Here is a 68694-nt window from a genome sequence, read left to right as displayed (position 1 = left end):
AGATGAATCAGGTTTTGATCCTAAACCTCCACCTCAACCGCCAATTTATGGTTTCTGTCTGTCCAAGAAGATTCTCCATCATCCACAGGTTTACATCCCTACAGAGCTGTAGCAGTAGTAATTTATTCATACTTCTGAAACAGCCCAAACACGGCAGGGAGTTTTAAGTTCTCCAGATATTGTGTCCTGTTTGCACCCAATGAGCTCCTCAGAAATAATCTCATTAACTCGCTGCAGCAGTCCAACCTGTAAACCAGCTGCTGGACCCAGTAACGAGAACAAACTAACTTTCAGAAGAACCGCATGTTGCTGTTGTAGTACTCCGGCTTCCTCCCACAGTCCAAAAACATGCTGAGGTTAATTGATGACTCTAAATTGCCCGTAGGTATGAATGTGAGTGTGATTGTGTGTCTGTATATGTAGCCCTGCAACAGACTGGCGACCTGTCCAGGGTGTCCCCTGCCTTCGTACGAGTCAGCTGGGATAGACTCCAGCACCCCCCGCGACCCTAGTGAGGATAAAGCGGTGTATAGAGAATGGTTGGATGGATGGATGTTCTTGTTCTAGTATTTAAAGAACTACATTGTCCTGTTGTAGTATTTAAATTACCACATGTCCTGTTCAGTATTTGAAGAACCACATGTTCCTGTTCTAGTATTTAAAGAACTACATTGTCCTGTTGTAATATTTAAAGAACTATATGTTCTTGTTCTAGTATTTAAAGAACCACACATTCCTCATCTGTTCTCCTTCATCTTTACTGTCACTTATCAACTGTTCAAAGTTCCTAAACGATCTTTAAAAGTAGGAGCAAGAGAAACTGTCTCCACAGCAAATCTTTGGATCTTCTATAAAGTGAACTTGGGTTTATGTTTACTTCATAGTCATGGATCTCTGGTGGTTCTGAAGTGAAGGACAGTGAAGGAGGAGGTTCCGATCAGATCAGTTGATCCACTAGTGGAACCCGTTTTTTGTGTTTCTGTGCTGTTTGATGCTCACATACAATAAATCAGGAGTTTTAACTTGTGTTTGTTTTTCAGCTGCTGGAGATCCGAGCAGCTCAGCAGATAAACTCCAGCCCATCAGTAGGTCCATGTTTACACCAGTATGATAAACTCCAAAATAAAACAACTGAAGTTTTTAGAAAGTAGGTTTTAACTGAGTTCTAATGAAGGAAATGACCTTTGGTGTTGATCCTCAGATTTCTGATCATGATTGATTTATTAGAATCTACTTCAACACTAAATAAAAACTGTTAATTGTTCTTATTTAATGCTGCAGTGTTTCTGTATTCTGCTTTGCTCTTGATACTTTGTGTATAGAGAACACTGAATATCCTCCTGTTTTCCCCTCAGGTTCTGTAGGTTCTGCAGCTTCTGCAGCAGCTGATGTCTCAGCAGATCAGACTCAGCCTGCAGGTAAACCCTCAGTAACAGTGTTAGTGTGAATAATAAATGTTATTAACGATGTCCAAGATGTTCTTCAGTGAGACATGTTTTGTGTTTTCAGCAGCTGAACTTCCTGCAGCTTCTCCTCACACAGACACAAACGGTAAAGCACTTCAATCATGACATCACTCAGCCTGAAGCTCTGATTGGTCAGATTAAATGAGCGCTATGTTTATCAGGAAGCAGCTGTTTCCATCATCAGTCTGATTGTCTGTTCACCGATCGATTCGCTTTGACTTTAAAATCCATCAAACATTTGTGATTCTACACGACTGATGACAGAAGAACGGAGGAATCGATCAATAACAGAATCACTGATAAATTAATAGATATGGTGTGAATTGTGTGTTTGTGTCTGCAGGTGCGGATGGAGCTGACTCAGAGTCCAACGGTGAAACCTTTAATCAATACATGCTGATCAATAAAAAAACAGTGTATTTCATAACATAAATTAATCAATCGATCAATCAAAACCTTCATAAAAATATGCTGATTCAAGAAAATCTATAGATTATTGATTATTGTTTGTTCAGGTAACGGACAGAAGCTCCTGAATGGAGGAGGAGGAGGAGGAGGGGGCGGAGCCGATAGTCACACAGGTGAGCTGTTATTGATGGTTAAACTACCAGGTGAGGGATGATTTGAGGTGTTAGTGATGGTTAAACTACCAGATGATGGACAATTCAGGATCTTATTAATGGTTAAACTACCAGGTGAGGGATGATTCAAGGTGTTAATGATGTTAAAACTACCAGGTGAGGGATAATTCAAGGTGTTCATGATGGCAAAACTACCAGTTGAGGGATGATTCAAGGTGTTCATGATGGTAAAACTACCAGGTGAGGGATAATTCAAGGTGTTCATGATGGCAAAACTACCAGTTGAGGGATGATTCAAGGTGTTCATGATGGTAAAACTACCAGGTGAGGGATAATTCAAGGTGTTCATGATGGTAAAACTACCAGGTGAGGGATGATTCAAGGTGGTAATGATGGTAAAACTACCAGGTGAGGGATGATTCAAGGTGGTAATGATGGTAAAACTACCAGGTGAGGGATGATTCAAGGTGGTAATGATGGTAAAACTACCAGATGATGGATAATTCAGGATCTTATTAATGGTTAAACTACCAGGTGAGGGATGATTCAAGGTGTTAATGATGGTAAAACTACCAGGTGAGGGATGATTCAAGGTGTTAATGATGGTAAAACTACCAGGTGAGGGATGATTCAAGGTGGTAATGATGGTAAAACTATCAGATGATGGATAATTCAGGATCTTACTAATGGTTAAACTACCAGGTGAGGGATGATTCAAGGTGTTAATGATGGTAAAACTACCAGGTGAGGGATGATTCAAGGTGGTAATGATGGTAAAACTATCAGATGATGGATAATTCAGGATCTTATTAATGGTTAAACTACCAGGTGAGGGATAATTCAGGATCTTATTAATGGTAAAACTACCAGGTGAGGGATGATTCAAGGTGTTAATGATGGTTAAACTACCTGGTGAGGGGTAACTCAGGGGTCATGTATTAGTCATGTGATTTGAGGTGAGAACACCCAAACTGAAAAAAAAACTTTTGGTGAAACACCCTAAAGAACCACGGAGACGTTCTGTTCATTTTTGTCTCTCTTTATTTCTTTCAGGTGTTTTGGGTTCATTTGTGGGCGGAGTTTCTCACCTGGATTATACAGGTGAGTGTCCAGGTGAGGTGTGTTATCGCTTCTTTTTACTGTGTTGATTCTTCTTCAGATTTTATTGCTGATTGTTGATCCTTCTGAAGCTCAGCAGCCTGAAAAGAGAAAGTCCTTGATATCTGCTGGTTTTACTCTTTTTATTCTTTTTGTTTCTTCTCCTTTTTCATCTTCTTCTTCTTCTTCAGGAATCATCGACCCATCCAGCCATGACTTTTTGCTTGGCCTTATGGGTAAATTTCCATCAGCACTAACATGCATCAGTCTCATATCAATATGTTTAATGAACGAAGGTACTTTTTACACTCTGTGGCGTTTTCGGTCACTGTCTGTCTTTATATGTTGTTGTTTACTTGTTGTTCTTTTCAGGTGGTGGAGATCCGTTCGGTTCAGACGCTCACATCAACATTCCAGGTCTCAGCTCATGTCTGTTTCTGATCAATACAGGATCAGTTGGCTTCATCATGCTTCATCAGTTTGTCTTTTATTCTGACAGGTCACATGACTCAGCCCACTCACCTGGACTCCACAGGTGGGACTCCTCTTCTTCTTGATTATCTGTTATTGATCAGCTGTGTTATTGTTCGACTATGTTATTGATGGGCTGTGTCATTGATCCGTCTGGTTGCTGTTTGTGTTTCAGTGACTGCAGCTCCGTCTACAGATCAGGACAGTCTGGTTTCACCTGCAGGTACAGGCTCCGCCCCTCAGGTGTCACCTGTTGCCCCTGTTTTCTAATTTAATCTTCTGTTTCTGCTGTTGAAGCTTCAGCTCATCATGCTGACGTCAGCATCGACCAATCAGGATCCGTCGGCTCCTCTGTGAGCTCAGGACCAGACCAATCAGTGCTCGGCTCTGTCTTAGGCTCCTCCCACTCTGCAGGTAGGCAGACGAAAGGGTTTTACAGCCTTTTAATTTGAAGTTTACCTACAGTCTCACTCACTAATCCTTCATCAGTTGCTTCATCCTCATCGTCTTCATCATCATCATCATCACACAGCGGCGCTCACAGAGAACAGACAGGTGAGCTCACCTAGACAGGTGCAAAGTGCCAAAGAATGGTTTTAATTGAATTATTGCAATCTCAGAAAATCTTCTTATGGACTTATTTCTTAATTTTTTTAGTGATAAAAAATATAAACAAACAACAATATCAACAATTCACATGATAAACCTTTCATACACTGTAAAAAAACAATAATTTGTCATGATTAAATACGACTGGGCCTAAATTTTACATAAGATCATGTGCCCTTTTTAGCTTTTTAATATTTAGCTAATGAATAATATTGTTTTGTGTTAATGCAATAGAATAATATAATGATAAATTATACATTTACATAACAACACAAACTGCATTAAATTACAATAAATGCATATTTTAAGTCTTTTTTCTTAAACAAATGTAACATTTATGTAAGTTTTATTGCCCTTCACAGATTCTGGGTTTTAATTATATTCTACATTTGGCAAATAAATTCACCAAATATCTATGAAATTACAGACTCTCTGTGTGTATTAAACACATTATTTTTTATTTCTTTGTACTGATGCTGTATTTGTGGTCACAGATGGAGTAGACTCACCTGATTCTCACGGTAACATCTGGATTTTCTCTCTTAATCAGTATATGAGGACTGTTTATTTAAACCTAAAGCTGGACCTGATTTCAAATAAATCTCCATCCAAACTGGAGTGTCTCATTGTGCAGTGCTGCTCTGCTCCCAGAGCTCCTGCAACACCGCAAACCTGGAAGTCCTGTTCTATAAACATGATATCACCATGGAGATCCAACACCATAGCCTCCTAAGACGCGAGTGTCGGTTGGGCTTGCATTTTAGTTTTTTCTCTAGTTATTTGGGATAAGGAGTAAACAATAACTATAATAACTGAATAATATCTAAAACCAGATTATTATTATTATTACATTTACAATATATTTTACTAAGTATAGTATAAATCAGCAGCCGGACGATCCAAATCTTCATGTCGAGGATTTTCATGGTGACCAGAAAGAGACACAAAACAAACACAAAGAGACACAAAGACACACAAAACAACCACAAAGAGACACAAAAGAACCACAAAGAGACACAAAAGATCCACAAAGAGAAAAAACAACTACAAAGAGACACAAAACAACCATAAAGAGACACAAAACAATCCCAAGGATACACAGAATGATCTCAGAGGACTAAAACAACCACAAGACACAAAACAACCGCACAGAGACACAAAAAAACACAGAGGCAAAACAACCACAAAGAGACAAAACAACTGCAAAGAGACACAAAACAACCACAAAAGACACAAAACTATTACAAAGAGACACAAATGAGCTGCAAAGAGACATAAAACAACCACAAAAAGACACAGAACAGATGGGTCTGACATGCTTCCAGGACTTCAGAGTAATTGTTGCTGGAGCTCTGGGAGCAGAGCAGCACTGAGACATTGATGGACGTTAGAGGTAAATCTGGTTTAGATTTTTATAAATGCAGACTCTGAATGTTGGATTGTACTTGTGAACAAAACAACCACTGAGCTCTTTATTCTCTGATCTCGGATTGCTCCTACTGTGTTGTTTAGGAAACGGCCGACAGACGCTGCTGACGGACACAAATGGAGGTAAACTGTCACGTCTTTTTCAATTCCCTTTCAGCAACACATTTAGACCCAGAACAGAGCACATTAAACATTTCTCACATCAGACATTTTTTTAACATCTGGAGCCGGTCTCACAAACACAGGCTTTGACGTGTACTTAGATCTAATCAGTGAAGCCTAGATTTATCTTAACTGTCCTAAGTAGGACTAATCTGCTAGGAATTCTGGGTTAATTAAAAAGCATTCAAAATAGCTTTAATCATCACGAGAACATTTTAAACTGCAGATGTTTAAAATATTATTCTTAAACTGTGGATCAGCTGAAATCACTTCTGGTTCTGTTTCTGCAGCCGTGACGGATAGACTGGTGTCCTTCAGTGATCTTCAGAACCTCCACACTGATCTCACAGGTACACCTGAGCTGGTGTTATGTGTCTGTTATTATCGGATCTCCATAGAAACAAACTTCAGACTGACTCAAGTATCAGTTCAGTGTTATTGTCCTGTAATATGTAATGTGTTCAGTCCATATAAATAAACACACCATGATGATGTCATCAGGTGGGGCGGAGTCAGTGACCAGTCTTCACATTGACCTCACAGGTGAGACGTACCTAAGATTAATCAATCACTGTACTGATATGTGGTGAAGCTGACCGTGCGTTCTGATTGGTTGTTCCAGCGTCAGGTCTCGGACTCGGCCATGATGTCACAGGTAGGACTCGTTGCTATAACAACTGCAACTCTATCTGCCAACCCGAAGAGTGTGTTTAACATCTCTATCTGTCACATGATCCTGTGTTGCAGAGTCATCGCCAGTCATCCTTCACACAGAGTCTGCGGGCGGAGTCACACTGGACCCAGGTACACCTGTATGACACACACCTCTCTGACACACACACCTGTTTATCTGCACACCTCTCTGACACACACACCTATTTACCTGCACACCTGTCTGACTCTCATCTTGCTGTTTTTATTTATTCAGTTTCAGGTGTTTACTCCCACACAGACCTTGTTACCATGGCGACAGACTCCATAGGTACAGACACAGGTAAGTCCTGCCCTCCGCCACAGCCTCCAGGTGAGAGGTCGAAGGTCAAGTGCCTTAAACTGTGCGTGTGTTTTAGTTGCAGCAGATTCAACAGGAACACCATTCGACTCCAGTAAGTTGCTTTCATTTACTCAGTAGAAGAAGAAGAAGAAGCGTTCATGGGTGTCACTTCTTCTTCTGCTGCAGAAATACGTGTGTCTAAATGCACACTGTGTGTGTTTGTTAACAGGTCATCCGGCTGTGACGGATCACACACAGATGGCTGGTAAGTTTTACAGATGTTTGCGGTAGAAAACCAGTCACCAAACCAGTATGACACCAGTCAACAAACCAGTATGAAACCAGTCAACAAACCAGAAAACAAATAAGTATGAAACCAGTCTACAAACCATTATGAAATCAGTCTGAAACCAGTCAACAAACCAGAAAACAAATAAGTATGAAACCAGTCTACAAACCATTATGAAATCAGTCTGAAACCAGTCAACAAACTAGTTTGACACCAGTCAACAAACCAATATGAAACCAGTCAAAAAACCGGTCAACAAATCAATATGAAACCAGTCAACAAACTGGTATGAAACTAGTCAGAAATCAGTCAACAAACCAGTCAGCAAACCAAGAAACAAATAAGTATGAAACCAGTCAACAAACTAGTCAACAAACCCATCTGAAACTAGTCAACAAACCACTTTGAAACCAGTCTGAAATCAGTCAACAAACCAGTCAGCAAACCAGTTTGAAACCAGTCTGAAATCAGTCAGCAAACCAGTATGAAGCCAGTCAACAAACCATTATGAAACCAGTCAACAAACCATTATGAAACCAGTCAATAAACCAGTATGAAACCAGTCAACAAACCATTATGAAAACAGTATGGAACCAGTCAACAGACAAGTCAACAAACCAATTTGAAACCAGTCAGCAAACCAGTATGAAGCCAGTCAACAAATTATTGTGAAATCAGTCAACAAACCATTATGAAACAATCAACAAACCAGTATGAAACCAATCAACAAACCAGAATAAAACCAGTCAACAAACCAGCATGAAACCAGTCAGCAAACCAGTATGAAACCAGTCAACAAACTCGCTGAATTTAATCTGAAAACATCAGAAACCAGTTTAAAACAAACCTGATTCCAGACTACAAACTGGTTTTAACAGGTCTGAATCTAGTCAGCAAACCAGTTAACAAACCAGACTGAAACCAGACTTGTTAGTTTTGGTTCTGTTGTTGGTTCTGGTTTTGTACTTGATTCTGATTTTATTGTCGGTTCTGCTGTTGGTTCTGCTTCTACCGTTGGTTCTGTTGTTGGTTCTGCTTCTACCGTTGGTTGTTGTTGGTTCTGCTTCTACCATTGGTTCTGTTGTTGGTTCTGTTGTTGGTTCTGCTTCTACTATTGGTTCTGTTGTTGGTTCTGCTTCTACCGTTGGTTGTTGTTGGTTCTGCTTCTACTATTGGTTCTGTTGTTGGTTCTGCTTCTACCGTTGGTTGTTGTTGGTTCTGCTTCTACTGTTGGTTCTGTTGTTGGTTCTGCTGTCAGTGTGCTCTCTGAGATCAGGTGCTGAAGGCTTGTTCTTTCTGTCTTCTTGGTTCTGCTTGTTCTCTGCAGGTCCAGTCACTGAACAGTACCACCCATCTGGTCAGGGTCCTGAAGGTCCGTAAATTTCTGACCCCGTTCTAATCAGAACCTGCTGTTCTCTGATATAAACTTATCCGATTCCTCAAGCCTTTCATGTCAGAGTGAAACCAGATTTCTAAACATTAAATCAAGCCTAAAATGATGTTTTCCGAGTTTCTTTCCATCTCTGATCCTGTTTTGTGTCTTAGGTGCAGAAAATGTGGAACTGGAGGATACCTGCTGACTTCCACATCAAGCCGCGAGTTCGATTCCTGCGCTACAGATTTCAGTGTACCGACCAATCAGCATGGCCCAGGAAACCTGACGCCTCCCACTAGCTGTAGGCCCCGCCCACTGAACGGCAGCGGCTCATTGGTGTTTTTTAAATATTTAAAAAATGTTGTTTATAGACGTTTATTGTGTTGTAGAGAACCAGTGACATCATACAGGTGCGACATCATCCTCACTGTAAAATGTTTAACTTCAATAAAAGTTTTTGTCGACTTTGAACATCAAACTGAGATTTTGCATCTCGTCAGCGATCAGCTCCGGATCAATAACCATCGATCACTCAGAGGAAGCCGTTTAAATGGTTTTATTGAACTTAAACCTCGCAGTTAACACTTTATCTGAACTTCGTCTCCCACAATCCTCCTCTGCAGCAGGGGAACAGCTGTCAGGTGAGCTCAGGCTGAAGGAATGGCTTATTAAAACTGATATACTGATCACAGCTGATTGATGAAAGAAAATTAAACCAGTTACTGCATCACTTTAAACTGTTCAGACCCAGAAACACCTGAGAAGCTTCTGTTCAACTGAGAATTCAAACATTTAAAACCAGGAAGTAAACATCCAACTATCTTTGCTTCAGTTTTCATCAAAGATAAATCTGTGCAACCATGAATGAATCCCTATTTTGATGATTCATAAATCAGTTTCAGTCATTTCTGGATAAAAACCGTTTTAGTCCTTCTTTCCTCCTCTGTGACAGTAAATGGAAGACATTTTAGGAAACTGATCCACATTTTCCACCATTTTATGCACGATGACCTGAAATCGTTGAGTGTTTCAGGTTTTCAGACGCTTTATTCTGAAAATCTTGAGTCAAGTTTAGCTGAATTGATGATTTAAACCTTAAAACCAGTTTCAGTTCTGGTCTTACACGTGATCTGAAACATGAAGAATCACACAGGAACAAACATCCATCAGAACATCAATCAATCAGGGCTTTTTCATCGCAGGTCAAGTCAAACATTTAACATCCAGACTGGATCTGAGCTGCAGAACATCTCAGATCTTCATTCTGGTTCCAGATTTCTTTAATTCAGTGCAACAGATCAACATCGTCCTTTTTCATTCTTAATCCTCATGTCGTCCTACAGGTCAAATTGACCCGTTTTAAAGTTTGAAAATATGGAAAACTATGTATTTTCACAGTGAAAATTTCCATATTTTTGGGAAATTTTTGAACATTTTTTGTGGAAAATAAGAAATGTTGAAAAAAATGTTTCTTTAAGAACATTTGGGGAAAAAAGTCAACCAAAATCCAGTGAATTTCACTTTTTTCCAAATGTTCCTCAAGAAAATATTAGAAATTTTACTTATATAATGTAATCACTTTAGATATTTCTAGGATTTTTTGTAAGATTTTTATTAATTATTTGGATTTTTATTTCTTACCAAATTTGGTGATTTTTTTCTTTTCTTAAACAAAATTTTTAAGGGAAACTGTTAAGGAATATTTGGATTTTCTTACTGAAGACTTTGCAAATTTTTATAAATGTGGGGAATTTTTTTGCTGAATTTTTGGATCATCAATATTTTTTGGTGCCCGTAACTGAGGACAAACAGGAGGGTTAAATACAGTTTAATTTCATCTGCTTGGGTAATATTTTACAGATGTTTGCACATTTTATTACCATTAATAATGTTTTGTTTTTTTTACCACTCCATTAATCTATTAATGTTCTTCAGTAATTATGACATTTTTTACTACTGGCAGTTTTTGGACTAAATTTCAGATTTTTTTAATGCTAATTATTATTTTCTTAAAATAAAGGAATGCAACATTATTAAATATAATGTTCATACCATTGTTGGGAAATTTACTGAAATATAATTTGAACTATGATTAAAATTACTATCATTATTACTATTTTGGGGGGCGTTTTGTAAATATTGATATTTTCACTAATTGTAATTATTAGTAACCATTTCTAAATATTTTTCTGAGCTTTTTTAGACAGTAATTCAGAAAAAAATAATCCTTATTACCCATCCGTTGCTTTTCAGTGCATTTACAAAATATTCTTCTGACATTTTCACTCTTTTTAAATTGTGAAACGAAATAGTTTATTTTTCATACATTGTTTGCACATTTAGTTTTTTTTAATTTTTACAACAGTTTGGAAGAATTTAATGAATTTTGACATTTAAAATTTTTTTTACTGTTTTTGACACTTCATTAGTTTTTACATTTTTTTTAAATTAGATTTTTTCCATTAATGTATCAAATATTCATGTAATTTTAATAACAATGACAGATTTATTTAGCATGTTTCAGAACGACGTCTGCATGTATCTAAATGTTTAGGTAAGAATTTTGGCAAGTTTTTTTATTCAGGTATTTCTTGGTCATTTAATACTTTAGATCACAATATTCTTTCAGAAAGTGATTCTGGTCACAGAGCTAATAAATCCTAAAAGTCTCTCCTTGGAAATGATCCAGCTGCGGCTGCAGTTCCATCAGCGTCCAGCAGGAGGCGTTCAAGTGGTTTTTGTCTCAGGTGTCCAGCAGCTACACATCTGATTGGACGACTGATTCAGGCAAGCTGACGTGAAAAAGCCCTGAAGGAGATCGGATTGGTCTGTTCCTGCAGGCTGTTTCCATGGCAACAGAGGAGGCGAGAAGACACTCAGAAATAAACATTTTCAAAAATATCCCGATTCTCTTCTTTATGTTGTACACATGAAAACAACCATAAAAACTGACTTCAACATGCAGAGCGCAGAGAACCCCTGGGTCACATGACTCACCTGCACAGGGACACCACACCTGTTTCCGATTGGACCATGTGACCCAGGTTCTCTGAGAACCTTTGTTGTTTGTGTTTACAGTGAGCAACAAACAAAGGATTTAATTTAAGCAGCGAAGAAGAAACAAAGGCTAAAATAAAAAGAGTAGAAGAAGAAGAGGACAGGTATATAAATGGTTAATATCGATCAATAATATCTGCATAATAAAAACTTTGACCTAACGGTTGATCTACAGCTGATTGACTTCATTATCATCTATTGCTGTGGCTGAGTCCGTGCTCAGAGTGTCTGTTGCTATGGTTACTGACGGATCATCCTTGTGATGTCAGAGGTCAGAGTCCAGGTGGGCATGGCTTAGCAGGGCGGTGGCGGGATCATCGGCGGGCGGGTCGGCGTCAAAGAAAGGCTCCCCCTCCAGCTCCAGCAGGGATGGCAGGTCGGCTCCGCCCTCCCCCGCATTGATTGGTTCAGACAGTTGGACAGGTGTGGCTACGGAGTACTGCACCAGCTGTTTCCCTGCACCAATCAGAGAGCAGCATGGAGTCACCACGGCAACAGTTAGCTGAAAGGGGGGTGGGTGGGTGTGGGGGTCTGCAGGTGTGAGCTACCTGTGTTGCTTTCAGCGCTTCCTTTAGGAGTCTCTTCAGACAGCAGCTGACGGGAAATAGTGACATCACAGTCAGACAGGCTTGACATCATCACCAACACAAAATGAGTCACTGCTCTTATTCTGGAAACAGTTGAGAAAATAAAAGCCTGTAATAAACTCACCGTGTCCAAACTGTCGAGGTCGAAGTCTGCTGGAGGACCGGACGAACTGAAAAACTGACAAGACACACACAGGTGAGGTCACACACAGGTAACACACACACACACACACACACACACACACACACACACACACACACACACACACACACACACACACACACACACAGGTGAGGTCACACACAGGTAACACACACACACAGGTGAGGTCACACACAGGTAACACACACACACAGGTGAGGTCACACACAGGTAACACTCACACACACACACACACACACACACACACACACACACACACACGTGAGGTCACACTCAGGTAACACATACAGGTGACATCAGCACTGGAACACTCAGGTGTCTCCAGGTGACTGACCTCAAAGAGAGGAGACGTGTCGAAGGTGAAGGTCTGTGTGTTCAACATGTTCTGCAGGTTTTCTAAGCTGTTGTCGATGAGGTCCACGTGATCCAGCAGCTCCGACCTGAGACATACACAGGTGGATAGGTGAGACGTGACATCATCAGGCAGGTAGTTTTCTACATTTCCCTTCTTGTCCACACAGGTCCAAACCAACAGCAACACCTGGTCACTGCAGGTGGGACTACTTTCAGCAGCGGATGGATACAACGTTGGTTTGTCTCTGCACCACAGCAAGAGAAATGTAGAACGTCACCAGGTAAGAACGTGTGTTTAAAATGAGAATTTATGGTTTCACTGATTCACTTGTCAGTTGGTGTCGATACAACGCGCCAGACGTCAGGTGGGAGTCCACCTGCAGAGGGAGGGGGCGGGGTCTGAGGGAAGCACAGGGATTTTAATGACACACCTGTTGGTCAGCAGGAGGTCATGTGACAAAAACACGCCAACACCTAGAATGCTGGAGCACACTTCATACATCACACAGGTAAGCACTGAGGCAGCATGGCATTCTGGGTAACATGGGGCACTGCTGGGCATTAGGGGTGTTTATGGGCAGCCGTTGGGGCAGTTATTGACAGTTGGGTTAATTGATGACAAGTGTTTGGGTAGCTATTGGCAGGTGTTGGGGCAGTTGTTGACATGTTGGGGCAGTTCTTGGCCAATTGTTGGAGTAGTTATTGAAAGATGTTGCAGTTGTTGACAGGTATAGGGGCAGTTATTGCTGGTGTTGGGGCAGCTATTGACGGATGTTGGGGCAGTTACTGACAGGTGTGAGGGCAGCTATTGGGGCAGTTGTTGGCAAGTGTGGTGGCAGCTATTGGCAAGTGTGGGGGCAGCTGTCGAGGAAGTTGTTGACGGGTGTCGGGGCAGCTGTTGACACGTATGGAGGCAGCTACTGACAAGTGCCAGGGCAGTTATCAACAGGTGTTAGGGCAGTTGTTGACAGATGTTAGGGTAGTTGTTGACATGTGTTGGGGCAGTTCTTGGCCAAATGTTGGGGTAGTTATTGAAAGTTGCTTGTTGCAGTTGTTGACAGGTATAGGGGCAGTTTTTACAAGTGTTGGGGCAGGTGTTGCTAGCAGTTTTAACAGCAGGTGGCGCTAACACTACCTACAGTCACTCTGGCTAACATGTGAACATCTGTACACAGGTGTCACACTTACCTGTCGATACAAGCAATGGTCTGACATTTCTGTTGAGGTGTTGTTGGGGGCTTGGGGGCAGAATTTGTTGGGGCAGAGGAGGCAGGCGATTGGCTGGCTGGAGTTGGTGGGAGTGACCCAGCAGAGGCGGGGTTTGTCACCACAACAGGAGTGGCTGCAAGGGAAACAGGAAGTTAAATTCACCGACCAGGAACAGGACTCAAACTACCAACACCAGATTTTGTGCACACCTGTAGAGGGGCTGCAGGTCGGGGTGCCCATTGGTGGCGTTGTCTCCGTGTCCAGTAGGATGGAGTTGATGAAGGTGGTGGGGGAGAGGGGCGTGTCCACAGGTGTAGCCACGCCCTCTAGAACAGGACACACCTCCACCTCAGGACTGCATGGCTCCTCTTTGATGTCCACTGATTGGATGTCTCTGCAGGTGAGTCAGGAACATTAGAGTCTGTCTGATCAATCACTCACTACAGAAGACTGATCGGATTGGTCCTCACCCTGGGTCCGTCCAATCACCGACCACATCATCTGCGGTGGGCGTGGCCACCTCTGTGATGTCAGAGATTATGGGCCCTGAAGTCAGCGGTGAGTCGGCTGAGAAGAGATTTGCTGCAGCCTGGAGACAAACAGACATAGGTCAGATTGGACTTATTGATCACTGATCACCTGTGACTGAGGTGGACAAACACCTGCACAGGTGTGCCAACAAACAGATGACAGGGAGTTAATCAGCTTAGAAATAAGCTGATTGGACCATCATAAATTCAAACACTGAATACCAGCAGTGACAATTATCTGTCCTGTGAAAGCCCATCTCTTCTACCTGTACTGTTCCTACCTGTTCGTACCTGCAGATACCTGAGGCTAGTCCCCTACTGAGCTGACCTGATCAGCACTAAACTCTAAATCCTGATGCAGACAGGTGGGGAAGAGACAGGTTACCTGCATGTGCTCCAACGAGAATGGTCGGCTATATTTGGGCATGGAGTGGGCGGAGTTAGAGTCGTTGAGCATCAGAGGGCTGCAGGTGGAGACAGGAAACACTGAGTAACAAACTGAGGGGCATTCCAGTGATTTTACACCTGAAGCTCAGAAAGAAAACCACAGTCCGCACTTCAAGATACAGTCTGCCGTGGTTCAAATAAAGCAGCAGCATTTAAAGTGAAGTTTCTACTTTTTAAAGTATTTTAAGTAGCATGTGTAGTAAAGTGTGTAGAATTTGCAGTATTAGCAGTAAACTTGCATCTTCCTCTTGACTCCCATGATCCGGTTGGACTGGACGAGAGACACCAGAAACTGGATCAGCTGCAGAGAGAGAGAGAGAGAGAGAGAGAGATAGTTTATTATTAGTTCAGATGGAGGCTAAGCTAATATGCTAACGAGGCGAAACAACTGCTGCTAGCTTTGTGCTGACTCCATGCTAACAGACGGTCATCATGTGACCTCTGCACACAGCTCATCCCCAGGTGACCTCACACCTGATACTCCATGAAGACTGAGTGTGAGAGGGGCCGAAAGAACTTCCATTAAGTTCTACTATGTTCTGCTGGGTTCTGCTGATCTTTTGTTCGTACCTTATTGACGACTTTCTGCTGCTGAGCGTGTTTCTGTCTCAGACTGGCCACCTCCCTCCACAGAGCTTCGTTCTCACTGGAACACACAAACAGATGCTTCATTAATGAGAACACCTGAGACCGACAGCAGGAAGTAGTGGAGTTTCTGGTTCTGGTTCTCACTGCTTCATGGCGATGATCCTGGAGTCGATGGTCTCCTGTTTTCCCTTCATCAGCTGGACGTCTGTTAGGATCTTGCTCACTTCGTCTGCAGAGATCTTCACCTCCTCCTGACGCACCGACGCCACCTGGACCAATCACAGCACAGACACTGTTACCATGGAGACAGAGGGGTGGGTCACCAAGTTCAAGTGTAGCTGCAGGTACAGATTTTTCTTACAGGTGTAACCATATCTGCAGGTGTTGTCAGGTGTTTTCAGGTGTGTATCTAAAGGTGTTCTCGGGTGTTTTCAAGTGTGTATCTAAAGGTATTTTCAGGTCTGTATCTGCAGATGTTTTCAGGTCTGTATCTGCAGATGTTTTCAGGTGTGTATCTGCAGATGTTTTCAGGTGTGTATCTGCAGGTGTTTTCCGGTGTCTATCTGCATGTGTTCTCAGGTGTTTTCAGGTGTCTACTTGCAGGTGTTGTAAGTAGGGATGGTTCGATCCGATCTGCTGGATCGGTATTGAGTTTGATCCAGGCCAAAATGACTGGATCGAGCATCGGAGTTTTATATTAGAACTCGTTCGATCATCAATAAGCCCAATCTGTCTCATATATCCTCATCTTCACTTTCACGACATGACGTAACACAGACGAGCTGTTGCCATGGTTGCCATGTGCCCGTGTTTTCGTCACGTGAACAGAGAGTGAACAGAAGCCTGTGGTCATCTCTTCCGTGTGGAATTATTATATGCGAACGGAGGAGAAAAGTAAAATAGCTGAGTGCAATGTTTGCAAAATGAGTGTCTCAAGGGGTGGCAGCAAAACCGGACATTTTAACACAACGAACTTAATAAAGCATCTGCAGAAGCATCATGGAAAGCAGTACGGAGACTTTTTACAGGCGAGTGCAAAACAGAAAGTGAGCCGCGGCAACCATAGTTGCAGGAAGCGCTACAGAAGAGTACAAAACTCGCTCCAACGTCAAAATATAACAGAGAAAATTGTCGAGTTAATTTTTCTGAATGACCAACCACCTTGTGTGGTGGAAAATGTGGATTGTTGTAGTATTTTCACATGAACGCGTGCGCCTTACATTTCACTCTGTGGCCACTTGACGGCTTTTCTGTTGTACGTTTACTGTTGTTTTTTTTTGTTTTCTACTGTTTTTTGGGTTAAATGTGATTAAGTAGCAAACTGTGGACATGTTTTCGTGTTAAATATGATTAGATGACAGGTCTCTCCTCTTCTCATCCGCATCGGTGTCTAAATGGCATGAGGGGAGATCCTACGCTGCTCTCAGCTTCACTCGCATGAGAACGTTAGGACAAGCCAGGGTTTAATCCCCAGATATTGTTTATATTCCATCAGTGTTCTACACGTGTCAATAAAATAATTCTTCACTGTGTTTTACAGTACAACATCAGCGGCTGCATGCAAAAGAAGAAAGACACTAGATTGCACTGTCACTGTTTACCTTGTTTTTCTGTTTTTGTTTTGGTGCAGCAAATCAGGTGTATAGCCTAGATTTTTATTGTTTTGATTGTGTGTCTTGAGAAGCCATGTGCAACTTACTGAGTACTACCTACATTGTTCTTGTGGAGATGCTATTCTTTTATGTTAATTCATAAATTATTTATTGCAGCCTTGCAATGCCATTGAGGTGTAATGTGGCTTTTCTGTTTATACACTGGGATTATTTAGTTTAATTTAAATATGTGCACCAAGTTGCAGTTTTATTCCTAACATTTGAATGGTGCAGCTGGGTCTGTTGTGAGCTTAAGTTTTAATAAAGCCACAGCAGTTACACATAACTTGTCACATGTTTTCCTTCTTTCTTTGGGGGACCAGAACAGGTGTTGTACAATGAACGTGGTGTTTTTAGATGTCAGTGTCAAGCAAATTACATCCATCTATTATTAAACAACTTTTAGAATGACAAAAAGAATCATATCGGTATCGGATCGGTATCGGCCGATCCTGAAGGCTGCAGTATCGATATCGGTATCGGATGTGAAAAAGTGGTACTGAGCCATCCCTAGTTCTAAGGTGTTTTCAGGCGTTTACTTGCAGGTGTTCTCAGGTGTTTTCAGGTGTGTATCTGCTGGTGTTCTCAGTGTGTCTGCTGGTACATACGTTGGTGACTTTGCGTTTGATGTTCTCCAGCAGGGGTTCTTGTCCTCTGATGAAGAACGGATGCTGGAACTCGGTGTCGTCTCTCTCTGGTTTCACCAAACCTCCCTGCTCGATGTGAACCACCTTACGGAACCCGTCTGAACGCAGAACGTGGAACACGATCAGCGTCAGATCAATTGTCATTGTGACTGGCTGATCGATTATTGGTAATATTGATCGGTTCCTGTTAGAACAGCTCATACTCACACATGTTGAGCTGTCTGATGAAGCTGGCCATGTTGTTGTGTTTGAAGAACTTTGGTAGAACCTCTTTAGAGAACCGACCCTGATCAAACACATGGAAGCTGGTTCCACTCTGATGAAGAAACAAAAGAGTGTTAACAACAGAATGACATCTAATCAACTGATTCATAAACTATATGAAACCCAGCAGGGTGAAAAGACATATTTTCTTCAAAAGAACTCCTAAATGACACCATTTATCAACCAGAAACTGTAAAATCAGAAAGAACTGTTTTTCTTTAAACGCATCATGCGACAAAATCATCAGAATGTTTCATTAAAATCTATTTATTCTACAAGTCTCACATAAAAATCACCAAAATCAAACTGTTAGCTCAAACGAGATTTCATGAAAAATTAAAATTCTGTGACCAAAAGTGAAGCATTCAGAGAGTTTTCGGGGGAACTGCAGGCAATGTTTCCACAGAGAGACCGAGAGGAAAATCAAACCTACTGGATCAATAAAATAAATGCACAAATAAATGTTCGAAAACAGCAAACAAAGGCGTTTGTCGAGGCCAAAAGATACACAGTTAAATATCTGCATTATTGTTCCAGTGTTGAACATCGGTTGACACTTGGAAACATGTTGGACGTGTTGGTTCCAGGTTTTTATCCTCCTAGTTGTGTAAAATTCAAATGAGTAATTGCTCGACTTGATTTTCTATAGTTTGTCAATCTAACTGTGCTATACTGCAAAGAAGACATTTCTGAATATTCTCTCTTTCTAGCCAATTTTATTGCAGTGAAAAATGAGCCACAGCGAAGAAAAAACACTGCGAAGCTGCTCACAGTTCAGAGACTTAATTGATTAATCAATTTTAAGCCTTTCTTTAGTAAATAACAAGCAGCAGACGAGTCAGTAACATCAAGATGTTCAGCTGGTCCTCAGATGCTTCAGTAGCAGCTCAGTGTGCAGCAGACTGCAGATCAGTTTACAGCCAGACGATGTGACAGGTAGCACACACTGGTCTGAAGTCCAGCACACTGGGCTGGTTCTGGATCAGGTTTCTTCCAGTGTCAGTCCTTCTAGCTACCAGCATGAATCCTGGACACAATCCAGTTCACTGTGGCCCAAACCAGTGAGTTAAACTGGTGCAACAGAACAAAGAAGTGTGAGAGTTTGTAGCTTCGAGTTTCAGATGTTTTTAAAGTTATCTGAGTCAATCTGGTTGATCTGAACTCGTCCAACCACGGAGCTGCTGTTAAGACGTCTGTTCTACTTTATCTGATATTTACTGCACAAACCGCTCCATCCCGTTGGTAAAGAAATCGCTGCAGAGAACGATCTTCTGCAACATGAAGCAACGTTCAGAGAGGGAATAATGTGCAAAGGAATTTCTCTGAGTTTACTGATTTCAGCCTCGATCAGTGAACAGTTAACCAAAATATTATCGAAATCAAAGGAGCTGCATTAATACTGATGAACTATGTCACACCTTTTTGTCATCATGAAGTACTACTAACCCTGTCATATAAATGAACATGCAGCAAAATTCACAGAACATCTACTTAACTGAAACAAGACGCTGGAAGAGAGGTGGGCGCTAATGGCTCGATCTTTGCAAAACACTGCATTGATGGGAAGTGGAAATACATTGCACAGGTTTGAGAGGCTAAATAAAGAAGAAACATCAGTAGATTTGTTTTTTTTTGGGGGGGGGGTTCGATTAAAAATTATTTTATAGATCTGTTCTTAATATTTTTATCTTAAACTGTTGGACTCTGAGTATTGTATTTGATATATTTTTGACTATTTTGTCAAAATATGCAACTATTTAAAAATAGCTAAATAGAACTGATTCAGTAGAAAAGCAAAAGTCATCCACTAAAGTCATGATTTCTACGTCAACATCTGTCAGATCACTTAGAATGGGTTTTTTTTGTGTGCATAATATTCAGCCTTAACTACAGACATGGGAACAGAATAATCTGCATTCAGCTGTTATATTCAGCAATTTTATTATTCAGCAAGTATAAACAGCATGAAATGTTGGACTTTTCTTCTGTCAGGAACATTTGCCTTGTTTAGCACTTTCGCCTTGCAAACTGAATGATCCCTGGCGTCCTGGCCTTCCCGGGATCTTTCTGCATGGAGTTTGTATGTTTCCCTGTGCATACCTGGGGTTTCTCCTGGTTCTCCAGCTTCCTCCCACAGTCCAAAAACATGCTGAGGTTAATTGTTGATTCTAAATTGTCCACAGGTGTGAATGTGACCTGTCTAAGGTGTCCCCTGCCTTCACCCCAAGTCAGCTGGGATGGGCTCGAGCCCCCACCCCCCACCCTAATGAGGATTAAACAGTTTATAGATAATGGATGGATGTTTGTATTCTATGTTTTATTAGGTTGAGTTGATTGCTTTGTGTGTTTGTGCAGCTCTCAGACTGTCTGCTGATGAAAATACTGTTGCTTCTATTTTTATGTTGTCACAGCAGAAAGGCCGTCTAATATGATGATATAACCTGAAGTCTGCATCACTGCTGGTGTTTACAGCCTGTTTACATTTAGGGCCGTAACTTAGTGGACACCTAAAACCAGCTTTGACCAGTTTATATCTGCTGAATTAAAGTGGAGGAGCTGTTCTGTCGTCAGTTAGTTCAGCTGCTCATCTCCTCAGACACAAACTAACAGCTGAGCCTGCAGAGCTGACTGGGGACTTTATCAGGCAGAAACGATTTATTTCACATCAATCAGTCAGTGGAGGAGCAGAGAAGTCTGAATCGAGATCTGATGTTTGACTGATCAGCTGTTAGCCTGTTAGCTCAGTCACCTCAGAAGTTAAACGTGTTGAAGCGAACAACTACATAAAGTTCACTAGTTCATTAAAGTTAACGTGTTGGAAAACTATCTCCGCTCTGCTGTTTGCATAAACTCCTGCTCCTCTCTGACGGATTGTCTGTTAGCCGTTAGCTCTACAGGCTAGGCTAAGCTAAGCTAAGGCTAAGCTAAGCTAAGCTAAGGTGAGTACCGGGCTCCAGCAGATGAGCGGGTCGGTGTCCGGGTCCTCCACCAGGGTCCACAGCTTCGTCAGGAAGGCCGGGACGTTCCCGCCGCTCAGCACCGCCCCTCCTCCGCCGGGATACTCCATCAGACAGAATCAAACGCACGGCTAATCAGAGCTAACTATGCTAAAAGCTAGCGTTCTCAAAGACCCACAAACAGAGCGACAAACTGCGCCACGCAGATGGATTCTGGTCTGACCCGGGTCACAGGGAGCTCAGTTCTGGTCCTAGACTCTTGTGGTTCTCCTCCGGTTCGCCAGTGACTCGATAAACTTCAATCAGAACTCAGTCCGTGACGGAAAATTCCTACAAATCCGATAAAACAACAACTGCGTATCTAGCTGGCTGTCGCATTATGATTACGTCAGAGCACACGTAACTCGAACGTTTGGTCGCATAGTTTTGATGTAGAGCGCCGTAATCCGGATTAGTTCCATTTTAACCCCTGACTTAAACCCACACCTGAGAGTTCAGAGGTGGGTTATTTAAGTCCACATTTTGTTTATTTCTAAACCCAGAACGTTTTTACAACATGACAATAATATACAAACAACAGTTACCTTCACATCATAAATTATTCATCCATCCATCCATTCATTCTCTATACGCCGCTTTATCCTCACTAGGGTTGTGGGGGATGCTGGAGCCTGGATGGGCAGGGGACACCCTGGACTGGTCGCCAGTCTGTCGCAGGGCTACATATACAGACAAACAATCACTCTCACATTCACACCTACGGGCAATTTAGAGTAACCAATTAACCTCAGCATATTTTTGGACTGTGGGAGGAAGCCGGAGTATCCGGAGAAAACCCACGCATGCACAGGGAGAACATGCAAACTCCATGCAGAAAGATCCCAGACCCACCCTGGGATTTGAACCGGGGATCTTCTTGCTGCAAGGCAAAAGTGCTAACCACTACACCAATGTGCAGCCCAAAGTTATTCATTCCAAATTTAAATTTATAGTACATCTTTATTTGACCAACATGTTTCTTGTGGCTGAAAGTTAAATGAACAAAAAACAAAGTCAGTAAAACATTGTGCTGCAACATCTTCACATAGTCTCTGCTCAGTATTTCTTCACAATTTCAACAGTTAAACTTCCATCCATCCATCCATTCTCTATACACCGCTTTATCCTCACTAGGGTTGCAGGGGGTGCTGGAGTCTATCCCAGCTGACTCAGGCGAAGGCAGGGGACACCCTGGACAGGTCGCCAGTCTGTCGCAGGGCTCCATATACAGACAGTCTCGTATTCACACCTATGGGCAATTTAGAGTTATCAGTTAACCTCAGCATATTTTTGGATTGTGGGAGGAAGCCGGAGTACCAGGAGAAAACCTACGTATGCACAGGGAGAACATGCAAACTCCATGCAGAAAGATCCCGGGAAAGCTGAGACGTGAACCAGGGATCTTCTTGCTGCAAGACGAAAGTGCTAACCACTACCCCACTGTGCCCACAATTAAACTTGTTCGGTAAATTTAAAATGTTAATCTTATGTTTCAATTGGAAAACACTTTGTCTGAATGGCTTGATATATAAATTATGGTGATTTGACCATTAAGGTTTAAATGATTATATTTATACTTTATATTTATCTGTACTGTGGTTGTGTCAAACCTTTTAAGTTCTTTAGGAACAGGAACGTCACTGGCCAGCTCCTTTAGTGACAGACTGAGAGATACTCAGGTCCTTCCTTCCTGGGGTGTAGAAACTACAGATCATCTGTTCTTTCAATGTATTTTCACAGAAGGGCTTTGGGCTGATACATATGACTGGCATTACACCAATATTCTACTTGAACCCTTTCTTCTGAAAGATATTATTTTTTCTTTTGCATCAGAAAACAAAGATTATGACTTCTTGATTAACAATATCCTCATCCTCTGGAAATTTTACATACACAAATGCAAATGCACGATGGTAAATCCTAGATTTTATGTGTTTCATAAGGAGCTTCTATCCTTCACTCAAGCCCTTAAAAAATTTAGACTCAACAAGCAATGAAACTGTTTAGTTTTCTTGAGAATTATGATCTGCAAAAAAAGCCCTAGCTCTATGTTTTGTTCTGTTTTGTTTGCTTCTTTTTACTCTCTTTTTTCCTTTTTGCTTTGATTCTGTTCAAATTTTTGTTTGCACTTCATATAATTTTCAAGAACTGCCTCTTCTAATAGATATATTATATAATATTTTACTGCAATGTAAGCATCTGTTCATTACAAAAATGCCTTTGTGAAGATTGTATTCCACAATGTTTGTTAAATGATTTTGTAAAAAAGGAGAAAAAGTCCTTCCTTTCTGCTGCAGTCAGACTGTACAATCAAGCCTGCTCCCAGCAGTTCATTTCAACCACAAACTCCAACTGTGTAGTAATAATGTAATAAATCTATACAGTATTTGCACAGATTTTTTTCTGTTTAGTATTTTTCCTACAAACATTTATATTTCTTCTTTAAAGAGAATATGAGTATTGTGTGCTGCTCTTACTATCATCTATCTATCTATCTATCTATCTATCTATCTATCTATCTATCTATCTATCTATCTATCTATCTATCTATCTATCTATCTATCTATCTATCTATCTATCTACCTAGCAGATATAATAATAATAATTTTGTTGATAGAAAATTTTCAATCAATACAGTTATGTTTATGTTTATGTTTATTCATTTGGATCCCCATTAGCGACAGCAGAAGCTGCAGCTATTCTTCCTGGGGTCCTAAAAAATTACAATGACATACAATTCTAAAAATACAATCACTCAATTAATCAAACAATAAAATATTTCACTTTTAAATCAATCAATTAATCAATCAGACAATAAAATATTTCACATTTAAATTATACCTTAGTTTAAATAAACAAGTGTCATCATAAAATGACACTGAAAATTACAATAGCAAATAACAACAGTTCTTCGTTCAGACATGTATTTCAACACACAGCTGGTGATTATATTGCAGAAAGAAACTCTTTCAGTGCACTTTTGAATTTTAAATCATTTTCAATTGATGTAATCTCTTTGGGAAGTAAATTCCATTCTTTCATGCCTCTCCAAGCAAAGGTTCTTTTTATATAGTTGTTTAATATTTTAGGTAAAGTAAATTTGTTTGCAAAGGCATGTCTGGTTGGATAGGAGTGTATGTCAGAGCTTAACATTAGTTTTTGATAAAGTGTCAGAGGAGTTTTTGTTAGAAAAACCTTCCTACACAAACACAGTATAGAATATTTAAGTCTGTCCTGAACCGTTAGCCAGTTTAATTTTCGATGCATACTTTGAATGCTAGTATAATAATTACAGTGCAGCACAAAACGTGCTGCTCTATTTTGTATAATTTGCAAATTTTTAATATCATCTTTGGTGCCATTAGACTATACAGTTGGACAATAATCGAGGTTTGACAATATTAGAGCCTGCACAATCACTGTTTTTTTTATTTTGGTTGTCAAGAAATATCCATATCTTCTGATCATAGAAATAACTCTTCCCATTTTGGCACACATTGTCTGTATGTGTTTTGACCAAGATAATTTATTGTCAACTGTTATCCCTAAAAGCTTTGTTTCATTAACTTGCTTAATTACAATATCTTTTATTTTAATATTTAATAGAGGATTTTGATTAACAGATTGACTGGAACCTATAATAATACTAACTGTTTTGGATATATTCAGAACCAGTTTGTTGTGGATAATCCATTCAAAAGCTGCATTTAACTCTGCCTGTAGGACACTGTTTAATTCTTCCTTAGTTGATGCTGATGTGTATATTGTATCATCTGCATACATAACACTCTTGGCTTTAGACAAAGCTAGGGATAAATCGTTGGTATAGATACTATACAACAAAGGACCAAGGCTGCTTCCCTGTGGTACTCCACATGCCAGTTTTAAAAAATCTGAGTAACAACCATTGAAGAAAACAGCCTGACTTCTATCTGTTAGGTAGTTGTTGAACCATGTGGTTGCAGTATCACACAGTTATGATGATGATGATGATGATTATTATTATTATTATTATTATTATTATTATTATTATTATTATTATTATCTTCTCCTGCAGCTACTCATTTCTGATGCATGAAGGTTCTGGTGTGGGTCAAACAGTCACGTGTAGTCATGACGTTTGTCCATTAGGTGGCGTCATCAGAAAACTCAGCACTTTGTGTGTGTCACGTGACCTCTGACCCGGCTGTTTCCCACATGGTCTAATGGAGGAAAGCAGCAGCAACGTGTTGAGCTCCGAGAAGTCTGGAAAGATGAAGAGGACGAAGAAGAGGAATAAAGGAGAAGGAGATGGAGATGAGGAGGAGGAGCAGGTGAGACACACACAGGTGGACGTGAAGGGGAATACTGGGAGCACTGGGAGGACTGGTACGGAGCTGCAGCTACCTGTTAGCATGCTAACCGGGAAAAGCAGCAGAACAACAGGCAACTGAAGAGATAAACAAGGAGACATCCTGAAAGGTCGGTGTCAGTATTACCAGAGGGGTGCCGAACCGAGCCGGTTATTCACTGCTGAACTTCTGACGGAGCTACACAGAACCAGCGCTGCTTAAAAAGGTCAGATTGTGAATGGAGTTCTGAACGGAGACAAGAGCATCTGTGGGCTACGTTCTCTAACGAACAATTTCATTACCTGAACACAGCAGCTGATCCGGTACCGACACTTTATACAATCTGCAGCTGTTAGCATGCTAGCTCTGCTGTTCACTGACGGTCTGAGCAGAGCTGGAGATGCTGCTAACAACAAACATACCAAACTCCATTCATAATCTGACCGTTTTAAGGTATTTCACTTGTCTTAGAAAACTCGTCAAGCTTTTACTGAATGTACATCTTATTTTTTGATATTCAGTGTGAAAATAAAGTAAGCTTAATGAATGTAAGTTCAGACTGAAGATTAAAAATACAATGTTTATTGCTTATTTCGTTTTAATCTTTGTTCAGAAAAGCTAAAATCATCAGGGTTTTGAATGGGGCATGGTGCAGCGTAAGGTCCTTAAATCTGTACTGAAATCTGTGTCTTCTTCAGGTGTTCAACTTTAACAAACCTGCAGACAAAGGCGATGATGATGAAGATCTGTCCGACAGCGAGGACAGCGTTTATTCAGGACTGGAGGATTCTGGGAGCGACTCTGAAGAGAGGGAGGAGGGATCACATGATGATGATGATGAAGACGATGACGATGAAGACGATGCTGATGGGGAACAGAGTCAGCAGGTAGAGTTCAGCTGTGATTGGTTGGTTGTGTTGAAAGTGTTGTCAGGTTCTCCTGAAGAACATCACCTGTGCTCTATTCCACCTGCAGACGGAGGACAAGAAGAAGGGTAGTGAAGGTGAAGACGAGAAGAAAGCAGACGAGTACGAACACGACTCTTCAGATGAGGAGGTCAGACGAGTTTATCTCCTGTGATCGTCTCTCTGCTTGTTCTGTCTGGTTTCTAATGTTCTCCGACATTCTGCAGGACATCAGAAACACGGTGGGGAACATCCCCATGGAGTGGTACAAAGACTTCCCTCACATTGGCTACGACCTGGACGGGAAGAAGATCTACAAGCCGATCAGGAACAAGGACGAGCTGGACGACTTCCTTGACAAAATGGAGAACCCGGACTACTGGTGAGCCGCTAGCGTGACGCTAGCTTCTCCATAGGTTTAAATGGAGGATGCTAACGATGTTAACTGTGTCTCTGCAGGAGAACGGTCCACGACAAGCAGACGGAGAGCGACATCGTGCTGTCGGACGAGCAGGTGGAGCTGGTGAAGCGTCTGCAGAGAGGCCAGTTTGGAGACGTCAGCTTCAACGAGTACCAGGTATGCTCAGAGGCTCCGCCAACTCAGGGAGCTCCTGATGTTCCCAGGTGAACTGTTAGACCTGTAAACACCTGGACACAGCTCATTACCTGTCAATGTTGTTGGGTGTTGACCTCAATATTGTGAAATCAGTAGATAGAGTGAAGATCACATCTGTTACATGCTAATCTGCAGCAGGGGATCAACTCTGACTTGTTTGTGTTCTTTTTTTAAACCAATCAGAGTGATTGTGGGTGGAGCTAAGCCAGGATGCAGTAACGATGTCCCCGAATTATTTTGGTGAAACATTCGCAGCAGTGACACGAGAACTGTCATGAAAATGGTTAATTCACTGACAGAATTAGTAAAGGTGCTTTAATAAAGGATCGATGTCCTCAGAAAAACTTTCAGTGCTCAGTCGCAAGTTGTTGTTTCTTGTAGTGAAGCTGACTTTGTTTTTCTTATTCTGGGATTTATATTTTTTGCATTTTGTTAATATATAATGAAATTAGTTAATCTATCTGTAATTCTCAGACATTTTGTTTTTTAGATATTCGATTTGTTTTAAGGATTTTTTCTATTTTTTTGTTTATTTTTGTTTTTTAAGATTTCTGGACATTTTATACATTTTCTTGAATTTCTTGTTATTTTCTTTCTGCCACAATGTCCAAAAATCTCATCAGATTGTCTTATTTGTGCCTGAAGGTTTGTACAGAGAAGTTTGTGCATAAATTACTCATTCAACAGTTTATTCCCAAAAACATGAAGGTTTTTCCCCCTGTTTGTATTTTCTGGTTCATTTAAAATCTCCTCTGTTAAAATCCTTCAGCTGTAAAATGTCAACAAGTTGACTGAAGCTGATTTATCCAAAGTTGCCATCCATGTGATATGTAAGCAGTGAGGTAGGTCTACCTGATGTTCACCTGAAAATCACCTGTTGCTCATGTGTCTCTGCTCAGCCGTCGGTGGAGTTCTTCTCTAACGAAGTGATGCTTCATCCAGTCACCAACAGACCTGCAGACAAACGCAGCTTCATCCCCTCACTGACTGAGAAGGAGAAGGTACCTGTCTGACCTCCACCGGTCTGTCTCACCTGTCTGATCTCTATCTGTCTGTCTGGCCGGCCTCACCTATCTGAATTCAGGTGTCTGACGTGCACCTGTCTGTTTCATCTGTCTTGACCTTCACACGGCTGACCTCCATGCATCTGTCTTACATTTCTAAGCTCTACCTGTCTGACTTCACCTTCCCTGTCTCGCGTGTCTCACGTCCACCTGTCTGTCTCACCTGCCAGGCCTTACCTGTCTGAACTCAGGTTTCTGACATCCACCTGTCTGTTTCATCTGTCTGGACCTCCACCTGTCTGAGCTTCAGCATTCTGACATTAACCTGTCTTGGCTCCACCTGTCTGTCTCACCTTGCTGAGATCAAACTGTCATCTCACTTGTCTGTTTCATCTGTCTGACCTGCCTGTCTAATCTCTACCTGTCTGACCTTCAGCTTTCTGACATTCACCTGTGTGCAGGTGTCTAAGCTGGTCCATGCTATAAAGATGGGTTGGATCAAACCTCGGCGGGTGGAGGACGACAGCAGGGGGCGCTACTACGACCTGTGGGCCACTGAGGACTCTTCTATTCTGGCTCAACACAAGATGCACCTACCTGCCCCCAAAATCCCTCTACCTGGTCACCAGGAGTCCTACAACCCCCCACCTGAGTACCTGTTCACTGATGAGGAGGTACGTTACCTGGTCACCTCATCTGAGTGAATGGAGCAGTCTGCAGAATAGATTAAAGTCTGAACCTAAACAAACCTGTCCACGCTTCTCTTTACCTGTCTGTCTACCTGTCTCTGTCTCTGCAGCGAGCTCTGTGGGAGCAGCAGGATCCATCAGACAGAAAGCTTCCGTTTGTTCCTAAAAAATTCTCGAGTCTCCGTCAGGTTCCAGCGTTTCCTCGTTTCATCCACGAGCGGTTTGAGCGCTGCCTCGACCTTTACCTGTGTCCCCGGCAGAGGAAGATGAGGGTAACAGCTACAGTAACATCTGTCTCACCAGCAGGGGGAGCTGCACTGTTAGCACAAAGCTACATTACCTGTCTGTCTGCCCACAGGTGAATGTCAACCCAGAGGATCTGATTCCCAAACTGCCCAAACCAAAAGACCTGCAGCCGTTTCCAACAACACAGTCTCTGGTAAACACACACCTAGCTACACACACCTGGCTACAAACACCTATCTACACACACCCGGCTACACACAGCAATGAGGTAAGTTGTCACTGACATAACCTACCTATGTTTACCTGTGTTCAGGTGTATCGAGGTCACAGCGGTCTGGTTCGTTCCATCAGTGTGTCTCCATCAGGACAGTGGCTCGCTTCAGGTAACGCCATTCACTCACCTGTCCTGTTAGAATCCATCAGAGCTGCTCAGCCAGCAAGCTAACGAGAGTCCAGCTAACGAGAGTTCAGGTGTTGAAGGCGGGGCTTTGTGTTTACAGGAAGTGACGACGGATCCGTCAGGTTCTGGGAAGTTTGTTCGTCTCGTTGTGTGAAAACAGTCCAGGTGGGCGGAGCTGTGAAAAGCGTCGCCTGGAACCCAAACCCATCCGTCTGTCTGCTAGCTGTCGCCCTGTAAGGACCTACCTGTTGTCTCTCTGTTCACCTGTCTGTGTGACATCACCGTGTCTCTCTCTGACATCATCCCATCTGTCTGGTTCCAGGGACTCGGTGGTTCTGATCGTGTCTCCGTCTCTGGCAGACAAACAAGTCATCTCGGCATCAGAGCGACTCCTTGCTGGTCAGCAAGAGGAGGAGCCATCAGAGGGGGCGGGGCCTGTCTGGTCTGAGACTGAGGGGGAGGAGCTAAGCCAGGGCATCCGCCTCAAAATACAACATCCCAAAGTGAGAACCTGATTGTTTGATGCCAGGATTCTGATCCACACCTGGACTGAACTAATGATCATTGTTGCTCTCTTCAGGCCGTCCACCAGGTGGCGTGGCATGCTAAGGGAGACTACCTGGCCTCGGTGATGCCGGACCACTCTAGCAACCTACAGGTGTTCATCCACCAGCTAAGCCGGAGGCGGAGCCAGAACCCCTTCAGGAAGAACAAAGGTCTGGTTCAGTGTGTATCCTTCCACCCCGTCAGGCCCTACTTCTTCGTGGCGACGCAGCGCTCCGTCCGGATCTACAACTTGGTCAAACAGGAAATGACTAAAAAACTTCAAGCAAACTCCAAATGGATCTCCAGCATGGCCGTCCATCCTGGAGGTGAAGACTACACCTGATCCACCAAAATACCTGATCTACTACAACCAAAGTTTTAACGACACCTCATGTTATAATTATGACATCACTGCTGGGGGGCGGAGCCTGTGTCTAACCTGTCTGTCTGTCTGCAGGTGATCATGTGATCTGTGGGAGTTACGACTGCAGGCTGAGCTGGTTCGACCTCGACCTCTCAACCAAACCCTACAAGATGCTGCGGTATGTACCTGTCAGTCACTCTCACACCTATCAACAGTGTTGCCAACTTGGCAACTTTCTCGCTAAATCTAGCGACTTCCCAAATTTTCCTGGCGACTTTTTTTGTCAAAAGTGACTAGCGACATTTCTAGTGACTTTTTCTGGTGTTTTGGAGTCTCTGACTTGAAAGATCGTATCGTTTTGCAGTTCCTGTCCTCAACGAGCAGAATGTGCTGCCGTGATCTCCTCCCCATCCCAAAGCACTCACAGGCGGTCAGTCTAGTAACCCCACAGCAGTCCCATTGTCTGATTAGAGGAGACCCACATTACCGCAGATGAATCGCGCATGAGCAAAGCCGCTGCAGATCCCATCTCTGTCATACTAATAAATCACTGCATTTGACTCGCACAGCCTCTAGTTCAAAAACATGTTTTGGGTGTTTTATACTCGCTTTTTGTCTCTCCCACAACATTATTCCTCTCTCCTACAGCGGCTACGTTTATATGCAGGTCAAAAACCCTTTCTTAACCGGAATATTAGCAATAACCCGGTTGCGTACGGCCATGTAAAAACCCGAATATGTTCATATTCCGGTTTTTAAAAACCCGAATAAGACCCCTGGGTTACTCCTTTTCTAACCCGAATATCTCGTCATATAAACACGCATCGGAATATTCCCGTAGAAAGAAACATTAGTTTGCGTTCTGCGCTTGTTTCATCCGAAAGGAATCTTGAGTACGGCAGCTACTTATATGCCGCGTCTGACGTGCGACCCACTGGAAATACACAAGGAGAGGTAAACAGACATGGTGAACCCCACACGCGGCACCACAGCGCCACACAGCGTCAGCACAGCATCACACAACAGGAGTAACTCTGTCTGTTTAGGCATGTAAACGGGTTATTCCAAATGTTTCAGAAACCGGAATATTGACCTTAACCTGAATATTGATGGCATATGAACGTAGTCAGTGTTGATTACAATTACATGCAAACGAAAATTATGCAAGTTAGGCAATGATTTCATTGTGCGACTTTAAGACAGCCAATAGCGACTTTCCTTACTGAGGAGTTGGCAACAGGGCCTGTCAATCACTGATATCTTGTGCACAAATCACAGATTTGGTAGATTATTGATACTTGATTGTTCATGATCTGTTGTAATACTGATGTCTCTTCATGGTATAGATTATAATAATAATAATATTGATTTACTGACCATAAGTATATTGATTGATCACTACAGACACCATAAGAAGGCGGTGAGGGGCGTGGCCTATCACAGATCGTACCCACTCTTCGCCTCGGCGTCTGATGACGGATCAGTGATCGTCTGTCATGGAACCGTTTACAAGTAAGACTCTCAAATACAGTCAGTACGGTTCATTGATCAGCCGACAGTCCCATGTGAACACGCTAACCCCTCCCTCCCTCTCCCTCCAGTGACCTGCTGCAGAACCCACTGATCGTCCCGGTGAAGGTGCTCAGAGGTCATGTGATCACTCATGACCTCGGCGTTCTGGATGTGACCTTTCACCCCACTCAGCCGTGGATCTTCTCCTCCGGAGCCGACGCCACCATTCGCCTCTTCACCTAGCAACCTGCCCGGCAACCGACCCTGCGGGTGGACCACCTGCATCTGCCCACCTGTGGTATCCTAGCAACCACTGCTGACTTGTTGCTAGGATACCACAGGCTGGAAGACGTGACTTTATGTAGTTTGTTTTTATTAAACTGAAACTTTCTGAATTTTTGTTTGTGTTGCATTATGTGCAGTTTGTTGCTGCCGCGGTGATTAGTGCCGTTACAGCGCCCCCTGCTGTTTGTCAGGAATAAGATCACATGAAACCTGCTGCATCTCTGATATATCGATATAATCAATCAGTTTATTAATTATGTCTAATAGAAAATAATCAGTTTAGAGCCGAGTCTGCTGGATTGAAGGTGTCCACTTCAGGGTCCAAAATCAGGAATTTTGTTTCAGATTTATTACTTTTTAATGGACTTTTTCCATCATTTCTGAGCCTGAGGACTTCATCAGTCCAGCAGATAGAACCATGACATGTGAAGAGGAAAAACACATCTTAAGTCTGATTAAAAACTGACACCAGATCAGTTTTACATCGATCCAGCTGTCACAGTCTAAACACTAGATCTGTTTACTGTTCATTTTCTCTATAACCAACTGTGAGCATGAGTATTATGGGATGTGTCATAGTATGAACAGTAAACTTGCAGCAGTTTAATGACATGGAGTCATAGAAACAATCATTGGTTCCCTGGATGTGTGTCTGTTTTCTGATAATTCACCAGAAAGAAACTTTACAAAGTACATTTTGGGTGAACTTTCAAGGCTCATATCAGCATGTGTGGTAGGTGATTGGTCTGAAATATTATAGACAATGAAAGATCATTTTGACCAACGCAAGATCACAGGGCCATCTAAAAGACATGATTGATTCTGTGGAGAAATATTTTCTAATAAATATTTTAACAGTTTAGGGGTCTGAAACTGAAAATATCCACAGTATGAGGGTAAAACTTTGATTCATTAAATAAAGTTACTGTAGATAAAAAATAACCATGTGGTTCTGAGGAGGTTTAGGGAAACTTTTTGCGTTTTGTTCATACGTATATATATATATATATATATATATATATATATATATATATGTATATATATACACATGTATTGCCATTCTCAGAATCTGTTTTGTTATTATACAACGTATATTGTGCTTTAAAGCTGCTGTTTGATGGAGCAACACATTCTTTCAAAACAGGTTTTACTCAGATTTCACAGAATAAATCTATAAACACTTTCTCCTCATGCTTTAGTAGTTGAATACACTGTTAACTGTTCTGAGGCTTTTAATTTGAAAGTACCTTGTCCTTGCTGGATGTGACGACATGAGTGTGCTTCCGGCGGATCGTTGACGTTAAAACGTGATGAAGACAGAAAGCCTCACACCGAGCCGCGAGGACTGCGAGTATACGAGCTGCTACTGGTAAATACTGCACACGGTACTGCTATTTAATACTACAGTAACTCACGGCTCAGAAGCAGCCTCACCACAAAAGGCTGCAGGAAAATGTTGGCTGATCAGCTGATCGATACCAGCGGATCAATAAGTTTCCAATCACATGAATTAAACAGATTCAGAAAGATTTCAGCAGAACTGGTTCTTTACATTTCCATGTTTCCTATAAAGTTTTCTTGATGTTCACAGAATGTTTACTTTGAAGGAAAATGTTGGTTCTGACCTTAAGTCTTTACATTTGTGGAACGCTGCCAGAACATTCCTGTATGGTACTCCAAATGTTCATGGAAGGTTTCATGAAGCTACAGTCAATAAATAATGCCAGCACTAATAAAGTTTTACCCAGGAAACAATGGTTCCATTAACTATTTGCTGAAGACTCGAGGAACGTTTTCTGCCTCTCCTTAACAAACATTTCTCAGCCAACATTTTGGAAACGTTGTATGTCTGCGGAACATTTCCTGTAATGAATGAGTGCTGCTCAGAACGTGTAAGTAATGTTCCCTGAATCTTTACAGAATGTTCTCCAAACCTACAGTCTCTTGCTTACAGGGTTCTCACCAGTGGAACAAACAACTGCAGCTGTAGACATCAAAGCAAATCACCTGTTTGATGGATTCTAATCGACAGGATTAATCAGCTGATCCGCTCTCTGTCTGTCAGAAGAACCTGGATGTCTGATTGATCAAGAGAATCAAATGGTTCATTGATTATCAAAATGTTTGGCATCACAGTTCCTTCAGATAAACTAAGAAATGTTCTGTCAAACCTCAGATGATCGATCAACACCTGAACCAATCCGCTGTTAGATCAGATGTTTCCCATCATGCACTGCAGCTGCCTTCATCTGCAGGTCATCGTTCTGTACGAAGAGCTGCTGAGTTCCTCTGATCTGTGTTCTCAGAACTGTAGTTCAGCTCTTATCTAGTGTACTCATGCAGCACCTTCTATGTTCTACACAGTTGGTTCTGCTGCAGTCGTGTCTTCTGCAGTCCAAATTTTCTGATGGTTCTGTTGTTTGTTCTTGTTCTGCAGCGAAGAAAATGTTTGGAAGCTCTGTGACTTTGTCAGAACCAAGAGAACCGCACCGCTAGAACAGCTGTTCGTCGTTTTCATCTCCAATGACAACAGAATGGTGAGAACATACAGAACAACATCAGGTTTGAACCAGACGCTTCAGTATACCTGCTGGTTCTTAAAACTGTTACAGAACATCTTTAACATTCTCTAAAACATCTGTCAGGTTCTACAGATTTATACAAAACATCTGTCAGGTTCTAGAAAACATTTGTCATGGTCTAGAAAACATCTGTCATGTTCCATAGGGATCTCACATGCTCACCACATGTCTGGTTCCAGCGCTAATGTTCTGTATTCATTCTCCATCAGGTTCCTCTGTGGAAACAGAAGTCTGGACATGGAGACCAGCCGGTGATCTGGGTCGGTAATGTCACTGCATGTTCCCTGAATGATTTCAGTCATGATGTATTCATGACATCAATAAAGATGGCGTTGTGTTCCAGGATTACCACGTGGTTCTGCTGCAGGCGGAGCTTCAGTCCGAAGCTCTCATCTACGATCTGGACACTGAGCTGCCGTTCCCCTGCAGCCTGAAGCTCTACGGCGCCGAGGCCTTCCGCTCAGACCGCCACATCAGACCCGAGTACCACAGGTAGCACAACCGAGAACCGCAGGTAGCACAACCGAGAACCGCAGGTAGCACAACCGAGAACCGCAGGTAGCACAACCGAGAACCGCAGGTAGCACACCTGAGAACCGCAGGTAGCACACCTGAGATCCGCAGGTAACACACCTGAGATCTGCAAGTAACAGCTCACACCTGTGTTCAGGGTTTTCTGGATTAGCATTATCATTAGCATGTCTGTGCTGAGCTTTGTGTTGTTTGGCTTGTTTGTATTTTTTATGGGGTGTTGGGGGCACTCATATGAGCCACTGTGAGCATGTGCAAGACGAAGTGACATCACAGTGTACGTGTGTCTCTGACAGGAAGTTGCGTGTGGTTCCTGCTGACAGCTTCCTGCTGAACTTTGCGTCGGATCGTTCTCACATGAAGAACCCTGACGGAACCTGGAAGATGCCGCCGCCGCCGTACCCCCCCATACACACCGCAGGTGAGTCCACCTGTCTGATGACATGAACCATGAGACCATTTACTGATGATGTCATAATGCTGTGGCGCGTTTCGTCCTCAGAGAGTCACATGAACCTGGACGACTTCATCAGCATGGATCCTGCTGTCGGCTGGGGAACTGTCTACGGCCTGAGACAGTTCCTGCACAGATACACAGGAAACGCATCATCATCATCATTGTCAGCAGCAGCTGCGTCGCGGTAGCTACAGGTTTGTAGCTGCAGGTCGACGCCTCCTGCTGGTTGCTGTCGACATGTTCGGTTCTTGGACTGACAGAAGAAGTCAAAAGCTGCTGGACTCTGATTGGTGCTTGGACCCTGTATTTATAAGCCTCGCCCCTTCACCCAGTGGATTGAGCTCATAACAAAGAGAAGATGTTGAACATCCTGCTGAGAGACAATCTGATCAATATATTGATCGATCAGTTATCAATATGCCCTGTGATCAATGAGCATCAGACTGTTTTTGCCTCAGTCCCCGTTTGTGTAAAGTTTATGTGATCAACTCATTTTTGATGGTGTCTTAGAACCTCCTCACTTCACTGTCAGTCACCTCTGGAACAGTTCTGTTGTTGTACATTTACGATCAATAACTGATGATCAATTGATCTAGAGTGTCTGATAGGCCGCTCAGAGGATAATCAATAACTGTGATCATTTTTTGATGGAATCTACAGCTTCAGCTTCTGATTTAAAGACAAGCAGCAGCAACAATAAAATAAAGTTTCAGAAGTCAAACAGCTGAGTTTCTTCTTCTGTGGTGAATTCTTCTAGCCTAGCTGCGCTAGACAACCCACGGCAACGAATTTAATTCTCTGCCAGGGTCGGTCTAGTTACCCTCGGTAAGCCTCGAGGTTGGATGCTCCTAAAACTGGCCGACGAATCACCATGAAGTGTAGAGTCAGAAGGCGGGCGTAACTACTGCAGGCTGAGCTGGTTCGACCACCACACAACAGAGGCGCGACGATTCTGACAGAAACAACCGGAAACAACCATAGAAACAAGAATAGAGAAGAAGATGGTTGCGCACAATAAACAGTTATCTTTCGACTCGACTTTGGCAACAGCCCTTAAAGATTTGAAGGTAAAATTCAACTTGAAAGATGAACAAAGGACGGCACTGAAGTGTTTCATTGAGAAGAAAGACGTATTCACCAAACTCCCGCATCCTCTGATTTCCGGCGCTCTAGGAACTACGTCCGCCTATTTGTTGAGCTGGTTGGTTGTATACCTACCCAATTGCTGCAGAGTGATTTGAAAGACAACCTTTTAGCCCGCCTCCCTCCCTGTTGAGAGTTCCTAGGCCCTTGCGTCTTCAGACCTGGGTCTAGCGCGACTAGGCTAGGATTCTTCTTGTTTCTGTGTCACTTTGAAGAGATTCATGTTCTTCTGATATGTTACTTCTGTGGAGGTTAACTTCATGGGGACTCACAGAGCAGAAATCATCTCCAGCAGCTCCATCCTGAACTCAGAGCTTCAGGTCTGAGCTTCCTGCTGAACTAAAATACAGAGAAATCAATAAATGTATTCAGTGATAGTTAACAGAAGGCTCAGTTTGTGTTTCTGTTACGGTTTGCTTCTGTTTGAAGTAAAATATGATCATTTCTGCTGCAGCAGCCGAACAACAGACACGATTCATTGTTCTGATAGTCAAACAAAAACATCTTCTGGTTCACAGAGACTTTAGAAAAACAGCAGCAGATGGACACTTTCACTGAGTGTGGGGGTCGTGCTCTGTATCAGGGGCTGTAGGGAGGGGCAGTTGTTGGGGTGTGAAGGGGCTGTAGGGGGGTTTGGAGGGGCAGTTGTTTGGGTGTAATGGGCTGTTGGGGGGTTGTGGGGTAACTTGGGGGTTAAGACCACATAAAGGGACAATAGAACAGCTGACAGAAGCTCCAGCTGCTGTGAGGACGACAGATGTGCTGCTGCTGTTGTGGAAATTCTGCATGTGTTGTTCACACGTGTTCAGCTCACGGCCTATACATGTATGTTTGGACTGGGAGGACCATGAGATGCTGGTAACAGTCGTGTGACTGTTTCAGGTTTGTGATGTTGAATTATCACATAAAATGCAATAAATAAATATATTAATAAGTAAATAACAAAATAAGTCACCAGCATTTGTCTCAGATAATTATTTCTTGGTTTATATTGATTGATTCATTCATGATTTTTGTATGGACATTGATCATTATTACTTAATTATGAGGTAATAAAATGACAACAAGGATGTTTACTGACAAATAAAAGCTGCATCAGCTTGTTTGTGTAACTAATAAATTAAAACCTATTAATATATTTATACATTTATTTATAATAACTAAATCAATCATTTTAACAACTAATCGAAACAAATAAGTAAATAAATAATAAGGCGTGTTTGTGTGGTGGTCGGTGACGTCCACTGAGGGGCGGGGCCTCTATCTGCGGTCTGTTGTTGTTCGACGCTGAAGCTAACGGCTAACAGCTGGCAGGACCGTGAGGATGAGGTCGGACCGACACTCGCGCTGCTGACCTCTCTCTGTTCCGGTTCTGTTAGTTAGAACGGACCGACCCGGGTCAGCTGCTGCCTGCTCCGTGCTTTCTGCCCTCGCTAGTGCGGGGGAGGACGAGCTGGCTGGCCGCTTAGCTCTGTTAGCATGTTCAGGCTAATCGGCCAGTGTTATTAGCCTCTTTAGCTCCGGCTGTTAGCCTGGTTTATGAGTTTAACGGGGGGTTAGCCCGAGAGCTAACTGCTGTAATGTTGTAGTCAGATAAGTGTATTTAATCGCAGAATGTATTTGCGTATTCGTTCGGCGGAGACAAATTGTGAGGTTCCACTAACGGCTCGGTGCTCTGCTAGCAGCTAGCGCTAGCTGTTAGCCGCGGCTAACGGAGCTCAGATGTCTTTGTTTCCGTCAGACGGTTTCTGATGTGAGAGCAGGTTAGCTCCGCTGTTAGCTTAGTTAGCGGGCAGGTTCGGACACGGCGCTTTATCCTCCGGTGTTTGTCGGTGCAGCAGATGCTAAGCTAAACCTTAAAGCACAGATCGGTTTGTTTCTCTGCGGGCTGACATGCAGCGCTCCGGGCAGTGACCTTGGACTCCTCATCCCCATCATCTCCATCACAGCGAGCCGCCGGGTTAGCATGGCCCTCCGACCGGGCTGCAGGCACACTGTCTACCTGCTCATACTGACAGGTGAGTCCTCTGCACTCAGCTGTGTTCGGAAGGTTTCAGGGTTGAATGATCCAGTACTTTGGGTCACTTCCAGGGTTTCAGCTGATTCTTATAAAGGTGAAGCTTTCCTCTTTATTAGAAGCTTCAGTGCAAACCTACTGCTTTTCTTTTACTAAGTGAACTTTCCACATTGAAAATCAGCTCAGCACACCTGGACATCTGTCACCTGCTCTCTGTGTGAGAGGTTTTTATAAAATTATAAACCCGGATTAACGTTTTTGTCAATTTGACTAAAACGCCTTTGTGATTGTCAGTCATCAGGTCCTGGTAATCCTATGAGCTTCAGTAAAACAACAACTGGGCTTCTCTTTTTGGTTTTAGGAACATAAATCCGAATTCCCGTTGCTCTCACTAAAGCTGCTATAATTTGGCTCCATATAATTATAATCATTGTCAGAGAAGGACACAAATTAGACACATTTGTGGACATTTGATTTTCAGGAAAGATGGAGAAACTTCATTTCAATTTACAGTATATAAAATTTAGTGTATTTTCACACAAACCAACTGTTAAATTAATTTGCAACTAATTTTTGAAGTTCAAAACAGACAAAATTCTATGTTAGAATGTAAGAAAATTGTGAAACATGAAGTTCAGTGTTTCCCAAGTCCATGAAGAAAAATCTTTATTTTATGCCATGACCCAAAATTATTCATTTTACTGTCGTAGGGGAGGAAATAAACCTGAAAATAATCACATTTAAGAAGCTGCAGACACAGAATCTAGACAATTTTTAATAAAAATTTCTCAAATCTTGGTTATAATTTTAATAGCTGTTTGATTAGTTGCAGCTCTGGTTCGTTTACATGGATGAGACGTGACATTTTCCTTAAAGCTGACTGGAATGTTGTTTGTTTTGATTGATTGGCCATCAATTCAGGCTGAGTGTTCTCTGTTGTTCAGTCAGGTTCTAAATGAATGAATTCTGGTTAATGTTGTCCTCTGTGGTTTTTTCCCAGGATGCATTGCTGCCTCACAGAAGAATGACAACGTCTACGTGTCGGGGATTTCTAACGGTGAGGTCACAACCAATCACAGCGTCAGTACAGACGCAGTATCAGCCTGCCTCCCCTCCCCTCCTTACCTATCTCACCTGTCTCCCCTCCTCTCCTGTCTCCTCTCCCTCACCTGTCTCACTTGTCTCCCCCCTCAGCCTGCGGCGACGTGGCGGAGCTCCTGCGAGCGTCCAGCGGCGTCATCACCAGCCCTGGTTGGCCCTTCCAGTATCCGGCTCGACTGAACTGCAGCTGGAACATCAGAGCTCGACCCGGAGACTCCATCACCATCAGGTGACGCTGTTTCCATGGTTACAGCATCAGACACACCCGTGTGGACGGGATGTTGTTGTGAGGACGTATGTAGTCGTCGCACCACATCTACATCAGTGTGACAAACACACAGATGTTGTTCTTCATTATGGTTCTGCAGAGCGACTGAATTGTAACAGCAGAAGCAGCTGCTGCTCGAAGCTGAAGAGATTAAACTGAAGAAAATTTAACGGAGCCTCAGACAGACCTGATCTGTTAATCTGACAGCATCTAAACTGTTTATGTCTCAGTATAATATCATATATCTCTGCTCACTTTAGACTAGATTAGAAAGCCTTTATTGTCCCATTTTGGGCAATTTGATTTGCAACAGTAGTCAACAACAACATTCATACATAGAACAGTACTGTACAATACATAGATTTAAATAATATATGCCATCAGGGGAGTTATCTTGACCATATATGTAGCCTACAGTGCAATTACACAGGCCTAAATGTTATTTAGAAACCCTACAGCTGAGGTGAAAAAACGGTCTGAGCGGTTTGATTTGGCCTTCTTAGGGAGGGTTTCTTTCCAAAAATGGGAAAAAACTTTTAACTGTATGCATTGAAAAAACATACAGATGGTGATGTGGATTGACTAAGATGGCCTTTGCTCTCTGAACGGCTCTTGGCTCTTAAAGGCATTATGGAGGATGTTTTTTGGTTTGATTTGTCTGATTCACATAAAATGAATATACTGACCTTTAGTGGACTTGTATGTGTGGTTTCTAAAAGAATAAAAAATTAAATAAAATAACTGTGGACATGGCAGGACCTGATAAACATCAGCCAATCAATGCGCTCGGACCGAGGCGTTTGGTTTGCTCCCTTTCCTGTCAATCAAAAATCTTCCGGCTCAGGCCTAGTTACGTAGATTACGTAGGCCTTGGACTTACGTGTTTTCTGTATGTGTTGCTTTGGTATAGCTTCGTAGTTAGCTGGCGACTTGTTTTGCTCATCTTTTTTACATAATGGCAGATAAAGATCCAGGGGGACCCAGCCGTAAAAGACAACTTCACGAGTCCTACGCAAGTTTCTGGAGGGGGGCATTTCTTCATAAATGTTAAGAGGGGGGAGGTTAGAGGGGGGTGAGGGAGAGGTTGTATGTGCGCATGCTACGTTCAAAGTCGTAGGAAATTAAATCTCCTCTAATGCCTTTAATGTAAAAGTCTTATGATGTGTCACTGAGCAGCATTTCACTTTTAGCACAAATCTGAAGCGTTCATTCACATTAGTAGATAAATGCACTCAGAGAGGCAGACCTGGAATCATGCGGAGACTTTTCTGCTCCAATATTTGTCCGAAAACATCACAGAGAGCAAAACACACAGTTACAAAATCACAGAAACATTCATATTCTGCTTTCTCACGTCAATTGAAAACTAAAATGTCCACAAAAATCCAAGATTTCTGTGATGAATTTAGCAAAGTTAGAACCTCCTGCAGTGGAGTGTGAACCGCTCGCTGCAGCTACATTTGGTTCCTTTGGTTCTCCAGGTGAGAGTTTCCTTGTTCGTTACTGTAACTAGGGTCAGCTCAGAGCTTCAGACCGATAAATTAACTGTATTTGATGTTTCGTGCTGCAGCTTCCAGGACTTCGACCTGCAGGGTTCCCATCGCTGCACCTCAGACTGGATGTCCATCAGCAGCTACAGGAGTCTGGACGGGCTGAGAGTCTGCGGCTCGTCGCTGCCGCCGCCGTACATCTCCTCCCAGGACCACGTCTGGATCCACTTCCACTCCGACGACACTCTGACCGGGAAAGGCTTCCGACTGTCCTACATCACCGGTCAGTCCTGATCAGCTTGGCTTGTTTCCGGTTTCCACAGTGAGGTTGTTGGTTGTGTGTGTAGAAATACTCAGTTTAGGTTCTGTTTTTATACGTTTCGATGACTTTCAGTGAAATAAGTGTTTTACAGCTGCAGTTGTCTCAGTCCTGAGCTGCTGCTGCTGTCTATCTCTTCTTTCTGGCTGTTATATAACAGCTGTTTGCAGCGGTGCTCAGTGACGTAACTCTGGATTAGAGGCTGATGTTAATCCTCCGGACACACAGAACGCCATCAGGTTTAGTGGATTAGTCACAAATCAGTACCTGGCAGTCAGTGTTGGAGGAGGATCACTGCTATATATCCAGAAGTCATCACAAGTTGAAAGAGCTCCAACAGAGATGATAAGAAAACTATTCCCATTAATTATTTACAGCTGGTTTTAATCTGCTGGTTATGGTCTGGAGTAGAACTGATGCAGAGAGGAATAATCTCACAGCAGAAGATGTGTCTGGACAATTGGAAAGTTGGAGGTAGAAATCTGTGTGATGATATTCAGGTTAAAGAGATCATCATTTCATTTGTTTCACAAAACATGAAGATATTAAGTTTTAAGAAAACCTGAGTTTGACACAGAGCTGTTAGAATATCAGATTTAATCCCCACAGAAATCATTTTTAATATCAGTAGAAGTTCAGACCAGTGATCGATGCTATCAGTCACATTCATCTTTAACCGTGTTCTGTCTTTTTTTGGTGAATAAACATCTTTAAAAATAACCAGAGTTGTAAAAACAAGGACAGATGTGACTTTAGGATTGTAAAGGTTTGTGTAGCTGCTGAACCTCCGACTGTGTTACATAATCAATCATTACAAAGATCAATTCTGCAACTGAACAAAAGGAGAAACAAATCAGTGCAGGTTTCAGAGAAGGACACAGATTTATATTGGTTGTGTTGGACTGAAATCATCCCAACTCCTCCACCGATCAATTAAAACTCAGCAAAGATGTTCTAAATGTTCCTCAGAGTGACTCTGAATGAATCATAAACCAACAGATTAAATCATTGTAACCTGGTTATTTATACTGAGATGAGATCAGAGCAGCTCAGAGGATTTATAAAATATATCAGCTGGGGATCCAGAACCAGAACTATTCAGTAATAAAACAGACAGCTGCTGTTTGTAGATGATCCAGATGTGGGTTGTTGAGTTGATGCACAAACTGTTGTTTATAAAGTTTCATCTCCACTTTGTGTCTGAACTAAATGCAGAAACACGACTTAGTTTGGAGTCGACTGATTCTATCTGAGCTAAGTTTGTTTGTTTGTTTATTTGATAGGGACAGAACAACAAACATTGTTACATTAACCGATGTCGTGTTCATAGGTCAATAGCTGACAGCTAATTCGCAGACCTGGTCCCTCACACATACAAACTACAGAAAATACAGTCTACAAAAGTTTACAAAAACAGGAGAAGTTTATCCTTCTGCTCTTTTTGTGTGACTTTATTTTGTGTCTTTTTGTGTTTGTTCTGAGTACGTTTGTGTGTCTGCCGCTCAGTCAGTTTGGAGTCGACTCCCTTTAAATATTCAGTAAACGTTCAGTCAGACCTAACAGTCTTCATCAGGTTGGACCAGTCCACAGTGAATACAGGGGGGTGTTCCTCCTGCTGCCATCAATACCAGAATAACCCTGTGAGATGCTGTAGAACCTTGTTGTGTTGTTATAGTTGTGCTACCGTGGAGGTTTACATTGTGTACCTTTATTAACTTAAACGTCTGCATTGTGTTTTCAGGGAAGCCGGAGGCGTCAAGTTGCGACGTGGACCAGTTCCACTGCTCTAATGGGAAGTGTATCCCTGACTGGTGGCGCTGCAACTCCATGGACGAGTGTGGAGACAACTCAGACGAGGAGCTGTGTGTCGACTCTCCGTTCTCCTTCCAGCCCTGCAGCCTGAACCAGTTCCCCTGTTTGTCCCGCTACACCCGAATATACACCTGCCTGCCGCACAGCCTGCGCTGCGACGGAAGCATCGACTGCCAGGTAACTCACCTATCCTCACCTGTCCACTCACTGAGACCCACAGGTCAACACAACCAGAACCTGTGGTGTTTTTCTTGACTGTGGAGAGAGAACTCAGAAATGTCTTCTGTCAGAATGATGGGAATCAGTGTTCACTGAGGTTCATCAGCCGATCTGGTCTGAACCTGGTTCTTCTGTGACTTTCTGCAGCAGGAAGTCAGCGTCTGATGTTTGTTTGTTTCAGGACCTCGGTGATGAGATCGACTGTGACGTTCCTACCTGTGGAGAATGGCTGAGGAACTTCTACGGTTCTTTCAGTTCTCCAAACTACCCCGACTTCTACCCTCCAGGAAGCAACTGCACCTGGCTGATCGACACCGGAGACCACCGCAAGGTACCCGACCTCTGACCTCACACCTCTGACCTCACACCTGACTGAGGTGTTTGACTCCACCTCCTCCATCGTCCTGCAGGTGATCCTCAGGTTCACGGACTTCAAGCTCGATGGAACCGGTTATGGCGACTACGTAAAGGTGTACGATGGTCTGGAGGAGAACCCTCGCCGCCTCCTCCGGGTACTGACAGCCTTCGACTCCAGAGCGCCGGTTGCCGTGGTTTCATCATCCGGTCAGCTGCGAGTTCACTTCTATGCCGACAAGATCAACGCAGCCAGAGGCTTCAACGTCACCTACCAGGTACCGGGTCATCCTCTGTGGTTCTGGGATCATCAAGCTTGATAGTCATCAGTGGGTTCTAATCTGTGTTGTGGTTCTTTGTCTGTAGGTGGACGGGTTCTGCCTGCCCTGGGAGGTTCCGTGTGGGGGGAACTGGGGCTGCTACACTGAGCAGCAGCGCTGTGACGGGTACTGGCACTGTCCGAACGGCCGGGACGAGCTGAACTGTTCTTCCTGTCAGGAGGACGAGTTCCCCTGTTCTAGAAACGGAGCCTGTTATCCTCGATCGGACCGCTGCAACTACCAGAACCGCTGCCCGAACGGTTCTGATGAGAAGAACTGCTTCTTCTGTCAGCCAGGGAACTTCCACTGCAAGGTACTAGAACCCAGCACAAAGCTTCTATCCACTGAAACTAATGATCCAAAAATAGTGTTCTTTATTCTTATTCTTCATGTTCTGTTAGAACCAGAGCTGTGACCGACGGAACAGAACCAGAAAGAACCTTTTTAAGTGTTGTAGCACTGCACAGAGAATCGGCATCACTGTTTCATTTCCTAAAATGAAATGTTTGAGGATATTGGAACTGTATAAATACAGACCGTTGTTACTGAAGTTTATGTTTGGCAAATTTTAAACAGAGATATGTTGAATAAATTGACTTTTGTGAAAAATAACAATTTTATTCTCAGATTTTTATAGTTTTCCTCATTGGAAAAGTACATGATTAGTTTGAGGACAGTCATGAAGTTGGGAATACGAAGAATCTTTCTGGTTTTACAGTTTATTGTTTTGATAAATGCTGTGATTTTAGTGATTAAAAACTAAATGTCTCTTTAACGGTCTGCAGAATAACCGCTGTGTGTTTGAGTCGTGGGTTTGTGACGCTCAGGATGACTGCGGCGACGGCAGCGACGAGGAGAGCTGCCCCGTCATCGTCCCCACCAGGGTCATCACCGCCGCCGTCATTGGCAGCCTCATCTGCGGCCTCCTATTGGTCATTGCCCTCGGCTGCACCTGCAAACTTTACTCGCTGCGCATGTTCGAACGCAGGTAGCACACCTGGGCCTTCACACGTCACCCTCACAGCCTCTGATTGGTCGTCTTCTGTCTGATCTGTCTGTGTGGTTGTTGCAGGTCGTTCGAGACGCAGCTGTCCAGAGTGGAGGCAGAGCTACTGAGGAGGGAAGCCCCGCCCTCGTATGGTCAGCTGATCGCGCAGGGACTGATCCCACCTGTGGAGGATTTCCCAGTGTGCTCTGGGAGCCAGGTACGCTCACCTATCATCATCTCGGAACAAACACAAATCATCAGTTGTGTGTTTTTTTTTTTTTTTCATCTCTGAGGAACCGATGACAGCAGCTCTTAATGAAATACCTTGTTTTCATGACAACCAGGCACCCCAGTAGATGTGCTGGTTCTGATGATTTGTCTTTGTGTCCAATCAGGCGTCGGTTCTGGAGAACCTCCGTCTGGCTGTTCGCTCTCAGCTCGGCTTCACCTCCCTCCGGCTGCCCTCCTCTGGTCGTCATAGCAACCTGTGGCGCCGCCTCTTCACCTTCTCGCGGTCTCGGCGGTCGGGTTCGTTGGCTCTGGTCTCGGCCGACCTGGAGGACAGCGCCGGCACCGGCAGCACTGGGAGTTCTGGCTCCGACCTGCTGTCTCCGGACTCGGACGACACGGACACAGAGGGCGAGCGGGGCAGGGAGCGCGGTGTGGGTGCAGTGGGCGGACCCGTCGCTCCGCTGCCACAGAAGACTCCGCCCCCCTCTGCTGTGGAGGCCGTCGTCTCGGTGACAGCATCTGCTACGTCTGTGACTCCGACGCCTGGCCGAGACCGAAGCCGCGAAAGGCCTAGAGAGGCCCCGCCCCCCTCCAGCCCCGTCACTGTGGTAACGTCCAATCCAGATCCTGAATGTCACAGTGACGTCCCGGATCTCCAGGCACCTGCTGCCTCTGCCCTGCAGCGCCTTGCCCAGAACCTGCACCGCCTGGCCCGGAACCTGACCAGAACCAACCAGAACCAGCAGCCTTGGACCAATCACAGCCCTCTGCGCCAGCTGGAGACAGGTAGGGGTGGGGCCGAGTCTGCGGAGCGACGAGGGAGCAGAGAAGAAGAAGAAGACGTGGAGCTCCTGATCCCCGTGTCCGACTCTGACACGTCGTCATCCTCCTCGCTGGTCAGCGATGTCCGCCAGCCTCTGCTGGAGCCACACCCTTGCTCCACAGCAGGCCACGGCCCTCGTCATCACCACGGAAACAGCAGTCGAGGTGGGCGGGACGGCCTGTGTGAACACTGCAGGATGGTCCACACGGCTCAGATCCCTGACGCCTGCCTGGAGGCCACGGGCAAGACGGAGAGCAGTGACGACGAGCTGCTGCTGCTGTGCTAACAAGCTAACCTCCCTGGCTAACATGCTAACTGACAGGCTCATACTTCATACACTTCACCAACAGCAGGCTAACATGCTAACTGACAGGCTAACACTCTATACACTTGAACTTCTGATGGTTAACATGATAAAGGACAGGATAATACTTCAAACACTTTATCTACAGCTGGCTAATATGCTAACTGACAGGGTAATATTTCAAACACTTCAACTACAGCTGTCCAATATGCTAATGGACAATCTAATACTTGATACACTTTAACTTCTGATGGTTAACATGCTAAAGGACAGGCTAACACTTACTACACTTCACTTACAGCTGGCTAACATGCTCACTACAGGTTATTGCTTTATACACTTCACCTACCGCTCACTAACACTTTGTAGACTTCACTTGGTTAACATGCAAACACTCAGGCTACTACTTCATACCCTTCACCTACACCTGAATGTCATGCTAACTGACAGGCTAACACTGCATGTACTTCATCTTCAGCTGGCTAACATGCTAACTGACAGGCTAACACTTCTTAAACTTCACCTACAGCTGGCTAGCATCTTAACTAACCGGTTAATAATACCCTGAACATTACACCCACAGTTAGCTAACATGCTGCTATGCTAACAGGCTAATCTGGTGGGCTAATATGACAACTTATAAGCTAAAACTTCAGACAGCTAGCCATCATGCTAACACTTCACACTGGACTACAGCTAGCCACCTGTTAGCATGGGTTAGCATGTTAGCTGGATTAAAGGTTAGCTCACAGTGATGTCAGAGAAAAATTGACCAATCAGAGACTGAGGGGAGTGATGTCACTGATTGGAGTCTTATCGGTACGAGCATAAAAACTGTCCTGCTACTCCTTTGGTCCGTCCGTTAAAGTGCTCCCCTCCTGCTCGTCGGTACGACTGTAAACGGAGTCCTGACGGAACAGACTGATGGTTCCCTGAGAACATGAACTCTGATCTGATCAGGAACTTTCTCGGGGAACGTGTTGGACTCCTGTTCAGGTGCAACGGTTTATACGGTCCCCCATTTCCAACAATAGTTATGAATTCTGGAAAAGGAAAAAATGGACGGGGGTCATGTGACCAGTGGAGGTAGCCAGTTAGCAGCTAGCAGGCTAGTTTTTGGTAGCCTAGCATAGCAGTCAGGTCAGGTCAGGTTCTGACTTGGGTTCCTGAGGTTCTGCACAGTGTGGTCATTAGATTGTCCTGTTATAGAATTTAATGTTACGCCTCACTGCAGGTAACTTCCAGACACCTGGAACATCAGAGATAAACCCGTCGATGTGTTGATCTCCTATTTTCCTCTTTTGATCGTGAGAATAAAGCACAACAGATTATTTTATAGTTTTTACTTTTGAACCAAACCGTGAGCTGATTCCAGACAGCAGTGTTAGCGGACTGATGCTAACGTTACCTGTTCTACCTCCCAGGTCATGTGACCCTCACGGCAGCCATTTTAGCATTTAGCATCCAGACTGGATCTGAGCTGCAGATCTTCATTTGTTTCATCAGAACATCTCAGATCCACATCGTCATTTTTCCTCATCTCAGACATTCATAAAAAATATCTGCAGCTGAATTCTGGCTGGTTTTAATTCCAGTTTATCTATGGTTTAATTCTGACTCGGTTCTGGTCCCAGATGGCTTTATTCCAGGTCAACAGATTTACGTTGTTCTCTGTAGATTCTTCAGTTTGAACTGGGCAGAACGATGCTGTAACTGGAACCTGGAATTACAACCAGTCACACAATTGCTACAGAATTCTGACTCGGTTAAACTCCTTTGAGGTTTCTGTAGTTTCATCATTGACAGAACATCTGCAGAACCTCCATCACTGTTGCTGACAGTTCTGATGTTCTGCTGGACCAGCAGTCAATGAGGAGCCTTCATGATGTTTGAGATCTCTGTTGATGATGTTCTGACCAGTTTAAACTGGATCCCAGTGATCTGGATAGTAAATGTTAAAACGGCTGCTGTAGGTTCTGTTCGGTTCCTCCTGGTGTTTGAGTGCTGACAGCTTCCAAGAAAAAGTTCTGGAGAGTCAGCTCTCAGATGGAGACGCTGTTGGTTCCTCTGTTTACTCCACTGATATGTTACTGAAAAGGTTCTACATCTGATGGTCCTATTGGAACCGAGACGTTGCACGTGTCCGAACATTTACAGAGTTTTTATGTATTTAAAGGGTTTCACTTTTTTAAAAGTGGAGGTTCTGAGGGAGAACGATCATGAGATTAAAGAATAAAGACAGAGGAACCAGGAGGGTTCCTGCTTGAACCAGAGGCTGGTTCTAAATAATAAATGGTGTTATTTTTTTTCCCCTGGTTCCTCAGACTGAAGCCATCCTGCTCTTTGTTACAGTTTTGGTACTGGGCCTCCTGTGTGAGTGTGACTGTATATTTATTATTACTGACTCTGGTTCTTCTTGTGTTCTTGCTGTTGTAGCCGTTTTTTCTGCATGATTCTGATGTTTGGTGATTAGATTTTCTTTGAGTCTGTAAACTGCACTAAAGATTAAAGGTTCACCTTCGGTGTGTCGAATCCTCAGCTGGACTCGGTTCTATGTTCTGTGTTCTCAGACCTTTAACTCTACTGTGATAGCAGTGATTCAGTCCTGCAGTGTTTCTCAGCCTGAGGTTCTGGACCCTCTGAGGGAATCCCAGCAGAGGCTCTTCATAAAGAACCATATTCTCCAAGAACGCTGTTGCTGAAATCCAGTAAGAAATCAGAGAGTGGTCCACATTCAGTCTGATCAGTTTAAAGGATTATTTCACAGTTTTATTCAGAAGTATTTCTCTTTTTTAAGGATAATATGGAACAATACGTTCTTTATGATAAGAAGGAGCTGGCCATTTAGAGTTTTATTTGTGAAGCAGTATTTAAATTTTATCCCGCAATAAGAGAAGCTAATATTGGAGAAATATATAAGATAAGCAAACATAATATATGAGTAAAAATATGGATAAAATCTTAATGTTACATCCAAAATTTACATAAAACATGAGAATAAAAATAAAACATCTGTAAATGTTCATATGTTCTAAAAAATCAATATACTGTCCAAACATTTTAACAAAACACGAAAAGATACCAAAATATGTTTAAAAAAAAAACTTAAAATGTCTAGAACAATATTAATAAATTTTGAAATATTGTTCAAATGTAAAAAAAAAAAGTAAAACTAATAAAATAATGGAAATATATACAACAATGTTATTAAAATGTGAAAACATATCGAGTAATACACATAAAAATAAAAATAAATTATTCTGTTATTGTTATTATTAGTAGTAGTAGTATTATGAAGAGAAAGAGGAAGCTGTGGTGTAACTTCCGGATATAGTGTCATCACTTTTGTTTCCACACGGACTCCTCAAACGGTCGGACTGTCAGCGTGTTGTGATACAGCAGCTCCCACGTTGAATGTGGGAAAGATTCAGTATTGAGCCGATTAAGTTTCTTTAACTCGGTTAGTGAGATGCTATTAGCTAACAGCAAAGCTCTTTACATTTTAACCTGGTTTGTATTGAGATGCAAACGGCTAACTGAAGCTCTTTGCAATTAAACTCGGTTTGTATTGAGATACTAACGGCTAACTGCTAGGTGAAGATGAAGATCAAGCGGCAGAAACAGGCCAAGAAAAGCATCAGCTTCTACAAATACAACTTCAACTTCAGGGAACCCTTCCAGGTCCTCATCGACGGAACTTTCTGCCAGGCGGCGCTGAAGAACAAAATCCAGATTAAAGAGCAGCTTCCTAAATACCTGATGGGGGAAATTCAGCTGTGCACCACCAGGTGAGTCTAGTTACCCCCCAGGAGGGCAGGATTATCTGCCCTGTATCCTCGAATATATAGGGGCGTCAAACGTGGGCTAAAAGTGGTCCTCCAGAGGGTCCAATCCGGCCCTCAAAGTGGAAAAGTTCCAGAGAAGACAATAATTGCAGATTGTAAATTAGTAAAACTATAAATTTGAAATAAATTCTAGACCATGACAAGTTGTTTGGATCAGAAAGTAAAATACTGGATTCTTCATTGTTCCTTTATCTTTTTTTTTTTCTCATTTTGGCTCATTTTTAATTTTTTTTCTTGTTTTTGTTGGGTTTTTTTTGGTCTATTTTTTGTCACTTTGTGTTTCCTTTTTTCAATTTTTTGTCTCGTTTGTGTCCATTTTTTTGTCGTTTTGTACATTTTTGTCTTTTTGTTTTGTGTCATTTGTCTAACTTTAATGTTTTATTGTTTTGTTTCTCGCTCCTGTCTTTTTTCTCTTGTTTGTGTCATTTGTGTAATTTTTGTCTCGTTTTTGTCATTTGTCTATTTTTTGTCACTTATTAAAACTTTTTTCCTATTTTTTTTGTCCTTCTGTTTTGTTTCATGTCATTTGTCTCCTTTTTGTTGCTTGTGTCTCATTTTTGTAATATTTTTTTCTTGTTTTAGTGGGGTTTTTTTGTCGTTTTGACCATAAAGTCCTACAAGGTTCAGTTCCAGATGTGACTAAATGTTGTGTTTCTTTATAAATTAACTGTGATCTGGAAGCTGTAATGTGTAAATGATAAACTGAGGCTTAATGTTGTTGAAACTGAATTTATTTTTCTTCATAAATTTGAGGTTGTTCATGATGTTTAGTAAAAAGAAAATTCCTTAAATGTGAACATTTTTGCACTAAAACAAAGGAACCATTAGGAGTTGTGGTTATTCTGCTGTGGTTTAACCGGTCCACTGCAGATCAAACTGGACTGAATGTGACTTTAATACCTCCATATTTAGTTTATTTACCCCCAGGAGGGCAGGTTTATTAATTCAGTCAGTGTGTTCAGACATATGGAGACAGTACCATAAGAAATGTGCAAATATGAAGTATAGTTCATCGAAGGAAATGTTTAAAGTATTTGGTGCATTAAGAGGAAGTATAAAAGCAGAACCTGATGCTGCACATCTGGATGACTTGAAGCAGAGCAGAAAGGAGGTACAGGTGAATAAATGAGGAGCATCGTGTAATGTTTCCTGTTGTTTCCTGTCAGCTGTGCTCTGAAGGAGCTGGAGGTTCTGGGGAAGCAGCTGTACGGAGCTAAAATCATCCTCCAGAGGTTCCAGGTCAGAAAGTGTCCTCATGTGAAGGATCCTGTTTCTGCCTCCGACTGTTTTCTGTCCATGTTACAGGAAACGAACCCGCAGCATTACTTCATCGCCACGCAGGTAAATAGACAGAACTTTACTTTTATTCAGTTTGGGATTTATAAGATGAGATAAACTTTATTGATCGCTCACCGGGGAAATTCAGTTAGTAGTAGTAATCATGTACATATTCTGAAATTTGTGTTCTTGGTATCCTTGTGTTTTTCTTATTTATGTTATTTCCGGGTCATTCCAGAATTAAAGGACATTTGGACATGAACATTTTTGAAAAATAAACCTACTCTTTTGCAGTTTTCTGCTCCTTGTTGATAAATAATAGGAAATAAACTATCAAAGCTTACACTTCAGTGGCACCGTTTTCATTCCATGTTTTATTTGTTGTTTGCAGTCACAGGGTTGCTAATGTTAGCTTTTCCTCAGGAAAACTTAAAATCATTTTTAATATATATTTTTTCTTGATCACATCTCTTCACTTGAGTCATTTTAGAGAACTTTTTGATTGTTTGGATACATTTTTAGTAATTTTGGACCCGTTTTTACTTAATTTAGAGATATTTTGTAATTTTAGACAAATTTTGAGTTTCGTAATTTTAGTTCATAATTTTAGTTCATAATTTAGTAATTTTTGATTATTTAGGACAAAGATCAAGTCAGTCTGGACCATTTTGGACAAATTTGAAGTCATTCTAGAGATGTTTTTGTCATTTTAGAGAAGAATTGGATCTTTTTGGATAAATTTGGTTGAGGGAAAACTGGACTTCTTTTCACGAGTCATTTTAACAAACTGATGGTTTTGGATACATTTTACAATTTTCGACACATTTTGAGTCAATTTAAGGATGTTTAGTAATTTAGGACAATTTTTTAGATTATTTGTGACAAAAATGTAGCCGTTTTGGGCCATTTTGGACAAATTTGGAGTCATTTTAGAAACATTTTTGTCATTTTAGAGAAGAATTGGTTCATTTTGGACAAATTTGGTTTAGGGAAAGCTTGACTTTTCTTCACTTAAGTCATTTTAGAAAGGTTTTTGATCTTGGTTGTGTGCATGTTGTTCGATGCACGTTCCATAATAATTATTTAAAATATTATGTTGATTAAAAAATGTTCCCACAATTACCAGAGACATCAAAGAAAAAAATAAAACCAAAAAAAGGAGATTTAAATTTTATTTTAACTGTTTTATTTGAGATTCAATTTGGTCATCAGAGGAGTGGGACAAGAGAAAAATGACATTTTAGGGGGACTCCAGACTTGTTTAGTATTTTTGAAAAAATTTCCAAGCATTCTTTTTCCTAGTTTTTTAAGTTTTGGACTCAGGACAAGAACATTTACACAACAAATGCATGTTTTAGTATTTTGGATTATTTGAAATTTGATGGACGGGACGTAAAATATCCTCCAGTTCTGGAATGACCCTTATATAGTGAATATACCTGACCTCTTTAACCCTCCTGTTGTCTTTATTTATGGGCACCGAAAAATATTGTTTCCTTGTCTGAAAAATAAAAAAAATAGTAAAAAATTCCCCACATTTCTTGAAGAAACTTCAGAAGGAAAATTCCAATAATTCCTTAAAATTTTCCCTTAAAGTTTTATATATTTAAAAAAAACCCTTTGTAAATATTTTAAAAAAAATCAGTAATAATCTTTTTTAAAAAATCTTTAAATATCTAAAGTGATTACATGTATCAGTGAAACTTCTGTTTTCTTTAAGAACATTCACAAAAAATTTCGCAGGATTTTGGTTGATTTTATATGAATGTTTTTAAACATTTTTATAACATTTCTTCTTTTACACCAAAAAATATTGTTTCCTTGTCTGAAAAAAAGTCCAAAATTCAGCAGAAAAATTCAACAAATTTCAGAAAACTTGTAAAACCTTTGGGAAGAAAATAAGTCCTTAATTTTTATTTATATATGATCAGAAGTTTCACTGTAAAAATATATTTTTCCTATTTTTCAGACTTTAAAACGGGTCAATTTGACCCATAGGACGACACGTGGGTCAACCTACAGACATGTTTTCTTGCCTTTCTTACCGTCTCTTTGCCGCTGTGACGCTAAACATCACTCTTAACTCTTTTGTTCTCCGTTCAGGACCACACTCTGACCTCCGGCCTGAAGAAGATCCCCGGCGTCCCGCTGCTCTACATCGTCCTCAACACCATAGTTCTGGACAAAGCCAGCCCGGCGTCGCTGCAACGCGTGCAGGACGTCCAGCTGGGGGCGCTGGTGAGCGTGAGCCAGCAGCAGAGCATCAGCAGCCTGAAGGAGCAGCAGGGACTGAGCCGGACAGACGCAGAGAGAAGAGGGAGGAAGAGGAAGAGGAAGCAGAACAACCCCAACCCTCTGAGCTGCCTGAAGAAGAAGAAGAAGAAAGGAGGTCCGACGGCGCCGCTGAAGGAGAGCGAGGAGGGAGAGAAGAAGAAACGCAGCCGACACAAGAGAAGAAGAACGGAGGCAGAAAACAAGACGGCCGACTCAACGTCCTGATCTGAACTCTTCACACGTTTTACTGCTGCAGGGAATAAATCAGCACAGAAACACTTTCACTGCTTTTATTTTGAAAAACTCTGGATTTACAGGCAGCAGACAGAAATAATTCAGAGACAATATCATGAGAAGATGAGTTTTTTTTTTCTACAAACTCAGACGGAAGGTTTAGTTTAACTAGAAGCTGAACTCAGTTTTTATCTGGGTGTTAAAGTGATGCATTCAGTGTTTTCTACAGAAGAAGAGAAGAGTGGACTGAACTTTTTCTCCAACATGCTTCACCTGATCCTCGATTCCAACCAGTTTTTAAATTAAAAACGCTCCGATATTCCAACGTAAACACTGTAGAAGCTGAACAGTCAATAAATCTGAATGACTGGTTACAAAAATGAAGACTTAAGACAGAAGCAGGTGTTTTGTGCATCTCAGTAGAACATTTCAGGCAGCATGCAGACGTTCATGTTTTCATCCTGAAGCTCTTCTACAGATTAAATGCAGTTTGTGTTCAAAAATCACAATATTTTACTGTTTCACTAACAGCAGCTGCAACAATAAATGATTTGTTGGAGTTTTTCAGACTTTACTGCAGTTTTTTTACTTTTACTGTGTTCACTAACTCTAGTTCTTTAGTTTCTGATCTGTGATAACATTAAAGTGCTGATACAGCTGAAGATCAATAAATGCTGTTTATCTGTTTAAATGACACAAGAAGCTGCATGAAGTGCATGTCCCAAAAAAGGAAGAACACATTCAATAAAGTGGAATTAAATCTCAAAAATGAGAATGAAATGTCAAAAAACATGTCCAAAAATGTTCAAACTATAAATGAACCAAATATTAACAGTGTGAGACAAATAACGTGTAAAAAAAAAAAGTCAGAAATTCTTTATGAAATGTTCCTAGTTCAGATATTCACAAGTATCAATAAAATGTGACAAAATAAATATTGTTAAAAAATCTGTCAAATTATTGATGAAATGTCCTTAATTCTTAAAAAATATCTGAAAATATAAAATAAATATTAAACTGTGAAAAATGAAATAATGTAAAAGTGAGAGAAATTATTAATGAAATGTAGTTAATTCTTACAAAATATTTGAAAATATTAAATATTCACAAATAACAAAATGTAAAAAAAATAAATAATAATGTAGAAGATATTAACATATCTGAAAAACAAAGACATGACTGAAAATAAAAAAATACAGAAATACTCGAATGTCATTAATGAAATCAAAATAAACCAATAAATGTTTTTAAATATTTTTTCACAAATGTAACTGACGATTTCAGGGACAACAAAGCCTCTAAAGAACAGGTACAGTGTAGAAATGCAGCTGGAATCAAATGGAATAAATAGAAGCGAAAAGGTTCATGGAGCTGCTTCACATTCAAGTAGTGCAAAAATCACAAGGACACAAAATAAAAGGCAAATAGATTAACAACAGACTGAGATAAACAAGACAGAGCTGCTGAAACATAGGATGAGCAGATGTTCCAGATGTTTCAGATGATGTGGAATCGGGGTCCCGGCGTCGCTACGATGTCGCTGTACGGTTCCTCCTGAACCAGCTCCACCGCCTGCTGCTTCTTCAGAACCAGGAAGCTGTAGAACTTGGCAGCAGCCTGCTTGCGGTTGTTGTTCCTGCAGAGATCCAGCAGACTGACGGACTGAGCTCCGGTTTTAGCCATCACCCTCTGTGGAGGTTCACAGAATCACAGCAATGGAGGGAATCTAAAGATTTCTGAGCTCTGTTCTATGAGTACAGGTGATGTCTCTCACCTGCTGTTCCTCGATAGAACCTCTACACTGATGCAGTGGTTCTACTTCAACACAGGTTCAGGTTCTTTCATTCTTCAACTCTCTGAACATCCAGGTGTGAACTTACCTGCAGGCCGTGAAGCATCTGCTGGGTTCTCTTGTTCCATCTCCTCTCCTCCTGGTCCTGGTCTCCTCCTTGGACCTCCTCCTCCTGAAGCAGCAGCACAGTCACACTGATGAACACAGCAGACAAACAATCGTTAACCCGATTAATGAAAGGAGTCTAACCTCTTCGTCGGAGTCTTCATCGCTCTTCTTCTTGTCCTTGTCGGCCAGCAGGTCCAACTCGATCAGCTGGCTGATGTTGGTGGTTTCTTCTGGAGGCAGATCCACGGCGGAGGAGTCGATCTGCTGCTGGTCCACGGCTCCCATCTGCAGACAGAACAGACTGAAGCATCAGAGGACAGAGACAGAGCAGAGGATGGACACCTGACGGATCCTCACAGGTAGAGCCGGCTCCGTCTCCTGGACTTTACGCTTCAGTCCTCGCTGTGAAGATGGAGGAGGCATCACGGCTTCATCCAGCGACGTCCTGCTGCCTTCTACAGCGGCCGTCTGCAGGACGTTAGCCTCCTCCATGATGGTCTGATCTGAACACAGACAGACAGAAAAATTCTAATTCTCACCAGCTCTGCAGCCTGACAGTCTCCTAAAACTCAAGAACCCAAATGGAACTACTAAAGAACAGAAGAACGTAATAATTACAGATCACCGACTGACAAATCACGACATTATTATCAGTACAGGACAAATGTCTCCTGTTATTCATTAATCTGTTACTAATCGATGGTTCTGTTGGTTACTGACTTACAGAACTTTTCAGAACCATCCTCCCTGATGTCCTGATCAATAACTGGTTCTGTTACTAAACCAAACCTTCTCCTACCTATGATGTCTCTCTGCTGGTGTCCTGTGGTTTCCTCTCGTGGAACCTCTGGGTTCTCCAGATCCTTCAGGAACTCATCCAGACTGTCGGCTTCTCCACCTTTCCTCCTCTTCCTCAGCTCATCTGGTACCAGAGGAGTCAGACATCTGGTGAACATCTGGAGAGAAGATTAAAAAGCACGGTGAGAAGAAACTGCAGTGTAGAAAAGTCTGCTGTACCCAACTACCATTCAGTAATTCTCTAGTGTGGAATGGTCTGCTGTACCTCTCTATCATCCTGTAATTCTCTAGTGTGGAATGGTCTGCTGTACCTCTCTATCATCCTGTAATTCTCTAGTGTGGAATGGTCTGCTGTACCTCTCTATCATCCTGTAATTCTCTAGTGTAGAATGGTCTGCTGTACCTCTCTATCATCCTGTAATTCTTTAGTGTGGAATGGTCTGCTGTACCTCTCTATCATCCTGTAATTCTCTAGTGTAGAATGGTCTGCTGTACCTCAGTGATCAGGTACCTTGAGCAGCCTGGAGTTCCACAGAGGCTGGGCAGGAAGTGAGAAGAGCTTCTCGACTCCTCCGGTTTCCTTCCACATCATGAGTTTCTTGGTGGGCGGAGCCAGATCCAGCGTGGTGACGATGTCAGAGTAGTCCGACAGCTGAGCTCTGATGGTTTTACTGTCCAGCTCCTTCACGCTGTCCACGATCAGCTTCCTCTTACGCTTCGCCTTCGTCTCCTTCACTGATCAGGACACAGATAAAGAGCAGAAATTAACCCTGTCAAATGCTCGATTTAGATTCTGTGATTGAGACGCTGAAAGTTTCTCCTCTGAGTCGTGAAGTAAATCTGAAAAAGTTCTTACCTGTGATGTCGATGGGCTCCAGAGCGAAAGTTTCCTCCTCGTTGTGGACCAGAGCGGTTTGTTCAGTCTGGTCCGTCATGGCTGGTAGAGGTTCTGTTGGGCCGGAGTCTGGACTGTCTGGAGCTCCGGCTGATACCAACATGAGACGGAGTTAGATGACATCTTCAGAAGCTGGACTGATCCTCAGCTCTACGTCTCTATGGTAACCGGACCAGCACCAACGGACCAACTGACCTGATAAAGCGTCAAAGTCGTCGTCTTCGTGGTCCTGAGGCATCATCACGCTCTCAGCGACAGCCGGAGGGTCATCAAAGATCCCGCCACCGTCCTCGTTACTCAGAAGTTTGTCCACTAGAAATAAAGATTTAGATCAGACAAGAAACGTTCTCAGTGCTCCTGTGGAAGATCGTCAGACAGGAGATTAAAAAACATTTAACAGAAATAAGATTCAAACTAATCAGAGACGAGGAACAAACTAAAGATATACAATCAGAATAAATTGAAGATGGATTAGGGCTGCAGCTAACAAAGCCTCGAGTAATCGTCCGAGCACGATACGTCATCAAAAGCGGAAGTGAGTGAGCAATGCCACAGAAATCAGCGTCTGACCGGAGCGCAGAACACAGACAGACATCGGCGCTGCATCATGCATGTATTATGTATGCACGATGCAGCGCGGACGTCCGCGTTTAGATACAGCTGTATAATAAACGCTGACATCCGTGTTTACGATAGATCATAGATGTCCGCGCTGCATCGTGCATACATAATACATGCACGATGCAGCGTCGATGTCCGTCCGTGTTACGCGCTCCGGTCAGACGCTGATTTCTGTTGCATTGCGCGCTCACTTCCGCTTTTGATGACGTATCGTGCTCGGACGATTACTCGAGGCTTCGTTAGCTGCAGCCCTAAGATGAACAACCAGGACAAACTGAATATAAACAACCAGAATAAACTGAAGATAAACAACCATGACAAAAAAATTAAGATAAACATCCAGAACAAACTGATTTACTGTGATTCAGTCAGACTTTAAATGTGGCTTCTAACAAAGATTACAATCCTCACCCACCCTGCTTCCTTCTCCTCACCCAGCATGCCTCCCCTCCTCACCCAGCATGCCTCCCCCTCCTCACCCAGCATGCCTCCCCCTCCTCACCCAGCATGCCTCCCCCTCCTCACCCAGCATGCCTCCCCCTCCTCACCCAGCATGCCTCCCTCGCTGCTCTCCATGGGATTGTCTCCGAAGTCGTCCTTGTATTGGTCGTCGTACTCCAGGTGGTTGGACTTGTCCGTCATCTGATTGGCTCCGCCCTCCGCCTCCAGCAGCAGGTTGGAGGCCGACGCCCCCATGATGTCCACCTCGAACGCACTCTCCTCCCGCATCATCTCCCGATCGTCCATCCCAAAGTCAGCTGACGACAGAACAAGGAATTCTGAAGCATGAAACTACTGAACAGAGAATAAAACCCTGATTAAAGAAGACTAAAAGCTTGACGCTGACCGAAGTCGTTGTCCTGCAGCAGGTTGAGGTTTCCCACCTCCTCCCTCATGGTGATCTCCTCCACTCTGCTCTGGTTCAGGTTGAACTGCTGAGCAACGTCAATGTCACTGTAAAATGACCAAAACACATCTCATCTAAACTGTCTTTAACTGTGATCTATTTTCCAAGAAGCAGAAAACATTATGGACACTTTGAAGGTTTTTATAACAAGTTATAGCAGATATTTTGTGGTGTAGTGCTGTTAATTAATCTCTTTCAGCATTCTTTAGTGATCACCTGCATCTACCAGAACACAAACATAGGATTATATGCACATGTACCTAGAGAACAGGTATGAGTTGTTCTTCATGACTGAGAAAAGAAAACATGCATGGTCAAAGTCTCATTAAATGCAGAAATTTGCAAAAAATAACCTGAATTTTCTGAATTTGAAAAAGAAGAATATCCAGTATTTAAATCTGTATTATGGGGTGTGATTTGCCCTTGTAGTCTGAGATGAGATGAGATGACAAGAGGTAAGATAGAATAAGATAAGATGAGACAAAATAGGATAAGATGAAGTAATATAACATAAAATAAGACAAGGTAACATAAGGTAAGAAAAGGTGAGACAAGATAAGATGAGGTAAGATGAGATGAGATAAAATAAGATGAGAAAAGATAAGATAAACTAAGATAAGGTAAGATAAGACAAGATAAGATGAGTTAAGATAAGATAAAATAAGACAAGGTAGGATAAGATAAGATGCCAAATGTGAAGTCCCTGTTAGCAGAACCGCTGGTGCACATCGTTCAAATCTTCCTGTACTCATCTGCAGTGTGCTGTCTAAAAAAGGCACTAAATAACCTAAAAAATAAAGGTTCTCTGGTGTCTGAGCAGGTGGTTTTGTAGGACACTTTGGTTCTCCGAGAAACGTGGACAACAGAACTCACTCCAAGTCCGGCAGCGGTTGGTCGAAGTCGTGGAACTCCTCAGGAAGTGTGATGGCGTTATAGGCAGCTTCTCTGTTCTCCTCTGGAAGATCCACCACACCTGAGGAGAACGGTTTTACAGAGTAAAGTTAGCATGTGGCGCTAAGACACAGAGATGATCAGGGAGAAATCACCGCGTAAAACTGTAAATTTGTAACTCAGAAACGAGTTCTGTTGTCGGGTAATTATCATCTTTTGGCTCTAATTAAATACATTCCCTGCTCTAAAAACAAAGACTCTTAATGGATGAATCACACTTTACTATCTGACTGAAAACAAGGAGTTCTTTTACACAAGATGTGATTTAATCCTGATTTTCTGACCTGGTCTGAAGGCCATCTTGATCTTGATGAAGGCTTCATTGCAGTCCGCCAGCAGGTATTTGGCCTTTCTGTGGTAGATCCTCACCACGCCCAGCAGCAGGTGGCCTGACGTCCGCAACGCCATCTTCACCTGGAATAACGATCAAAAGTTCAAAAAAGAAAAAAGATTTACTGTCAATAAAACCTGAGCTGGGATGATGCTAACCTCAGGTGCTATCAGACAGATACCTCAGGTGAGATGATGCTAACTTCAGATGATATCAAACAGGTACGTTAGAGTAGATGATGCTGATCTCAGGTCCTACAGACAGGTACCTCAAGTGAGATGATGCTAACCTCAGGTGCTAACAGACAGGTACCTTTGGTGAGATGATGCTAACTTCAGGTGAGATGATGCTAACCTCAGGTGAGATGATGCTAACCTCGGGTGCTAACAGACAGGTACCTTTGATGAGATGATGCTAACCTAAGGTGCTAACAGACAGGTACCTCAGGTAAGATGATGCTAACATCAGGTGCTATCAAACAGGTATCTTTGGTGAGATGATGCTAACCTCAGGTGCTAACAGACAGGTACCTCAGGTAAGATGATGCTAACATCAGGTGCTAACAGACAGGTACCTTTGGTGAGATGATGCTAACCTCAGGTGAGATGATGCTAACCTCGGGTGCTAACAGACAGGTACCTTTGATGAGATGATGCTAACCTAAGGTGCTAACAGACAGGTACCTCAGGTAAGATGATGCTAACATCAGGTGCTATCAAACAGGTATCTTTGGTGAGATGATGCTAACCTCAGGTGCTAACAGACAGGTACCTCAGGTAAGATGATGCTAACATCAGGTGCTAACAGACAGGTACCTTTGGTGAGATGATGCTAACCTCAGGTGAGATGATGCTAACCTCGGGTGCTAACAGACAGGTACCTTTGATGAGATGATGCTAACCTAAGGTGCTAACAGACAGGTACCTCAGGTAAGATGATGCTAACATCAGGTGCTATCAAACAGGTATCTTTGGTGAGATGATGCTAACCTCAGGTGCTAACAGACAGGTACCTTTGGTGAGATGATACTAACTTCAGGTGAGATGATGCTAACCTCGGGTGCTAACAGACAGGTACCTTTGATGAGATGATGCTAACCTAAGGTGCTAACAGACAGGTACCTCAGGTAAGATGATGCTAACATCAGGTGCTATCAAGCAGGTATCTTTGGTGAGATGATGCTAACCTCAGGTGCTAACAGACAGGTACCTTTGATGAAATGATGCTAACCTCAGGTGCTAACAGACAGGTACCTTTGGTGAGATGATGCTAACTTCAGGTGCTATCAGACAGGTACCTTTGGTGAGATGATGCTCTCCACGCTGCTCTCCAGGTTACATTCGAACACATGAGCCTTGGTGAGCTTCTTGTCCCAGTGAGCAGCCAACCAGATCTTAGCCAGCGGCCCTCGTTTACTGAGAACAAAGTGGGCATAAAACATCTTCTCAGAGCTTCTACACCAGGAGATGAAGGAGGAATCGGACCTGCAGAGAAACAACACTCTGGATGAAGAACCGCACGTGGGGTCAAGTGAACAATGGCAGGTGAAGACATTGTTGTGTAGCTGACAGCAGCAGGCTCAGATCATCTGCTGGACTTAAACTCCGAACACTGAAGCGCAGATTTAAACTTACTCGCTCCTGAAATAGTAAAATGCATCACAAATGAACATTAAGTTAGCATCAGTGCTGATCATAACTAGTAAATATTCACTATAATGGACTTTAACTGATGGACACTGTCTGATTCAATGAAATGATGATAAAGTAACAAACCCTGAATCCAGAATCAACCTTTTATTCACATTTTTTATGCCTCTCACACATTTTTCATTCATCAAATCAAGTTATTTAAACAGTACTACTGCAAAACAGACAGGATCAAGACCTGCAGGACCAACTTTTAAAAACAAATGTCAATTTTACAGTCTAGTTTCACGAGAGCAGAGACAGGAATTATGTGTAGCAGCTTTTATTTAAGTGTATTAAACAAATAAGTATTTTAGTTGTTTCCCCGAGTCTTGTTGATGCTCATTTACACTTTAAATGTAACTTTTACTTTAAAATAAAACAATGCTTTATTGATCCCACATCAGGTTATTTGCACTGATACAGCAGCAAAAATGAAGAATATCAGTAAAAAAAACAAACAAACAGATAAATCAGTGCTATTTACAGTATTTATGTGTAAATATCACCACTATTACATACAAATAGCAGTAATATTGTACAGATTCTTGTTTATGTAGAAAATTGTTATTACACTGAGTATTTTTAATGTACTAAATATTGATAATTTAAAGGTGTGAATGTGTTGATGACGTGAAGTATGAAGTATTTCTGTGTTGTCTTCTCAGAGCAGGGCTGGTTAGACACAAAAAACAGTTTTTATTACATTATTTCACAGTAAATTAAAGTTAACATGAATAGTGATTAAATCTGGTCAGTAAACCCGTATAAAATCATTAATTTATTCTTATGAAATCATATATTCTGTTTTATTTCTGTGACGTTTGCTCATCTACACGTTACTGTTACTACAGTAATCTGATTAATAAACTACACCTGGATGAGTTGAGATGATTCACTGCAGCTAACTGACATCACATGAGACTGCAACAAATAATAATAAGCACTCTCGGGAAAGACGATTTAGTCAGCTACTAGTTAATAATAAAGACAGTCCGTTAAATCCTGTGTACCTGTTAGCTGCGTTTAACAGTTTAAGCTTCAGTTCCGTTAATATGTTCTTAATGTTAACAGGTGAATGATGCTACGCTAAGCTAACGCTAGCCGCTACATCAGTTAAACAGAAATATCTGATTTAAAGGACGGATCATATGAGACTCAATGCCGAGCTGCTGGGTCCTACCGGGGTCCTACCGGCTTTCTACAGCCCTCCTACCGGCCTCCTGCGGTCCTACCGGCAGACTAACCGGCCTCCTGCCGGTGTTCTCCTCCTCCCGGGTTCCTCCTCCGGTTCTCCTGCTGCAGCTTCCTCTTCAGCAACAAACAAGATGGCGACTCCTCCTCCTGCTGAGTCTGACCTGAAGAAACCTCAGAGAACTACATACTGCAAGTAAAAGTATTGCAATGATGATTGAAGTACTGCAGTAAAAGTACTGCACTGACTGAAGTACTGCAATAAATGCACTCCTGTCACTGAAGTACTTTAGTTAAAATACTATGCTCACTGAAGTACTGTTGTAAAAATAGTATACTTACGGAGTATTATAGTAAAAGTACTACACTCACGGAAAGTACTGACATTTATTTTATCAAAATCAATTGTTTTAGAGATACTTGCAGTAATCTGACAGAAAATTTATGAATCTGAACGGCTGAGGAATGTTTGGTTGATTGAATATTTGCTGCTGTTTTTGCCATTTTCACACTTTCTTAACGTTGCTGTATTCATACCATTTTTAGCATGTTTCCCATTACCTTTATATTTATATTTTCTTTAAACTGAGTCCTTCTGGTGTGTTTTACCAGCTGTGGCTGCAGATGTCAGAGATAAGTATAAAAGTGTCACTTAAGGTTTATATTAAGGTTAAAAATCTCTTGCAGCTGAGTGACTCAGGATCTAAACTGATAACAGCAGTTTTAAATCAACTAATGTAGAAATTTGAGTTTCAAAAACAGAAATATTAAGTTCTTGTAACTTCATTGTGTCAACAATCAACAGAATGTTTGTGTGAATCTTTAAATCAGTGTTCAGAAATAAAAGCTGCTCAGTTTCCTCCATAAACTCCAGAGAACAAACTGGAGTCGGTCCTTTGTGCTGCTGATCGACTGGAGATTCCAGTTTACAGCTGAACTTTGCTGAATAGATGGAGGGGGAGGAGAGCCGACGACCAACAATAGTCTTTGTCCAGAGCTCCATTCTTACTGGGCCGACTGGGAGGAGGGAGATTCTCCATAGTAACACCGGAGTCGAACACCAGAACCAGAGGAGCTAAAGGAGCTGAAGGAGTGGCAGCAGTACAGAGTTACAGGAACAAACTTTACCAGACAAGAGAAAAAAACTTTACTAGACAGGAGTTACAACCAGGAGCAACTTTTTCAGACAGGAACAAACTTTACTAGACAGGAGTTACAACCAGGAGCAAACTTTACCAGACAGTATTTACACCCAGAATAAACCAGGTCAGGAGGTTCTCCTTCGTCATGGACAGAAACAGCCACTCTGAGGACTCTCTGTCCACGCTGCTGCTGGAGAACATCAAGAACAAACTGGTGGACGCCTTCAGAACCTCAGCGGAGAACAGAGACGTTCCTCAGGGTTCCTTCAGACCCGTCAGGAGCCTTCAGGCCAACGAGGAGCTGCGAAGAGCCAAAATAGACGGAGCTTTGACATGGTTGAGGTCTGAACTGGTGAGATTCTGCTGCTGCTGGTGGTGGTGCTGCACTGGAAAAACTATAAAACTGATAAACTAAATCTGTAAAGCAATTATTTATAACAAAACTGTAAAAATAATACTTTAAAACTGAAAAGATATATATGTTAATCCAAATCTGTAAATATCTGACAGTAACATGACAGAAAACGTGTACATTATGGTGGAACACGAATATTTAAAAACTAAAACTGTGAAAACATCTGCAAGTATCTGTAAAGTTTTAAATAATACATACAATACAACACAATACAATTTGATTTTATGGTCACATTTTATGGTAAATTAATTGCTGTTTTAAGGGATTATACTAATTATCTGTAATTTAACTAAGATTGTTGGATTTTGCTGCTTTGACTCAATTTAAATTTATTAAATTAAACTCTCGACGTCTCCTGTCCAGATGGAGATGCGCTCTCAGGACCTGCAGCTCGCTCAGACTCTCCTGGGGCTGAACTCTGAGATCCAGAAGCTGAGGAGGGAAAGTTGTGGAGGTCTGGAGGTGGAAGGAGAAGATCAGCAGTGATGGACCAGCAGGAGGAACCTTCAGAGGGAGGAAGCTTCTTTGGAGGAACCTTCTCTGAAGGACAAGGAGGAGGAACCTTCTCTGGAGGAAGCTTCGGAGGGCGTAACCTTCTCTCGGGGACCAGCAGGAGGAAGTTTCACATGGAGGAACACTCTCTGGAGGAAAAGCAAGAGGAACCTTTAGACGGACGAACCTTCTCTGGAGGAACCTGGAAAAATCTCTGAAGAACTGACTGCAGCTGGAACCATGAATGTTTCTGTACATAAATAAATATCTTCTGTCGGTTCAACTAAAAACAGACTCTGATGGTTGTTTAGATATTTTTGCACTGAAGACGAATTTTGCTGCAGAAACCGATTTATTTTCTCAGATCGGTTAATAAATGAGACGATATGAATGCAAAGATGAAAATATAAATAAAAATAATGAAACAGAAGCAGCGTCAGGTCTGACTTTTTTACTGCATCTCTGTGTTTAAACATGAGAGGAGTTCAGAGTTAATAAATACAGAAAGGAAATCAAATTTACAAAAAGCACTCAAAGATCACAATTAATCTGGATTAAATGAACTAATTACTGAGTTAAATATTCTGTCTGATGATGTCATGTGACACAGTGGAGCTGCAAAGATCAATCAGTAATCAATATAATTACACAATAAAAAGTATCTGAGCTGCAGTTGAAGTTTCCGGTTTGGAATCAGACTTTATTCCTTTAATAAAAACAAACACAACAACTCCAGATCAACATTTAGTTCAGGACTCACGGTTGACACACAAAAACTTACTGAAAATCATTAAAAAACAAGTTCACAGTTCAGCAGAAAGGTTCCTCTGAAGCTCAGTAATAAGTTAAGATTGTTTATCTAATCTGATCAGTAAAAACAAGTTAAACTGTTTTTAGTTTTTATGCTAAGCTAGGCTAAGCTAAGCTACCTGTACGAACACACAGACGTCCTTCCAGAGTCACAGCATTCTGTCTGAAATAACTGGTTTTAATTTAAAATGTCACATTTTAGTGGTAAAAACTGAAAGAAACTGAAGTTTGCAATCAGATTATTTAGTGTTTTGAGTGAAAAAAAAGACTTTAACTCAGCTGTTAAAATATTTTCCTTCTTTCTTTTCTCTGTTCCAGGAAAAAGCAGATTTATTTTACTCCACAGCTGGAACTTATTGTTCTAAACGTTCTGTAAAGTTCTAATAAAGTACAGGTCAGATGACTGAAGATGTTCTCTAAATGTTTGGTGATAACGTTGTCAGACTGTTCTCCAAAACATTTTCTAAATGCTGCAGTCATGTAACATCATGGGAATATTTTCTAGAAGAACGTTCTGTAATATGTTCCCTCAGCAACGTCCTCAGAACGCTTCAGGCTGAATGTTCCACCTTTGTCAATTTATAATGTTACAGGAACGTTTTATTAGAGAACATTCTGTCGTCTGAGGCCTGGATAACATCTGGGAAACATTTTATGAACTTTAGCTTGAGAACGTTTTTTAAAATCATAGATGTTCATCTGCAGCCCTGAGAGGGTTCCCCAAACGTTCTCTGCTTGTTGCAGCTAAAACATTCTCTCTTAGTTCATTTTAACCGCGTAGGAACTTTATTTAAATTGACAAATATCCATGAAACATTCTTTAAACATTTAATAAGAACTTTAGATTGTTGTTTGAACTTTAAGGCGACGTTGGCCAACATTGTGGGAACGTTTTCTAAAGTGCGTTTTGTCGTCTGAGGCCTTGATAGTAAAGCACTTAAAAGTTGGTCTAAGAAAGTTTTTAAAGTCAGGTAATGTCATCTGCAAACCTGAAAACATTCTCCAAACGTTCTCTGACTGTTGCAGCTAAAACGTTCTCTCTCATTCTTAACCTCGTAGGAACTTTAATTGAAACTTTAAAACGTTGTCTGAATTTTAAGGTGACGTCAGCCAACGTTGTGAAAACGTTCTCCGCAAACATCACAGGAATCATTCATGTCATAGAAGCACTGAAACCGTCCTGTGTGTCCATTAAAGGGGAATTTTCATAAAAGAAAGCAGCAACGTTTCTGTCATGTCATTTTACATTCATGTCAGTGTTGACTTTTCCAACTACAAAAACCTCGTATTCAATCTCTGATCATTGAAAAAGGTCTTCAGGGTTCCGACAGGATCAATAACTTCATAAAACTGTTTAAAAAAATCATCGTAGTCTCCAAATTTGATGCCAAAGTCCACCATGAGTCAAACTTGCAGCCAGTCGATGTTTTCGTCGTCTGTCTCAGAACCAGCTGGACCAGGAAAAGAAATGAACAGCTGATCTTGTCTCTGTGGATCTTCATGGCACCGAGCTCCTCCTGCAGAACTTCCTGTTGGCCTGGAGGTGGCAGGTGTAGCTCACCTGTCTGGACCCAGAGCAGACGCTGTCCTCAGAGTCCCAGCAGCTTCCCTCCTCATCCTCCTCATCCTCCTCTGAAAGCTCCATCTTCAGCTCCTGGATCCCAGAGTTCAGCTCCATCAGCTGCCGGATCAGAACCTGGTCCAGAGAACGGAGCTCCACCTGCACAAATAAACACACTTACTAGGAATAAAAACGCTTCATAAAAATAAATCCAGTTATTAGGAATAAATCCAGTTATTAGGAATAAAAACACTTCATAAGAATAAATACAGTTATTAAGAATAAATACAGTTATTAGGAATAAAAGCACTTAACAAGAATAAATATATGGTATCTTTCTTCCTGCAAGACGCTGGGCCTCTTGCCAGGTCATCTTTGCAAATGAGAAATAGTTCTCAGCTGATCTTACTGAGTAAAATAAAGAATTAATAAATATTAGGAACAAAAACAGTTATTAAAAATAAATAGAGTTATTTAGAATAAATGCAATTATTAAGAATAAATTATTTTATTTAGAATAAATACAGTTATTAA

The 68694-nt window shown here is 42.1% G+C and overlaps 8 protein-coding genes across 13 annotated transcripts in view; 6 read left to right on the top strand and 2 right to left on the bottom strand.

Moving 5' to 3' along the window:
- Nucleotides 1–8944, top strand: part of si:ch211-80h18.1 (uncharacterized protein LOC555593 homolog) — a 23097-nt gene extending 14153 nt beyond the window's left edge. For 3 of the 5 annotated variants that reach the window (XM_051955640.1, XM_022205713.2, XM_051955642.1), the window contains 23 exons: nt 1041–1085; nt 1356–1418; nt 1510–1551; nt 1810–1839; nt 1982–2047; nt 3101–3148; nt 3337–3381; nt 3518–3562; nt 3645–3680; nt 3792–3839; nt 3914–4030; nt 4106–4171; nt 4720–4746; nt 5738–5776; nt 6106–6165; nt 6317–6358; nt 6438–6470; nt 6563–6619; nt 6744–6809; nt 6886–6921; nt 7039–7074; nt 8426–8470; nt 8644–8944. In XM_051955640.1, coding sequence (XP_051811600.1) covers nt 1041–1085; nt 1356–1418; nt 1510–1551; nt 1810–1839; nt 1982–2047; nt 3101–3148; nt 3337–3381; nt 3518–3562; nt 3645–3680; nt 3792–3839; nt 3914–4030; nt 4106–4171; nt 4720–4746; nt 5738–5776; nt 6106–6165; nt 6317–6358; nt 6438–6470; nt 6563–6619; nt 6744–6809; nt 6886–6921; nt 7039–7074; nt 8426–8470; nt 8644–8678 — 1127 coding nt within the window. In that variant the 3' untranslated portion in view covers nt 8679–8944. The remainder of the gene's footprint in view (nt 1–1040; nt 1086–1355; nt 1419–1509; nt 1552–1809; nt 1840–1981; nt 2048–3100; nt 3149–3336; nt 3382–3517; nt 3563–3644; nt 3681–3791; nt 3840–3913; nt 4031–4105; nt 4172–4719; nt 4747–5737; nt 5777–6105; nt 6166–6316; nt 6359–6437; nt 6471–6562; nt 6620–6743; nt 6810–6885; nt 6922–7038; nt 7075–8425; nt 8471–8643) is intronic. The other 2 variants (XM_051955641.1, XM_051955643.1) reach the window with 2 other exon arrangements.
- A 70-nt stretch (nt 8945–9014) lies between these two features.
- On the bottom strand, nt 9015–21328 carry hsf1 (heat shock transcription factor 1). 2 transcript variants are annotated; one of them, XM_051955639.1, is made up of 14 exons: nt 20919–21328; nt 17915–18023; nt 17669–17805; nt 15553–15677; nt 15391–15466; nt 15060–15121; nt 14759–14837; nt 14314–14432; nt 14053–14237; nt 13823–13976; nt 12615–12720; nt 12242–12295; nt 12079–12124; nt 9015–11986 (listed from the first exon to the last, which is right to left on the bottom strand). In XM_051955639.1, exons 1-14 carry the CDS (start codon nt 21036–21038, stop codon nt 11796–11798), a joined length of 1563 nt encoding a protein of 520 aa, XP_051811599.1. In that variant the 5' UTR covers nt 21039–21328; the 3' UTR covers nt 9015–11795. The 2 variants fall into 2 exon arrangements, 1 of the variants encoding a protein (XP_051811599.1); XR_007945110.1 differs by lacking the exon at nt 9015–11986 and adding an exon at nt 12963–13033.
- A 3810-nt stretch (nt 21329–25138) lies between these two features.
- On the top strand, nt 25139–31975 carry bop1 (BOP1 ribosomal biogenesis factor). Its single transcript, XM_022205708.2, has 16 exons — nt 25139–25280; nt 25997–26185; nt 26274–26354; nt 26431–26585; nt 26663–26780; nt 27719–27820; nt 28285–28497; nt 28623–28784; nt 28871–28951; nt 29072–29141; nt 29259–29391; nt 29481–29661; nt 29739–30030; nt 30162–30246; nt 31473–31580; nt 31670–31975. The coding sequence occupies exons 1-16, from the start codon at nt 25173–25175 to the stop codon at nt 31821–31823; spliced, it is 2232 nt and encodes a 743-aa protein (XP_022061400.2). The 5' UTR covers nt 25139–25172; the 3' UTR covers nt 31824–31975.
- A 1116-nt stretch (nt 31976–33091) lies between these two features.
- On the top strand, nt 33092–36156 carry ntaq1 (N-terminal glutamine amidase 1). Its single transcript, XM_022205709.2, has 6 exons — nt 33092–33234; nt 34303–34402; nt 34657–34707; nt 34791–34939; nt 35275–35399; nt 35481–36156. Exons 1-6 carry the CDS (start codon nt 33176–33178, stop codon nt 35621–35623), a joined length of 627 nt encoding a protein of 208 aa, XP_022061401.2. The 5' UTR covers nt 33092–33175; the 3' UTR covers nt 35624–36156.
- A 1662-nt stretch (nt 36157–37818) lies between these two features.
- Nucleotides 37819–49362, top strand: lrp12 (low density lipoprotein receptor-related protein 12). The gene is made up of 11 exons (XM_051955554.1): nt 37819–38596; nt 39596–39652; nt 39790–39925; nt 41535–41737; nt 43515–43762; nt 43986–44135; nt 44215–44436; nt 44525–44791; nt 45264–45466; nt 45551–45683; nt 45862–49362. Exons 1-11 carry the CDS (start codon nt 38545–38547, stop codon nt 46804–46806), a joined length of 2616 nt encoding a protein of 871 aa, XP_051811514.1. The 5' UTR covers nt 37819–38544; the 3' UTR covers nt 46807–49362.
- An 815-nt stretch (nt 49363–50177) lies between these two features.
- Nucleotides 50178–55029, top strand: utp23 (UTP23 small subunit processome component). Its single transcript, XM_022193121.2, has 3 exons — nt 50178–50612; nt 51836–52010; nt 54051–55029. The coding sequence occupies exons 1-3, from the start codon at nt 50425–50427 to the stop codon at nt 54444–54446; spliced, it is 759 nt and encodes a 252-aa protein (XP_022048813.2). The 5' UTR covers nt 50178–50424; the 3' UTR covers nt 54447–55029.
- Nucleotides 54498–63885, bottom strand: rad21b (RAD21 cohesin complex component b). Its single transcript, XM_022217860.2, has 14 exons — nt 63730–63885; nt 62156–62342; nt 60812–60941; nt 60450–60549; nt 59517–59623; nt 59218–59427; nt 58244–58360; nt 58010–58138; nt 57665–57888; nt 57155–57311; nt 56713–56858; nt 56497–56640; nt 56336–56419; nt 54498–56144 (listed from the first exon to the last, which is right to left on the bottom strand). Exons 2-14 carry the CDS (start codon nt 62297–62299, stop codon nt 55953–55955), a joined length of 1884 nt encoding a protein of 627 aa, XP_022073552.1. The 5' UTR covers nt 62300–62342; nt 63730–63885; the 3' UTR covers nt 54498–55952.
- An 887-nt stretch (nt 63886–64772) lies between these two features.
- On the top strand, nt 64773–66219 carry si:ch211-153f2.3 (protein FAM167A). The gene is made up of 2 exons (XM_022217861.2): nt 64773–65234; nt 65661–66219. The coding sequence occupies exons 1-2, from the start codon at nt 65028–65030 to the stop codon at nt 65781–65783; spliced, it is 330 nt and encodes a 109-aa protein (XP_022073553.1). The 5' UTR covers nt 64773–65027; the 3' UTR covers nt 65784–66219.
- The last annotated feature ends 2475 nt before the right edge of the window (nt 66220–68694 follow it).

Source organism: Acanthochromis polyacanthus, chromosome 11, assembly GCF_021347895.1.
Source record: "Acanthochromis polyacanthus isolate Apoly-LR-REF ecotype Palm Island chromosome 11, KAUST_Apoly_ChrSc, whole genome shotgun sequence".
In the NCBI taxonomy this organism is placed as follows: Eukaryota; Metazoa; Chordata; class Actinopteri; family Pomacentridae; genus Acanthochromis; species Acanthochromis polyacanthus.
The sequence above is the reverse complement of the archived record's forward strand: the minus strand, read 5'-3'. Positions and strand labels throughout refer to the sequence as shown.

Coding starts and splice junctions, on each gene's coding strand:
- hsf1 (XM_051955639.1), bottom strand. CDS start 21,038: ATGGAGTATCCCGGCGGAGGAGGGGCGGTGCTGAGCGGCGGGAACGTC. Junction 15,122..15,390: donor AGCAGAAAGTCGTCAATAAG/GTACGAACAAAA, acceptor CTCTCTCTGCAG/CTGATCCAGTTTCTGGTGTC. Junction 11,987..12,078: donor AAGCGCTGAAAGCAACACAG/GTAGCTCACACC, acceptor TGATTGGTGCAG/GGAAACAGCTGGTGCAGTAC.
- bop1 (XM_022205708.2), top strand. CDS start 25,173: ATGGAGGAAAGCAGCAGCAACGTGTTGAGCTCCGAGAAGTCTGGAAAG. Junction 28,952..29,071: donor TTCCAACAACACAGTCTCTG/GTAAACACACAC, acceptor ACCTGTGTTCAG/GTGTATCGAGGTCACAGCGG. Junction 30,031..30,161: donor CATGGCCGTCCATCCTGGAG/GTGAAGACTACA, acceptor GTCTGTCTGCAG/GTGATCATGTGATCTGTGGG.
- ntaq1 (XM_022205709.2), top strand. CDS start 33,176: ATGAAGACAGAAAGCCTCACACCGAGCCGCGAGGACTGCGAGTATACG. Junction 33,235..34,302: donor GAGTATACGAGCTGCTACTG/GTAAATACTGCA, acceptor CTTGTTCTGCAG/CGAAGAAAATGTTTGGAAGC. Junction 35,400..35,480: donor CCCCCCCATACACACCGCAG/GTGAGTCCACCT, acceptor TTTCGTCCTCAG/AGAGTCACATGAACCTGGAC.
- lrp12 (XM_051955554.1), top strand. CDS start 38,545: ATGGCCCTCCGACCGGGCTGCAGGCACACTGTCTACCTGCTCATACTG. Junction 41,738..43,514: donor CCGACTGTCCTACATCACCG/GTCAGTCCTGAT, acceptor TTGTGTTTTCAG/GGAAGCCGGAGGCGTCAAGT. Junction 45,684..45,861: donor CAGTGTGCTCTGGGAGCCAG/GTACGCTCACCT, acceptor GTGTCCAATCAG/GCGTCGGTTCTGGAGAACCT.
- utp23 (XM_022193121.2), top strand. CDS start 50,425: ATGAAGATCAAGCGGCAGAAACAGGCCAAGAAAAGCATCAGCTTCTAC. Junction 50,613..51,835: donor ATTCAGCTGTGCACCACCAG/GTGAGTCTAGTT, acceptor GTTTCCTGTCAG/CTGTGCTCTGAAGGAGCTGG. Junction 52,011..54,050: donor ATTACTTCATCGCCACGCAG/GTAAATAGACAG, acceptor TTCTCCGTTCAG/GACCACACTCTGACCTCCGG.
- rad21b (XM_022217860.2), bottom strand. CDS start 62,299: ATGTTTTATGCCCACTTTGTTCTCAGTAAACGAGGGCCGCTGGCTAAG. Junction 59,624..60,449: donor CAACCGCTGCCGGACTTGGA/GTGAGTTCTGTT, acceptor GTCATTTTACAG/TGACATTGACGTTGCTCAGC. Junction 59,428..59,516: donor GCTGCAGGACAACGACTTCG/GTCAGCGTCAAG, acceptor TTCTGTCGTCAG/CTGACTTTGGGATGGACGAT.
- si:ch211-153f2.3 (XM_022217861.2), top strand. CDS start 65,028: ATGGACAGAAACAGCCACTCTGAGGACTCTCTGTCCACGCTGCTGCTG. Junction 65,235..65,660: donor CATGGTTGAGGTCTGAACTG/GTGAGATTCTGC, acceptor TCTCCTGTCCAG/ATGGAGATGCGCTCTCAGGA.